General features: G+C 36.7%; 5 protein-coding genes and 1 long non-coding RNA gene across 6 annotated transcripts; 4 read left to right on the top strand and 2 right to left on the bottom strand.

Moving 5' to 3' along the window:
• The first annotated feature begins 10,138 nt into the window (after positions 1 to 10,138).
• LOC120351310 lies at positions 10,139 to 19,283 on the top strand. Its single transcript, XR_005571307.1, has 3 exons — positions 10,139 to 10,334; positions 14,244 to 14,361; positions 16,634 to 19,283. It is a non-coding gene; the product is annotated as an uncharacterized LOC120351310 (long non-coding RNA).
• Positions 19,284 to 20,970: 1,687 nt separating this feature from the next.
• Positions 20,971 to 23,042, bottom strand: LOC120351591. The gene is made up of 2 exons (XM_039429439.1): positions 22,412 to 23,042; positions 20,971 to 21,185 (listed from the first exon to the last, which is right to left on the bottom strand). Exons 1-2 carry the CDS (start codon positions 23,040 to 23,042, stop codon positions 20,971 to 20,973), a joined length of 846 nt encoding a protein of 281 aa, XP_039285373.1.
• A 1,461-nt stretch (positions 23,043 to 24,503) lies between these two features.
• Positions 24,504 to 25,801, top strand: LOC120351590. Its single transcript, XM_039429438.1, has 2 exons — positions 24,504 to 24,698; positions 24,773 to 25,801. The coding sequence occupies exons 1-2, from the start codon at positions 24,504 to 24,506 to the stop codon at positions 25,784 to 25,786; spliced, it is 1,209 nt and encodes a 402-aa protein (XP_039285372.1). The 3' UTR covers positions 25,787 to 25,801.
• A 1,372-nt stretch (positions 25,802 to 27,173) lies between these two features.
• On the top strand, positions 27,174 to 27,599 carry LOC111053531 (keratin, type I cytoskeletal 9-like). Its single transcript, XM_022340436.2, has one exon. The coding sequence runs from the start codon at positions 27,174 to 27,176 to the stop codon at positions 27,597 to 27,599; it is 426 nt and encodes a 141-aa protein (XP_022196128.2).
• A 2,918-nt stretch (positions 27,600 to 30,517) lies between these two features.
• Positions 30,518 to 31,393, top strand: LOC111053530 (uncharacterized protein K02A2.6-like). Its single transcript, XM_022340435.2, has one exon. It carries the CDS (start codon positions 30,518 to 30,520, stop codon positions 31,391 to 31,393), a length of 876 nt encoding a protein of 291 aa, XP_022196127.2.
• Positions 31,394 to 38,697: 7,304 nt separating this feature from the next.
• Positions 38,698 to 39,817, bottom strand: LOC111050985 (uncharacterized transmembrane protein DDB_G0289901-like). The gene is made up of 2 exons (XM_039429437.1): positions 39,481 to 39,817; positions 38,698 to 39,134 (listed from the first exon to the last, which is right to left on the bottom strand). The coding sequence occupies exons 1-2, from the start codon at positions 39,815 to 39,817 to the stop codon at positions 38,698 to 38,700; spliced, it is 774 nt and encodes a 257-aa protein (XP_039285371.1).
• Positions 39,818 to 69,346: the final 29,529 nt, after the last annotated feature.

The raw sequence follows: 69,346 nt of genomic DNA, 5'->3' as shown, positions 1-69,346 counted from the left end.
GTCACTGTCCCTGATGAGTGATGACTCCCAAGTAGGTACTCATTTATAGCGTCTGCGTATCGTTATTGTTATTCTGTACAATGGACCGCTCACTGGACTACTTTTTCCCTGATCGCTCATCGACGACACCGACGAAATTATTATCAACCTTTGATTATTTGCTGCCAGGGCAGTCTTGGGGGTGTCGTCCGATGAGCGATCAGGGAAAAATAGTCCACTGAGTGATCCAATGTTCAGAATAACAATACGGATAGGCAGACGCTATGAATAGGAGGACTTTGGTATCATCAATAATCAGGACAGTGACGGAGGAAGGTCACAAGCCTCATGTGAATACTCGCAATACAATATTGATGATGATGATTGCGTCAGGGCACGCTGTGTTGCAGGGCTGTTTCTAGATATTAAAAAGGCATTTGACAAAGTGAATCATTCAATATTCTTGAATGAATTGTATAATGCTGGCATCAGGTGTGTGACTCATAAGTGGTTTTCATCCTATTTGAAAATAAACAATATAATCATGTAGCCATGGGGAGTGTGAAGAGTGAGGTTCAGGGAGTGGACTATGATGGATTACCACAGGGACAGTCCTTGGACCAATCTTGCTTCTCATTTTTTTAAATGACCAGCAGGTAACCCGTACTCCGCAAGGGTCAGTTTAATGCAAAATAGATTGAATTTAGTTGTATAGCTCCAGGCTGATATTAAAAGTAAACAACTGTAATAATTTGCAATAGAAAAACCATTTGATTAGGCTTTTATCCTAGATCTGATAAATTTTGTATCACAAATTGAATAACATTTTCAGTACATATTGAAGATAGAAAGTTTCGAATAATCTCATTTTACTAGGAATTTTATAATATCAAAAAAGGCGAGTGCGTATTTTCCTGTCCAATTACAGGATTATATCAGGCGGAAATAGCTGGAAAAATTAACGGAAAATACAAGGTTTTTGGGCCACTGTGAATCTAGCACAAGGAAATTTTGCATGAAAAATTAGATATCAAATAGCTTGGAGCTCTCTATCTTCATTGATAGTCCGGGCACAAAAATGTCATTCCGTGATCATTTTGAGTAACAGCCGTGGAAGATGTCTCAATTTCTTCGTTAAGTCTAGCATAATAAGGATCGTGATGAAGACGAAATCACAGGCTCGGAAACAATAAGATGACCGCCAAAATTTTCAGGGTTTTGCTACATCACTTGTATTTCAATAATCGTTCAAGATATTCACAGTTTTTTTAGACGAAAATATTTTAAATAGATTGCCAGGTACACCTGATAACAATAATGTTCCTTGTATTTTGACAAAAACATCCCATTTCAGCTTTAACCACCATCATTAACTTCATTGTTCTCAAATTGAGATTTTGCATAGGTAATAATATAGGATTATGTTCTACTAGACTCACCCGTTAAATGAACTTATTTTCTAGTGGAGATGCATGCAAGGACACCTCCAGGATCAAAATTTAAAACTTTTAACTCAATGATCGGATCTTCTCGTACTACAGCTCATTCTTGTCGGCTACTTCGCAGGTGGTTCGAAATCACTTATGGCCTTAATTATCATAATTCAAATTTGGTCAAAGAATGTTGAATTTATACTTGATTGTTCTTAAACATATATTTTAATACAAAAAATAGCTTAATTTCTATATTCAAAGCGGCTTATTTCGGAAACGCATGACGATAATCAATTTACTTGGTCTTCAATTGTGTAGAACAGAATCGTTTCTTTCACTTGACGTGAATAATTATTCATGAAAAAATATATTTGGGAAGTTCGACTCGTTCGTTTCCAAAATCAAGAAAATATAAAGTTATTTTTATCATTCTCACGTTTTTGGTGAATAAAAATTGTTCAAGATGATTTTGAGGCAACTGTGCATATAGAGCATAGAATTCTCTACAATATAGGGCTAGGCGCACACCAGTTAGTCAAGAAAAGACAAGACATGATCAGACAGTACTTCACATAGTTGCTTATGACGCGACACACAATGATTAGTCATTGCAATTAGTCTTCATAAGCAACTATATGTGAAGTATTGTGACTGAACGTGTCTGATCATGTCTTGTCTTGTCTTGACTGACTGGTGTGTGCCTAGCCTAAGACCAATCGCAAGTTTCCATCATGTATCAGTCTCAATTTGGAGGCTGTTCATTATTATACTTCGTGTAAATCTTCTTCAGACTTGGAGGAATTAGCGGCACAGAGAAATGGAGTGAGATCAGCCAATTGCAGTGATGGATTGAGTCATAGGTGAAGTGTAGTTGTCAATTTGTCAGTCGAGTCTGTGATTGCAGAGAGGAAACTTCCTAAGTTTAACATGAGCGCTTGAATACTAGGGATGGGTATCGAAAGACAAAACATCGATGTTTTGAACATCGATGTTTTTTCATCCTAACATCGATAAGTGAAAAACATCGAACAGTAAACATCGTTTATCACCCTACGTTTTTATGGATGATACTAATAGTCCAGTCAATATAGACATAAAAAAGGGGATGTGCTTGCAATTTATATTGTAGTTCTGATTTTTTAATATATTATTTGGGTACATAAGAGAAGTCTAGAACCAATTTCTTCATGCAAGATTTCCTTGTGCTAGATACAAGATAGCCCAAAAACCTCGTATTTTCGGCTCATTTTCCAGTTTTCAGCTATTTCTGCCAAATCTCTCCCAGATTATATATAATTCTGAAAAAAATGAGATCACTCGGAACTCTCTATCTCCAATGAGTACTTTGTAATAATTTTTCAAAAATGAGTAAAATTTGAAGAAAAAATCAATTTTGATGAATTTTAGTTTTTAATCAACAATATCTTCCGATTGTTACAACTTAGATGTATATTTCAAAATCCCTCTAGGCGTATTTTTGTGCTATACAATCTGAGATCAGGTAGAGCGCTCTATGTCATATAGATTTCCAGGTACACCTGACAACAATGCTCCTTGTATTGTGGAAAACACCTAATTTTCAGCTTCAACCATCATCACCATCTACTTTGTCCTCACATTGATATTTCGCACAATGACATAAGTTCATGGGTAAGGATCACCCGTTAGATGCACTCAATTTCAGTATTTCCTAGTAGAGGCACGCCTCAAGGATCAAAATTCCAAACACTTATAATTTACTTTTGACACAATGCTCAAATTTCATCGTACTACACTTCATTCTTCTCGGCTCGCCAAGGCGGTTCAAAATCATGCATCAACGTCAAATTCGGTCAAAAAATAGAAAATTTATTGTTGAGGTAGGTAGTATTCAATACATAAGAAATAGCCAATTTCTATATTCAAAGCTATGTATCTCGGTAACCCCTTATTATAAAAATTATTACATAATCTTGAAATGTACAATAGAATTTTCTATTTCATCTGCTGTAAAAAACAATTCATGAAAAAATATGTTTGTAAAGTGAGATTTGATTGTTGAAAAAAATCCGGAAATTGTAGATATTTTTCTCATATTAACGGTTTTGGCAGTTCTATGATAGCTAAAAGTGATTCAAGATGGATTTTAGGCAACTGAGCTCGTACAAGATGAATTTATCTACAATTTGTAATCAATCATAAGTTTCTATGATGTATCAGACTCGTTTTAGAAACTCTTGATCAACAGTAAAATTACGAAAAAAATGTAAAAACTGAAATCGCCATTTTTAAAATCTTAACTTCCAAATTGTTTTGGAATCGAAATTATTATTTATTGGAGTGGGTAGAGGGGGACAATTTTCACATTCTCACTAGATTTGGAAATTTTATCAGAAGTATTTCACAAGACATGCAACTTTGAATATAGAAATTGGTCATTTTCTGTGTATTGGAATATGGGCTTAAGTACACTCAACAATAAATTTCCCATTTTTCGACCGAATTTGACTTATTTATGCATGATTTTGAACCGCCGTGACGAACCGAGAAGGATGAAGTGTAGTACACGATGAAATCTGAGCATTGTGTCAAACGTTATGTGTTTGAAATTTTGATCCTTGAGGTGTCCTTAAGCGCGCCTCTCCACTAGGAAATACTGAAATGGAGTGTATCTTATGGGTGATTCTCATAGAACATAATCTCAAGAACTTATGTCGTTGTGCGAAATATCAATGTGAGGACAATGTAGTTGGTGATGATGCTTGAAGCTGAAAATTAGGTGTTTTTCACAATACAAGGAGCATTGTTGTCAGGTGTACCTGGAATATGAGATAGATCGCTATACCTGATCTCAGATTGTAGAGCACAAAAATACGCCCAGAGGGATTTGAATTATACATCTAGATGGTAACAATCGGAAGATATTGTTGATCAAAAACTAAAATTCATCAAAATCTATTTTTTCTTCAAATTTCACTCATTTTTGAAAAATCATAACTCAGTACTCATTGGAGATAGAGAAATCCGAATGATCTCATTTTATTCAGAATTTTATAATATAAAGAGAAGGCGAGAGCAAATTTCTCTGTCCGATTACGAGATTTGGCAGAAATAGCTGAAAACTGGAGAATGAGCCGAAAATACGAGGGTTTTGGGCCACTGAGCTCGTACAAGATGAATTTATCTACAATTTGTAATCAATCATAAGTTTCTATGATGTATCAGACTCGTTTTAGAAACTCTTGATCAACAGTAAAATTACGAAAAAAATGTAAAAACTGAAATCGCCATTTTTAAAATCTTAACTTCCAAATTGTTTTGGAATCGAAATTATTATTTATTGGAGTGGGTAGAGGGGGACAATTTTCACATTCTCACTAGATTTGGAAATTTTATCAGAAGTATTTCACAAGACATGCAACTTTGAATATAGAAATTGGTCATTTTCTGTGTATTGGAATATGGGCTTAAGTACACTCAACAATAAATTTCCCATTTTTCGACCGAATTTGACTTATTTATGCATGATTTTGAACCGCCGTGACGAACCGAGAAGGATGAAGTGTAGTACACGATGAAATCTGAGCATTGTGTCAAACGTTATGTGTTTGAAATTTTGATCCTTGAGGTGTCCTTAAGCGCGCCTCTCCACTAGGAAATACTGAAATGGAGTGTATCTTATGGGTGATTCTCATAGAACATAATCTCAAGAACTTATGTCGTTGTGCAAAATATCAATGTGAGGACAATGTAGTTGGTGATGATGCTTGAAGCTGAAAATTAGGTGTTTTTCACAATACAAGGAGCATTGTTGTCAGGTGTACCTGGAATATGAGATAGATCGCTATACCTGATCTCAGATTGTAGAGCACAAAAATACGCCCAGAGAGATTTGAATTATACATCTAGATGGTAACAATCAGAAGATATTGTTGATCAAAAACTAAAATTCATCAAAATCTATTTTTTCTTCAAATTTCACTCATTTTTGAAAAATCATAACTCAGTACTCATTGGAGATAGAGAAATCCGAATGATCTCATTTTATTCAGAATTTTATAATATAAAGAGAAGGCGAGAGCAAATTTCTCTGTCCGATTACGAGATTTGGCAGAAATAGCTGAAAACTGGAGAATGAGCCGAAAATACGAGGGTTTTGGGCCACTCTGGACTCTGTATCTAGCACAAGGAAATTTTGCATGAAGAAATTGGTTCTGGACTTCTCTTATGTACCCAAATAATATATTAAAAATCAGAACTACATTATAAATTGCATGCACCAATGTATATAGTGACTGGACTATTATATAATGTCAGTGGAAAGCTAGGACATAGGCATTGCCGATTCTCTCCTTGCCACTGCCTTCTATGATTAAAATACCTGTATATCTGATTAAATACGTTTATTATTGTTCAAAATGATCAATTATATTATATTCTTCAAGAAAATATATCTTTCAGTGATTTAAAATAAACTGAGATTAAATATTTTGTTAATTGAATTTCTACATTGTTAAAAAACGATCTGGCAACGTTGCAGAGATAGAAAAGGATAGCGTTTTCTGCTTTGTCGAATAATAGACAGTTTGTTGGAGCAACACCAATGTTAACCAAATACTTACTGTACCTAACATTACTTTTTCAAATCAGTGACACCATGCAAACTTAAAAGTTGATAATAAATTAAAAGCAATGGCTCCGGAGCAGGTGGATGTTGATCCTTTATTATTTGCTAATCAAACATCTTTGATTATTTGCTGTCACGGATCTTGAATACCGCCGGGTTTCGAACCCAGTTTCTTAAACTTTCATCAATACGGTAATAAATTTTGCGATAGTGCAGTTGGATCAAATTTTAAATTTTATTCAATCCATTCTACAATATTTACAAAGCAAAAAAGTACAATACTCTGCTTCTAAAGTGACTACAATTTTATCTGAAGCTATTGTTCCAATATTTCAACAGTTACTAACTGGAATTACAGCAATTTTGGACTTGTGGTATTCAAGTAACAGTCTTTCGAATAATTGAAGTCAGGTTGTGACTAGATAGATACATCAACTCTAGTTCACAAGATTTGTGATCTTCATGGTTTAGTCTGAAACCTCTCGGGATATCCTTGAGGATTCGGTCTTGAAATTTCACCCTAAGCTAATTTTAGCAATCATTGATACTCATATCGTATTCATTCAATACCTGATAGATTTTTTAGGAAATGAAAATGGATTATGTTTTTTTATATGGATCTCTGCACTCCTTACAATACGAGGACCTCTTTTCCAGAGCTAGATTAATTAGTGTTAAACACATGTTGATGAAATAATTGTAGTAAGAAAAAACTCTTTCTTCCTAAGAAACGAAGAATCCAACCTCTTATTCAATTCTAAATAACTAACTAACTAACCTTGACACGGGCCACAGAAGTAATGTAAATCTTCAAGAGTATCCAACAGTCTCACATAAAAATACAGAGAGCCTGATTGAAAAATAAAAATAGCAATCTGCAGGAAATCAAAACTTATGCGAGATCTTTCACAAGAGTGATCTATATTCACAAAAAACACTAAACAGAATACTACACTAAATATGATAGAGATAATGATTGTAATTTTGTTACTATAGCTTATTGCTCTCAAGATAATCTTCTTCAAACAAAAAAAAAAAAAAAAACTTGTATCAAATTAAAAAATTAGAATTGTTTTTACTTTTTAGTTGGGAAAAACATCGGATGACCGATGTCTAGGTAAAACCATCGATAAGTGAAAAACATCGAACAGTAAACATCGATGTTTGATGTTGAAACATCGATGTTTTTAAACATCGATGTATCGATACCCATCCCTATTGAATACTCACTGGAATGGAAATTAGAGAACGCTGGCCGGTACCTACACAATGGCAACATAGCAGCCGGTGTATTCCTGCCGCTGTATTCCTTCTCTGCTGCGCATATTCATCCCAAGTCGGAAGTTAATTTGAACGAAGTATAGTAGAATAGTGAAAAAAATGCAAAAATGAAATTCACAACTTTTTTATTAAATTTTTTATTTGTAATCGTATGAATGGAATCATATAAGTTTATTGGAATGGGAAGAGGAGTGAATTCTCTACAATCATGACTAGATTTCCAATTCTTCATATTTAGTATTCCACGAGGAAGAATGATTTAACAATAACTAGGCTATGCATAATCGAAGAATCGTAATTGTTTAAAATATTTCCCCAATATTACAGTCAATGAAGACGAAAAACAGGTTTTTGTGTAACTAATTAAAGTATAAAGCTGAATTCCTGCAGAATGCTAGTAGATACAATAGTACATAGCCTGGAATCACAAAATACTCATCTTCCCCCCGCTTGCTTCCCCCCTGGACCCCCCGAATTAAGTTCGAAACTGCAATGGTTTCTTAACAGAATAGCTTTACTTTGATTTCATCGTTTCAAGGACGAATAATAGATCTACAATATTGATTTTATATAATATTATATTGTATATCTATATTGTTCAGGAAGTTATTTCTATACTAAGCCCAAAAATTTTCACCTCATAATTTTAGATTTTATTGCCTAATAAACGTCTACGCTTACGTTTTTCGAAAAAAATGTTTCTCATAAAAGGTTTAGCTCGTTTAAATACCTTCAGAATGATGATCAGAAGTCATGTTCCGAGTCAGTTCCTATAATCTTAAGTCCAGTTAATTTGCACAATGTTAATTCCGCGCTTAATGCCCATCTAAGTATACAGTAATAATCCTACCAACAGGTGGTTACATCGAAACCAACTACTGGTCAATGCAAGGCAATTTTTTATCGGATGTACCTGGAAATCTATTGACATAGAACGGTCTACCATCCAACGGTCCAACACTCCAGAATCATTGCACGAAAAGTTTAGCGTGTTCGGAATTAATTCCCCAAACGACCCTTTTTTCACTACTTTGTGACTGGACTATAGATATTTATTCCTGCTTGCAGATGCAGAGTATTGTACTTTTTTGCTTTGTAAATATTGTAGAATGGATTGAATAAAATTTAAAATTTGATCCAACTGCACTATCGCAAAATTTATTACCGTATTGATGAAAGTTTAAGAAACTGGGTTCGAAACCCGGCGGTATTCAAGATCCGTGACAGCAAATAATCAAAGATGTTTGATTAGCAAATAATAAAGGATCAACATCCACCTGCTCCGGAGCCATTGCTTTTAATTTATTATCAACTTTTAAGTTTGCATGGTGTCACTGATTTGAAAAAGTAATGTTAGGTACAGTAAGTATTTGGTTAACATTGGTGTTGCTCCAACAACTGTCTATTATTCGACAAAGCAGAAAACGCTATCCTTTTCTATCTCTGCAACGTTGCCAGATCGTTTTTTAACAATGTAGAAATTCAATTAACAAAATATTTAATCTCAGTTTATTTTAAATCACTGAAAGATATATTTTCTTGAAGAATATAATATAATTGATCATTTTGAACAATAATAAACGTATTTAATCAGATATACAGGTATTTTAATCATAGAAGGCAGTGGCAAGGAGAGAATCGGCAATGCCTATGTCCTAGCTTTCCACTGACATTATATAATAGTCCAGTCACTATATACATTGGTGCATGCAATTTATAATGTAGTTCTGATTTTTAATATATTATTTGGGTACATAAGAGAAGTCCAGAACCAATTTCTTCATGCAAAATTTCCTTGTGCTAGATACAGAGTCCAGAGTGGCCCAAAACCCTCGTATTTTCGGCTCATTCTCCAGTTTTCAGCTATTTCTGCCAAATCTCGTAATCGGACAGAGAAATTTGCTCTCGCCTTCTCTTTATATTATAAAATTCTGAATAAAATGAGATCATTCGGATTTCTCTATCTCCAATGAGTACTGAGTTATGATTTTTCAAAAATGAGTGAAATTTGAAGAAAAAATAGATTTTGATGAATTTTAGTTTTTGATCAACAATATCTTCCGATTGTTACCATCTAGATGTATAATTCAAATCCCTCTGGGCGTATTTTTGTGCTCTACAATCTGAGATCAGGTAGAGCGCTCTATCTCATATAGATTCCCAGGTACATCTGACAACAATGCTCCTTGTATTATGAAAAACACCTAATTTTCAGCTTCAACCATCATCACCAACTACATTGTCCTCACATTGATATTTCGCACAATGACATAAGTTCATGAGATTATATTGTTATATTATGAGAATTACCCGTTAGATGCACTTCATTTCAGTATTTCCTAGTGGAGAGGCGCGCTTATAAGGACACCTCAAGGATCAAAATTTCAAACTCTTATAAATTTTGACATAAGGCTCAGATTTCATCGTACTACACTTCATTCTTCTCGGCTCGTCAAGGCGGTCCAAATTCATGCATCATAAGTCAAATTCGGTCGAAGATTTGAAAAATTATTGTTGAGTGTACTTAAACCCATATTCCAATACACAAGAAATGGCCAATTTCTATATTCAATAACATTTTATAATAGAGTCGGTTCAAGTGGTGATGAGTTGCTTGTATCAAACCATGCATTCAGTATTTATTCAACCACAGAGGCAACCGCTTCCCCAATTCGACATTCAAAAGTGACAAGCAAGTTTTTTCCAATTTCAGATTCAAGTAAGGGAATTGAAATAATGTACTAGAATATTGATGTGAAGTGAAACGTGATATTGGCAAGATGATGAAACTAATCATTATTTTCATGTAGCCTGATAAGATGTACGTTCGTTATTCCTTTCTAATTGATTTTCCACTCATGTTGCGCAAGAGTTGAAAGAAGAAAATTAAATTATTCTTCCTAATCAATATTTCTTCAAACTTTATTGAGATTTTCTTAGTGAAGAAATTGAAATAGTAATGAATACTACAGTATTGGTGTTTTTACCTTTGATGAATGCTGCACCTTCTTGAATACAAATACTCATGAATAATGGTAACTTTATATTATTTTATAGAAACAAATGACAGTAAATATTATTATTAACAAACATATTAAGGTATGAGAATGATATTAATGTATTTCGTTAATATAACACAATGAAAATGCTTTTGAAATTGGAGTTTAGTTGTATACATTTCGTAATAATTGATTAATAATACGTAATAAATAATAATAATAATAATAATACGTGAAATCTATATATAAATTAATTATCGAGCCTCAAATTTTGACATTCAATAACTTTTTCATGTGTGCACCGAATTTGATGATTTTTAAGTTGTGTTTGTTATGTTCAGGACCAGGTTTATGGCCTATCAAATTTATAATCCGACTCCAGGACACTTTCCTACGCTCCTTCAAAGTTTACATGCAATCCTTATGGGAGAAGATTATTTTGTGCGCTGGCCACACACAGAAATAAAAATCAGCTGTTATAATCATTGCGTCATACAACAGCCATCTGTAGATAGTAGACAAGAGTTTGTGCTGCTCCATAACCGCCCATGTATTTTATTCTGAACGCCCAAACTAAAAACAAAATGACTGTTATGTGTGTAACCATCCAGCAGTGCGGCCTCAGGTTAAGACTTACATGCTCTAAAGACATTGCTTTGTTTCGAATAATTGTGCTGTCTTTGGTGTTCAGAATTAATTGATTTTTAGTGAATTATGTATTTTGCAGTTGGAAAATTATCTATATAAATAAAATGCCGCATAGCGAGCGCTTCTTCAGGTGTGCATCCAGCTAAAGTTTGTCATGAGATGCATTACCCTAAACTACAGTAACTATTAATATTACCGTACCCACAGTATGGCCATTGACTGTCACGCTTCTGATTGGTTAGCCGGTCACATGGTACAAATCCGCCATTAAGATTCCAAACAAACTTTTAAGTCCTATCTTATAGCATTAGAAATTTGGAACTTATCACTTCTTTTACCGATTGTAAACATATTTTGAATTCACGATGAGTTTCATATATCATTTTCGAAGGGAAATTGATTAGACTTGAATATAGGCAATAGAGAAAATTTTAAAACACTAATAAAGCTTGAAACATTAATTTTCCTTCCTTCGGACTCATCGCAGACCACTTCTAGAGCTTTCGTGGACAACTTATTGGGAACCAGTGATCTAGATAAATATGCAGAAAGATAAATTTTAATTTTATTGTATTTCCTCATCCAATTTATTGGATCGAACTTCAAATAATTCAATTTCAAAATACTTTTTGCGGCTCAATTAAATATAACATTTTATGAAATTTTTAACCGTGATTAAGTGCTGATTAAGTAAATCTTGACTTCTATTATTGATTCTCTTCAGTACTGAGTACCCTACTCATAACATGTTCAATAATTGGTCAATAGTTATTGATATAATATGGATTTAGAGTTGCATTACCACGAGCTTAAAATTTGAAATATCACTAAATGTTAATAATATGGTTATGTTAATAATAATGGTATAATAATAGGCTATGTGCTTTCTTTTTCAATTGCTTACATGTTAATTAAAATCATTAAGTAGAACTATTGGCTTTTCCACAGTTTATATTCAATGTTGGGTTTACAATATTTTCGTCAGACTTATTGGCTGTCAACTAATAAAACAAAATATTTGAATGTTATGAAATCTATTGTGATGAAAATTCCATTATATTTCTACAAATAGATATGAGAACTTCATTATTTTTTGTCAATGGAACAAAATTCATTAAAATATCATGACATATTTCAAAAGTTTTTTTGGAGATTCAGCTTTCAGGTTACGTTACCTACCTTTCATTTTTACTCGCTATTATCTAAGAATCACTACCGTATTTCAAGTTCCAAAACTATATTGGGAATATAGAAAAAACATTAAAGAAATTATATCGAAGTTAATAATCACAAAAATATGCTTTAATAAGTAAAGGCAAGCGATTTTACTTATAATCGCCTATAAGCTCCATTGTAAAATTCAAATATTTGGAATCTTCATGGCCGCGGCGGGAAAAAAAATTCCAATGGCCATAATGTGGGTAATATAGCTACTGTACCCTAAAGGCCATTCCACACAGCATAGCGGCCACGCTAGCCACATGCCAATTCACACCGCCACGACTGTTGCGATGCTATACCGGCCACGTTTCCCGTCAGTATGCAGGAAGATGTCAACTCCGACGGTCCCGTGGTGTGAATTTGGATTTTCTTGTGGCTTACCTTGGTTTGATGACTCCAGCAGCAGCAGCAGTAGTAGTGATAATGAGCTGGTTTTATTGTATTCGGTGACAGCACGGGACCAGTGGGTACATCCAATCAATAAAAAAAGGAAGACCTATGGCGAATTCCATCATTTAATGCGCGACCTTGAGGCTGACAATGATAGTATACGTTCTATACGATAGTATACGTCTAGTATACATTCTGCGCATGCTCGGACCAAAATGTGGCCCGACACGTTTGAAAAGATCGCTCAGAGAGCGAACGGTAGCCACAGCCACGCGTGGCTAGTATAGCATTTGATTAGCTGGGAAGCGATGTTTTGAAAAGTAGCTAGCGTGCGTCCAGCCACGCACACCACGTGCTGTGTGGAATGGCCTTAAAGGCCTTAATCAAATGAAGCAATTCACATAGCAGCCACGGCCACGCGGCAACGCTTGCTATACTAGCCACGCGTGGCTCTCTGAGTGATCTTATCAAACGTGTCCGGCCACGTTTTTGTCCGAGCATGCTCAGAACATATACTAGACCACGTGGAAACAGACAGTTCACTTAGAACGGCGGTCCAACACACATGCTTCTCTGTTGTATCTACTGGTTTTGTTGTGTTTGTAGTGGTTTTTATTTAAAAGTGGCTCTTCTTTTCTGAGTTTGATATGGAGCAGCTTATTGAAGAGGTCCGTACTCGTCCAGTGATTTGGGACTCCACATCAGAGTTGTACAGAGACAATACATTAAAGTATAAAAGCATGGGATGAAATCGCTGTGTATTTAAAAGAAAAGTTTTATCAAAAGACAAGCACTCTGATTCATCCCATCCTGAAACTGGATATTTATTCAATCCCATTGACCAAACTGTGTGGCAAAATATTTGAAATTTAAACAAAAATTCATTTTGCTGTTCTTTCACTTTTCATTTCTTATCAAGTTGGATAATTTTTTACCTCAAACAAATTGCTAGTCGCTCTCTGCTACTAATTGCCTCCCTGTAGGTGGTATTGGTCTTCCTTATGTCACCATCAACCATCAACAACACTTCATTAAACTGGTCACAACTTAATCTAAAATATGTACAAAATTTATCATTGTCAGCCTCAAGGTCACGCATTGAATGATGAAATTCGCCATAGGTCTTCCTTTTTTTATTGATTGGATGTACGGACCCACTGGTCCCGTGCTGTCACAGAAAACAATAAAACCAGCTCATTATCACTACTAATGCTGCTGCTGGAGTCATCCAACCAAGGTACGGTAAGCCACAAGAAAATCCAGATTCACACCACGGGACCGTCGGAGTTGACATCTTTCTGCATACTGACGGGAAACGTGGCCGGTATAGCATTGCAACAGTCGTGGCGGTGTGAATTGGCATGTGGCTAGCGTGGCGTGCGTCCAGCCGCGCATGCCACGTGCTGTGTGGAAAGGCCTTTAACTACAGTATTTGGCGGTACGAAGTTCGCCGTGCCAGCTAGTTAATTATAATTAATTAGTAGGCCTACTGTAAATCAATTTGCGGTATTAGCGGAAACATTCTATATTTAAATGACATCACAGTCGATTATAAATAATATTGTGACACAGGTTGAAAATAGTCAAGAGTTCAAGAGTTTGAAAATATGCTGTTGTTAGTGATACTGTATTGAATTCTCGAGAAAAATATTCTGAACTGAATTTAAAAATGATTCATTCTTACAGATAAATTTAATTGTAATCACTCCTCGAAAATTAATCATATTTATATGGATAATGGTACATCAATTTTTAATTCATTCTCTGCCTGTATCTGAAGAAATAGATGATTTACATGGCATAGGTGAGTATAAACCTCCTAATTTTACTTTTTCACTCAAGTTTCAAATTTCAAGTCATTCCGTTAATTGGGAGATGAGATATTGTGTACACATACACACACACACACACACACACACCACACACACACCACACCACACACACACACACACACACACACACACACACACACACACACACACACACACACACACACACACACACACACACACACACACACACACACACACACACACACCACACACACACACACACACAACACACACACACACACACACACACACACACACACACACACACACACACACAACACACACACACACACACACACCACACACACACACCACACACACACACACACACACACACACACACACACACACACACACCACACACACACACACACACACACACACACACACACACACACACACACACACACACACACACACACACACACATACAATCGGTTGATTAGGAATGGAGTTATCGTGTTCACAGACATACACACACACACAGACCAACACCCAAAAAACACTTTTTTAGACTCAGGGGACCTTGAAACGTATAGAAATTTGGAGATTGGGGTACCTTATTTTTTTCGGAAAGCAATACTTTCCTTACCTATGGTAATAGGGCAAGGAAAGTAAAAAGTTGTCCATAGTCTGTTGAAAACGTAAAAGTGTGTGAGCAAATGAAAAAGATTATAATAGCTGTAGATGAGTTACCAAATTTGGTGACCTTATTTTAAAACATTGCAGTATTCATGGAACATCTAGAAGAATAAGGCCAGAAAGTAATCAGATGATAGCAAAATAAATTTAAAATCGACCTTTCCAAACATATGGTAGTTGAATTAATGTTCATTTTGATGTGATAGAAATGCGACTAATTTCTCCAGCTTCTGTTGTATTGGTTCTTCTGTAGATCCATGTTTGTAAGCAGCCATGGCCTTGAGAGAGCCAGTTGCACTGTCTGTTAATTCATAATCCGGACTAAATACCACGAGAACCAATCAAAGAAGCCTTCTATTAGAAAAAAACCCTGCTCTGATTGATTCTCATGGAATTTAATCCTGATTGAAATTGAACAGGCTTTTGTGCTAATGGGCCTGATATTTTCGTGTTTCAAAATCAGCTAAAAACTAAATAAAAAAAACATGATATTCCATCAGCTGCTCCTATTTCCTTTCATGATGTCATTACATTACACAGACAAATCTATTTATAATAGATCATGTTATATATATTTGAACTACTGCCTACACAGAGTAGCCAACATAAAATATCGCACAGAAATGAAGAAAACACTGATTCAATTCATCACCAACAACATTTATTATTCATGAATATGATATGATTATTACAACATTATATACACACAATTACAAACATTTACATTATAATCTGTAACAGAATTATTCTTGTTTCAAAAATTATCTTGTTCTTCGGTTAGTTCTTTGAAAAACATCCTTATCTAGGAGGTTTGTCGAATACTGTCAAATGAGAGTTTCTTTCTCCCATTCGATTTTCTCACTTACTCCCATTCTGTTAACATGGAGCTCGCTCAGTTTCTGTCCTTGTCGCTGCAATTTCTTTCTTGTTCTTCTTCCTGATTAACGGTCGAATAACAATTTTTGGTAGAAAACAGTTAGTTCAAGTCGAGCTCCCGGTGAGAAAGGATGTAACTCCCGCTTTTTATTTTTTTTTTATGTTTAACTGTAAATTCTGTACTTATTTTGTTCACTAAGTAATGTGAAGTTTTCTATTAATACAAAACCGGTAGTAACTCCATAGTTCACAGTAGTCCTCAAATTTATAATTTATAATGCCGGTATTCAAATATTACATCAGATTGTTTTAATGCGTGCAAAAACCCGCTATTAAAGGTAATTACTATATATAATAATTCATTGTATTTCTTTTCTATTAATTTTGTGGAAACAAATAAGTTATCATATAAATCTTTAATTTATAAAATTATATATATTGGTTCTTACCCATATCTGAAGAAAGTATTTCCTTAATTTGTTATATTTCTCTGCTCTGGTAGTAATTCTGTTTCGAAGTAAATTTGTCTAAATTTCAAATAATAAGAAAGTAATAGACTTCTTGTTTCTAAAATTCTTGAGTAAATTTTTATTGGAAAAATTTAAATAATTCTTTCTATTGTATTAAATTTTGTTAAAACTTAATTTTCTACTGTTTATTAAATATTGTATAAGTTATAGTATGTATAGGATTTACAAAATGGTTTTTCCTTTATATCCCAAACAGCGGTTGATGTCTACAATCGAAGTCTATGCTCGATGTCTATGCTGGATGTCCATGCCCAAAGTCCATGATTGAAGCCAGGTCCCATATTCCACGTTCCATGGTGAGGCTGCAAGTCTACATTCGGTGAACCAGACCGATGATTACGAATCCAGGACGTCCAGTCTAATTATTCTGGTACGAGGACTGGTCCAGACGAATCTGGGAAGATTCCACCGGAGTTCGTAATTGTACAAACCCGCCACACCACAAGATTCGCCATCTTCAAATAATATCGACGTATAAGGATATCAGCCAAACTTCGTAACATTGCCCATATGGATAAAGTGTAAACAGTGCTCACGAAAAGTAAAATATTGCAAAAGTGTTCATCGATTAAAAGGGTTTTGGGGCGCCCCTCCTCAACATATAAGGTATTTATCTGAATCACTATGTATTGAGATCAAAATGTAATCTGTTTATTTTATATTCATAATTTGTTGCACTGTTTAATCTGTTTTCAATATTTAATTAGATGCTTCTTTTAACTATCGATAACTGTACAATTGATTTGATTCTATATTTAAATTTGTCCAATTCTGTTTATCTTCAAAATTAAATTTAACACACATGCTTACTACCGAATATATCGTTTTTATTACAATACTACCCATTTGCAATGTTTAAGGTCTGTAGACTGCTGTCAAATTAATTAAGTATACGTTAATTGAATTATTCCGGTCTTTCTTACTTTGTGTTGATGGAATTGATTCCTAAATCTGTTGGTTTGAATCCAGTTTCATTGGCATACAGTGGAAGGATTGAATAAAACAAAATAAAAACGATACAAATCTAAATTATTATCTATTGTACATTTCTACACTACAACATTCAAAAAGATCAGACAGGCATTGGAAGCACAAACACAGACACATTCATGAAGGCACTGTTCACCTGTCTAGCATTTTTCTATTCTGTATCGTATTCAATTTAACAATATACAGTGTTCAATAAAGATCATTGAAATAATTCTATGAGAGTTCTTATTCTTTCAAAAATACACAACAATTTTGGCGACGAGGATGGGATATGTAGTAAGTCCAGCTTCAATTCACGTGAGTACATTCTAGCCTTCAACTAACCTGCAAAGACAAGATGGAATCATTGACGGCTGCTATTACTCAGCTTGTAGAACGAATGGAGCCTAACAAACAAAAGGAAAGGCCCATTTCATTTGAAAATTTTGATGAGAATAAGGAAACCTTTTGCTCATACAAAGAGAGGTTGGAAAATTTTTTCGTATTGAAAGGCCTGTCTGATCCTGCAGAGCTTGGATTGCGTGCTTGCATTCTCATTAATAGCATTGGTAGCAAATACTACCTACAAGTTACTCAGTAGTTCAACTGCACCGAAATCGCCTACTGATGAATCATATGAAACATTATGTGAGCTTTTAACTTACTTCAACATTTGTGCCCTGCACCTAATGTTTGTGCTGAGCAGCACAGGTTCCTGACTAGACTTCAAGGACAATCTGAATCAATTTGTGAGTACATAGCAGCATTAAAAACATTCACACTGTCTTGTGAATTTAATTGCTAAAATCCAGACTGTAAAAAATCTGTGGCTGATTTATTTCTGCAAGCCCAGTTTGTTCGTGGGTTGTTAGATGCTAATATTTGTGAGAAGCTTATGCAAGAAACCTCATTAACATCCAATAAGGCTTGCAATTTGGCATTGTCCTTGGATGCTTCCAAGAGAGGAAACCTGGAAATGTCATCCAAACCTGTCAATTTGCTTGTTACTCACAAAGGACCACAAAAATTTTTCCAAAGGTCTCAACTTTCCAAGTCTGCCACCAGGGTTGATCTATCTGCATTGGGCCTGCAAGGACTCGATGTGGGTTTGCAAACCATAAAACACGAGATTGTCGGTGGAATGCATTCACTCTCCAGTGCTCATCCTGTGGCTCCCCTGGCCATTTGTCCAAAGTTTGTATAAAAACTCACACCAAAAAGTCATCAGTTGAACAAATCGATGAAACTTCACAATCCTTTGATGAAGATGATGGTAATTTTCCTGATAACACTTCAAATATTATCAATGTGAGATTCTTGTCTGGTCCTGATACTGAAAAATTCATGGTTCCAATCACAATTGGGAATCATGTCTGTAACTTTGAAGCAGATTCCGGTAGCCCTGTCACTATTATCAATGAGAAGGAAATGCATAAGCTCCAGCATTTGTCTCCTACAAATGTGAAATTTCGCATCAACACCAAGTAAATTTTCTCGCCATTAGGGGAGTTGACAATTCCTGTGACTTACAAAAGAAAATGTTTCAAAGAAACCCTTTATGTTGTTGACACAGACTCTCCTGCAATCTTAGGTCAAGCATGGATGCGATGCCTTCAGATTTCCATCAACACAATCAGCCATGTTTCATCAACTACAGACTCATTTCAAAATGAAATCCTCCAGATGTATCCAGATGTCTTCAAAGACAAAATAGGAACTATTCCAAACTACAAATGTTCTCTTATCATGAATGATCAGGTCAAACCAATATTTTTAAAGCCCTGTCCAGTGCCATATGCTCTACAAGACAGAGTTGAAGCTAAGTAGTATAAAAAGGGCGACTCTGGCACACAAGTGTGCCAGAGTCGCCCTTCACCTCAAGGTCACCCAAGTCGACCAAACCTAACCTCAAGGTCACCCAAGTCGACTAGACCTAACCTCAAGGTCACCCAAGTCAATCAAACCTAACCTAAAAAAAATAATAAAATTAAAAAAGAAAAAAAAATAAAAGAAAAAAAATTAAAAAAAAAAATAAAAAAAATAAAAAAAAAATTAAAAAAAAATTAAAAACACATAAAATCAGGAATAAATTGAAAATAAATATAAAAAAAATTAAAAGAAAATAAAATAAAATTAAAAACACATAAAATCAGGAATAAATTGAAAATAAATATAAAAAAAATTAAAAACACATAAAATCAGGAATAAATGAAAATCTGGACTCAGGCTCTGAACTCTGGACTTCTGGACTCTGGACTCGGGGCTCTGAACTCTGGACTTCTGGACTCTGGACTCGGGGCTCTGAACTCTGGACTTCTGGACTCTGGACCCTAAACTCTGAACTCAAATGTCCTGCATCTTTGAAAATGTCTGTCAATGAGATAATACCATAATTAGTTCCTCCTCCTCAAGCTCAATCACTGCATCCTGCAGACATAGCTCACTGTTTGACAACATGTCACAGTAGACAGAATACCTCTCAGTGCTGACAAGCCGTCTTATACCAAACAGAGAAAAGTGGTGGTAGTGGTGGGGATAACCTTCCTTGTCAACAGGTCTATGACAATACCACCCCATCATGACTCACTTCTCAATTCTTCATTATCATTAGTATGAAGAAGTATCATATTCTATATAATTTAAGTCTTTAAACATAAATCCTCTATGGTGTAGTGGTTAGCAAGTCAGCTTCCCAAGTTGGAGGTTTTAGGTTCGAATCCAGGGCGGTAAAGGTAAGTATTAAAGGTCAGTATCAACAGAACCAGAGGATATATTTTTTTGTATGTAGTGGGTAGAGAAAAGAAAACCATATTTTTATTCTTCCCATATACATTTATTTTCCATTTTAAAACAGAATATATATATATATATATATATATATATATAAGTCATTGAAAATCCTCTTCTATATTCTGTGGTCTCCTGATAGACCGCTGCTGACCTTTCCTCTCGTTCTGAAATGCTGCATACTCCATCAGTTTGTACAGTATCCCGAAAAGCAGCACTGTAGATAGATATTAGTAGAGCAGGATCTCCTGAACAGCCCTCTGGTCACCCCACCACTGCCAGTCACCCCGCCGCAAGTCGTCCGGACGCCTCTGGTCGCCCCACCACTGCCAGTCACCCCGCCGCTGGTCATCTGGCCGCCACCGGTCGCCCCACCACTGCCAGTCACCCCGCCACCGGTCGTCCAGCAGGCGCTGGTCGCCCCACCACTGCCAGTCACCCCGCCGCCAGTCCATCTGGCTGCCACCGGTCGCCCCATCACTGCCAGTCACCCAGCTGCCGGTCGTCCAGCCGCCACCGGTCGCCCCACCACTGCCAGTCACCTCGCCACTGGTCGTCCGGCCGCTGCCGGTCTCACCACTGCCGCCAGTCATCCGGCCACCACTGCCGGTCGCCCCACCACCACTGGTCGCCCCTCCGACTGCTGCCATCCCACCACCAACAGTCGACCCGCTGAGGCTGGCAATCGTCCCACCGGCTGAGGCCAGGATGGCTTCAATTTGACAGTGGCCCTTCATATATAGGGGACTCTGGCTCGGGATGGTCATGCAGGACCTGTCACTCTGCATGGTCATGGAGACCTCTATCACACCAGATTAATGTGTCCATGGTGGACATGCTGGATCGGGATGTCCATGGGAGGCTCTGGATCAGCATGGCCGTGCTGCTCTGGATCAGGGTGGCATTGAAGATGGATATTTTCAGCGACTCCCACTTCGCCTCCTCCATGTTAGGACATTTAGCATGGGCATTCTCAATGACCCTAGCTCCTCCTGTCACATGGAACATGCTCACCAGTGTTCAGCGTGTCTGTGGTGGGACGGCAGGGTCATCCACTCAGTGGTCAGTCAGTCAGTTCAATTACTGATCAGTCAGTCAGTTCAATTACTGATCAGTCACTGTTCAGTCACTGTTCAGTCACTGTTCAGTCACTGTTCAATTACTGTTCAGTCACTGTTCAGTCACTGTTCAATTACTGATCAGTCACTGTTCAGTCACTGTTTAACTGTTCAGTCACTGTTCAGTCACTGTTTAACTGTTCAGTCACTGTTCAGTCAGTGGCACTCAGAATGTACTTATAGCTAAACTATATCTAAGGAGATGGTAGGTAATAAGTAAACAGTTTGGAATACAATTAGCTCTTTATTGATCAATTCAAAATCCATTTTATTGAAAAGTTCACTACAAACAGGTATATCTCTGTTCCAAAATCCAAGTTGTTTATCATATTGAGTGTGCAGAAAAGTGATGTATCCATGATGTTTCTCCTTGGTCCATGTCAAGCAGGTGATGTCCCAGGTAGTAGACTCCTTTTCCAGCACTAGTCCTTGGCAAGTCCTCTATGTTGATGTCTGATAGTCTTCAGATGATATTCAGTGATACCTCTGGAACACTGTTTCAGATAGAAACAATACCTTGTCATTGTTGTTGAATCACCTCACAACCTCTTCCCTTCAGGTAATTGATGCTCCTTCGAGTCAAAAGTATAGGTGTAGTAGTATTTCTCACCAGTACATCATCATCTTCCTCTTCTTTCTCTTCCTCCTCCTCTTCCTCTTTCTCCTCCTCATCCTCTTCCTCTTCCACCCCTACCTCATTGTTCTCCTCGATATCAGTTTCCTCTTCCTCATCTTCTACATGATCCTCATCCTTCATCAGATCAAATGGGGAGATTGATGGTGAATTTGTCTCACCATAGTCACCCCACTTCAAGAATAGGAGTACCATCTTCTCTATTGTTCCAGATACACAGTTGATCCACAAAATGTCTGTTCTCCACAGATGATTCTGGCACAATGAATCTAATCTGCTATATATCCAATATATAGCCATATTTGTACAGCATTTTGATTTTGACTGTACCTCAATATATTACCTAGTGTCTAAGGTGTTGCTGTTCTCTGCTTTCTCAAGTAAAGACCTTTACTGACCTTTGATCTCTGCTGTCTCAAGTAAAGACCTGTACCAACCTTTGGTTTCTGATGTCTCAAGTAAAGACCTCGACCTCCTTTCACTGATTTTTTCTGTGATGGCTGAATCTTTTGTTTCTTCCCGTTCTCAGCCACCCTGCTGACTTCCTTCAGTGATCTTTTCATACCTCCCCCAAATTTTGCCTTAGCCTTCATGATGTTGGTGACTGCTAGTGCTGCAGCTTTTTCCAACACCCCTGCATCTTCAGATCTCACTCTGTCCCAGGCTCTCTCTGCCAAGATGCTGTCTGCTACTGCTCTGCTTGCTGTATCACCACTCTTGGAATAGGCAATATCATGCTCCTTGCAAGCCTGATCAAGTTTGTTGATCCCTGGATCACCTTGTGCTAATCGCTTCTGAAGTTTTGTTCCTGGTCCACAGTATTGATAGCCAGGGATATGAAGTTCAACTGGTAGAATGTCGATTGCCTTATTAACTATTGTACCAGCAGCTCCCTTGATAGCTGACAGAACACCTCTTCCTCTATAGATCTTCTGACTTTTCTCCTTACTAAAATCATGCCTTGGAGCAATAGATCCTCTCCCAGTCACTTGTCTCTCAGAATGTCTTTGACCACCATCTCTGCTATCATCCAAAAGGCGTTTGATTGTATTCTTATACTTGGCTTTGTTGCCCAAAAGTGTAATCAAAATTGTCATTGTCCTTGCTCAATGATCCTCTAATGTAATCAGCTACCTGTTTTCCAGCTAGATCAGTTTGATCAAGGATATTCTGAACTGTTGTACCGTGACTTTCATTCAATAATTGTTCAACATTTTTATCATCATCCTGTCCATCTCCAGACAGCTACTCATCACTGCTATCATCATATCCTCTACTCATATTATACTATCCTCACCCTCATCCCCTTCAAATGCCTGCTTTCCTGCTTCCCATAGTTGCCGTCCAACTCCTGAGGTGCCTGACATTGGACTTGAAACTTCTCCAGTTCCATATGATTCAAATGTTGGTGACTCTTCATCAATGCTGGAGAGTTGAAGCTTATGTTTTGCTTTACTTGCACCAGTAAGTCCATGCCTTGTATATGTGGCATGTTTAACAAATGGTGTTGTTGGTGGAGTAGGATATGTGTGGTGTGTTGATGCTGCTGAGAAAGGACGATGTTCTGATGATAACAACTCTGGCTTGGATTGTCTCTGCCTACCCTTCACATGCCTGGAGCGCATTTTTATTCTAGGCTTCAGATACCTGGGACGCTTCTTGGATGCTCTTGATGGGGGTAGTTGTGGTTGTTGAACTGGCATCTGTTAGAGAGTTTCGACTGGGTTGACTAGTGGCTCAGCTAGAGGTTTGAAGTGTTCCACATGTTTCTCTTCTGCAATCCGTCTACCCAGCATGATTTCCTTATGCCTCCTTTTGATTTCACGCTTCAACCTAGCAATCTCCAATATGGTAGGAGCAACCTCTTCCAATGTTGGCTTATGGTTCCTTTGTTTGATATACATACTGGTCAGTGTTTATCAGTATACTGAGGTCTGAGAGTTTGAGCTCAGCTATTTATACATTTTGGACCCATATCAAGTGCCGAGTGCCACTGACTAAACAGTGACTGAACAGTGACAGAACAGTGACTGAACAGTGACTGAACAGTTAAACAGTGACTGAACAGTGACTGAACAGTGACTGAACAGTGACTGAACAGTGACTGATTAGTAATTGAACAGTGACTGAACAGTAAATGAACAGTGACTGAACAGTGACTGAACAGTGACTGAACAGTGACTGATCAGTAATTGAACTGACTGACTGATCAGTAATTGAACTGACTGACTGACCACTGAGTGGATGACCCTGCCGTCCCACCACAGACATGCTGAACACTGGTGAGCATGGTCCATGTGACAGGAGGAGCTAGGGTCATTGAGAATGCCCACGCTAAATGTCCTAACATGGAGGAGGCGAAGTGAGAGTCGCTGAAAATATCCATCTTCAATGCCACCCTGATCCAGAGCAGCACGGCCATGCTGATCCAGAGCCTCCCATGGACATCCCGATCCAGCATGTCCACCATGGACACATTAATCTGGTGTGATAGAGGTCTCCATGACCATGCAGAGTGACATTCCTGCATGACCATCCCGAGCCAGAGTCCCCTATATATGAAGGGCCACTGTCAAATTGAAGTCATCCTGGCCTCAGCTGGCGGGACGATTGCCAGCCTCAGTGGGTCGACTGTTGATGGCGGGATGGCAGCAGTCGGAGGGGCGACCAGTGGTGGTGGGGCGACCAGCAGTGGTGGCCGGATGACTGGTGGCAGTGGGGAGACCGGCAGCAGCCGGACGACCAGTGGCAAGGTGACTGGCAGTGGTGGGGCGACCGGTAGAGGCCGGACGACTGGCGGCAGGGTGACTGGCAGTGGTGAGGCGAGGACAATGACAATTTTGATGACACTTTTGGGCCAAGAGTGAGAGACATCGCTTACTACCTGGGCAATAAGTATTTAACTTTTGGAGAGAATGGTGATGAAATTGTGCTGACTGACCCTGTAGATCAGGAAGAAAAGACCTTCACAGCTACATTGGGACTTTGTGAGTTGATTTTCAAGAAGAATCCAAATTGTGCATTAGTTGAATCCGCTGACAGACAGGCCTATGGAGAAATATTGAACTGGACCAGTGTGCACAGACAGAACAATGATCCAAGAGGTGAGATTGTTAACTACAACAAAGCCAAGTATAAGAATACAATCAAACGCCTTTTGGATGATAGCAGAGATGGTGGTCAAAGACATTCTGAGAGACAAGTGACTGGGAGAGGATCTATTGCTTCAAGGCATGATTTTAGTAAGGAGAAAAGTCAGAAGATCTATAGAGGAAGAGGTGTTCTGTCAGCTATCAAGGGAGCTGCTGGTACAATAGTTAATAAGGCAATCGACATTCTACCAGTTGAACTTCATATCCCTGGCTATCAATACTGTGGACCAGGAACAAAACTTCAGAAGCGATTAGCACAAGGTGATCCAGGGATCAACAAACTTGATCAGGCTTGCAAGGAGCATGATATTGCCTATTCCAAGAGTGGTGATACAGCAAGCAGAGCAGTAGCAGACAGCATCTTGGCAGAGAGAGCCTGGGACAGAGTGAGATCTGAAGATGCAGGGGTGTTGGAAAAAGCTGCAGCACTAGCAGTCACCAACATCATGAAGGCTAAGGCAAAATTTGGGGGAGGTATGAAAAGATCACTGAAGGAAGTCAGCAGGGTGGCTGAGAATGGGAAGAAACAAAAGATTCAGCCATCGAAGAAAAAATCAGTGAAAGGAGGTCGAGGTCTTTACTTGAGACATCAGAAACCAAAGGTTGGTACAGGTCTTTACTTGAGACAGCAGAGATCAAAGGTCAGTAAAGGTCTTTACTTGAGAAAGCAGAGAACAGCAACACCTTAGACACTAGGTAATATATTGAGGTACAGTCAAAATCAAAATGCTGTACAAATATGGCTATATATTGGATATATAGCAGATTAGATTCATTGTGCCGGAATCATCTGTGGAGAACAGACATTTTGTGGATCAACTGTGTATCTGGAACAATAGAGAAAATGGTACTCCTATTCTTGAAGTGGGGTGACTATGGTGAGACAAATTCACCATCAATCTCCCCATTTGATCTGATGAAGGATGAGGATCATGTAGAAGATGAGGAAGAGGAAACTGATATGGAGGAGAACAATGAGGTAGAGGTGGAAGAGGAAGAGGATGAGGAGGAGAAAGAGGAAGAGGAGGAGGAAGAGAAAGAAGAGGAAGATGATGATGTAGTGGTGAGAAATACTACTACACCTATACTTTTGACTCGAAGGAGCATCAATTACCTGAAGGGAAGAGGTTGTGAGGTGATTCAACAGCAATGACAGGGTATTGTCTCTATCTGAAACAGTGTTCCAGAGGTATCACTGAATATCATCTGAAGACTATCAGACATCAACATAGAGGACTTGCCAAGGACTAGTGCTGGAAAAGGAGTCTACTACCTGGGACATCACCTGCTTGACATGGACCAAGGAGAAACATCATGGATACATCACTTTTCTGCACACTCAATATGATAAACAACTTGGATTTTGGAACAGAGATATACCTGTTTGTAGTGAACTTTTCAATGAAATGGATGTTGAATTGATCAATAAAGAGCTAATTGTATTCCAAACTGTTTACTTATTACCTACCATCTCCTTAGATATAGTTTAGCTATAAGTACATTCTGAGTGCCACTGACTGAACAGTGACTGAACAGTGACTGAACAGTTAAACAGTGACTGAACAGTGACTGAACAGTTAAACAGTGACTGAACAGTGACTGAACAGTTAAACAGTGACTGAACAGTGACTGAACAGTGACTGAACAGTGACTGAACATTGACTGATCAGTAATTGAACAGTGACTGAACAGTGACTGAACAGTAATTGAACAGTGACTGAACAGTGACTGATCAGTAATTGAACTGACTGACTGATCAGTAATTGAACTGACTGACTGACCACTGAGTGGATGACCCTGCCGTCCCGCCACAGACACGCTGAACACTGGTGAGCATGGTCCATGTGACAGGAGGAGCTAGGGTCATTGAGAATGCCCATGCTAAATGTCCCAACATGGAGGAGGCGAAGTGGGAGTCACTGAAAATATCCATCTTCAATGCCACCCTGATCCAGAGCAGCACAGCCATGCTGATCCAGAGCCTCCCATGGAAATCCCAATCCAGCATGTCCACCATGGACACATTAATCTGGTGTGATAGAGGTCTCCATGACCATGCAGAGTGACAGGTCCTGCATGACCATCCCGAGCCAGAGTCCCCTATATATAAAGGGCCATTGTCAAATTGATGCCATCCTGGCCTCAGCCGGTGGGACGATTGCCATCTGCAGTGGGTCGACTGTTGGTGGCGGGATGGCAGCTGTCAATGGGGCGACCGGTGGTGGTGGGGCAACTGGCAGTGGTGGCCGGATGACTGGCGGCGGTGGGGCGACCGGTAGCGGCCGGCAGTCCGGCGGCGGCATGACTGGCAGTGGTGGGGTGACCGGTGGCGGCTGGATGACCGGCGGCGGGGTGACTGGCAGTGGTGGGGCGACCGGTGGCGGCCGGATGACTGGCGGCGGGGTGACTGGCAGTGGTGGGGTGACCAGAGGGATGTTCAGGAGATCCTGCTCTACTAATATCTATCTACAGTGCTGCTTTTCTGGATACTGTACAAACTGATGGAGTATGCAGCATTTCAGAATGAGAGGAAAGGTCAGCAGAGGTCTATCAGGAGACCACAAAATATAGAAGAGGATTTTCATTGACTAATATATATATATATATTCTGTTTTATAATGGAAAATAAATGTATATGGGAAGAATAAAAATATGGTTTTCTTTTCTCTACCCACTACATACAAAAAAATATATCCTCTGGTTCTGTTGATACTGACCTTTAATACTTACCTTTACTGCCTCGGATTCAAACCTAGAACCTCCAACTTGGGAAGCTGACTTGCTAACCACTACACCATAGAGGATTTATGTTTAAAGACTTAAATTATATAGAATATGATACTTCTTCATACTAATGATAACGAAGAATTGAGAAGTGAGTCATGATGGGGTGGTATTGTCATAGACCTGTTGACAAGGAAGGATATCCCCATCACCACCACCACTTTTCTCTGTTTGGTATAAGACGGCTTGTCAGCACTGTGAGGTGTCCACTGCGACATGTTGTCAAACAATGAGCTATGTCTGTGGGATGCAGTGATTGAGCTTGAGGAGAAGGAACTAATCATGGTATTATCTCGCTGACAGACATTTTCAACGATGCAGGACATTTGAGTTCAGAGTTTAGGGTCCAGAGTCCAGAAGTCCAGAGTTCAGAGCCCCGAGTCCAGAGTCCAGAAGTCCAGAGTTCAGAGCCCCGAGTTCAGAGTCCAGAAGTCCAGAGTTCAGAGCCTGAGTCCAGAGTCCAGAGTTCAGAGCCCCGAGTTCAGAGCCCAACGTTCAGAGTTCAGAGCCCCGAGTTCAGAGCCCCAAGTTCAGAGTTCAGAGCCAAGAGTTCTTTTTTTTTTCATTTATTCCCGATTTTATGTGTTTTTAATTTTTTTTTATTTATTCCCGATCTTATGTGTTTTTAATTTATTTTCATTTCTTTTATTTATTTTCAATTTATTCCCAATTTTATGTGTTTTTAATTTTTTTTTCAATTTTTACTTTTTTTTTTAATTAAATAAAAATTTTTTTTTAATTTTTTTTAAAATTTCTTCTTTTAATTTTTTTTAATTTTTTTTTCAATTTTTTTTCATTTTATTTTTTTATTTTATTTTTTTTCATTTTTTCTATTTTTTTTTTCAATTTTTTTTTGAGGTTAGGTTTGATTGACTTGGGTGACCTTGAGGTTAGGTTTGGTCGACTTGGGTGACCTTGAGGTTAGGTTTGGTCGACTTGGGTGTCCTTGAGGTTAGGTTTGGTTGACTTGGGTGACCTTGAGGTTAGGTTTGGTCGACTTGGGTGTCCTTGAGGTTAGGTTTGGTTGACTTGGGTGACCTTGAGGTGAAGGTCACTCCCAACGAATTTCAAAAGGTTATGGACACTGCTCTACTTGATTTGGATGGTACTGCTGTTTATTTTGACAATATCATTATTCAAGGCAAAACCAGAGATGAATACAAGCTCAGAGTCATCAAGTGTCTACAGAGGCTTCAACAATTAGGCCTTCATGTCAACCTTTCCAAGTGCCAATTTTTCAAGTCTCATGTGCAGTACCTTGAACACACTATCTGTGAAGCTGGTCTACAGAAATCTGAAGACAAAGTTCAATCAATTTTAAAAGCAAAACGTCCTATCAACACTGAGGAAGTAAAAAGTTTTTGCAGCCTTGTCATGTACTATGCTAAATTCATCCCTCATGTGTCAACAATCATGCAGCCTATAAAGATACATTTCTAGTGTTGAAATCTACTTATCTCATAGCAAAAAGTATAACAGAAGTTGAAATGTACATTTCAATGAGAGCAGAGAAACTCTTTTTGGCGATCAAGTATTTTCTTGATGTTTGGAGTGTACGTTGTAGCCGCCATTCTGATGCAGTTGTCCAAAAAATGTTACTGTATGGATTTTTTATGAATTTTATACTTGAAAAAGATGATTCACACAAGTAGGTAGAGCTGAGCATAGCTTTCAACCTCAATGCAACTTGAATAATAATTGGATATTTTTCTTTGGGGATTTGAGGCCAAATATTTCCAGTTGTAGAAAGTGATCTGAGAGACAAGATCATTTTAAAAATCCACAAATTCCATTTCAACTGAAGCCTGATCTCCACCAAAAGTTTTTACAACACAAGCTGCAATACTTCTGCATCGATCTCTACAAAAGGAGAGTTGACGAATTGTACCATATTTGATATGCTTTTAAAATCTTGAAATTGTTGATCAAACTGTTGTCTCAAGTCTGAACTGTAACATATTATTGGTTATTGCTGAGGTGTTGTGAAGGATTTTTCTCGTCATTGATTTTCTTCAGACTGGAAAAGTGTTTATATTCAAACTGGACGACATTCTTTTCCCACATCTCAAGCTCCTTGGAAAACGATTTTACAGTTCAAATCATTCCACTGATGTCCTTATCTTTCCCTTGAAGCTGCAAATTTAAATCATTCAACTTCATATCTTTGAGAAATACAAAATTTTGTAGTCATGTTTCTCAATGCAAGGTTGACAACCCAAGCATTTCTGTGAGCTATCAAAAACTATCTCACGAGCTACCGGTAGCTCACAATCGACTGTTTGGCGACCACTGGTATAGAGCATAGACGATCTGAACTTCATTGTAATGCTGATTATCTGTGACGATCACCAATCACTTTGGAGGTTCCATGTGATGATGAAGATGATCTACTTCTGGCACAAACTGTTCAGTCCATTTCATCTAATACTATTACATCTGACATCATCAAGCAAGAAACTGATGCTGATCCTGAACTCTCTGTTCTTAAGGCAAATCTACTTACCGGCACAATACAGAACCCAGAATTTTGCCTTCAGCATGGAATTATTTTCCGGGGGGTGAGAGTGGTTATTCCAAAGAAGCTCCATCCTCAGGTACTACAGGATCTTCATGACACTCACACAGGAGTTGTAAAGATGAAGGCATTGGCCCGCAGACACTGCTATTGGAAAAATATTGACAAAGACATTGAGGCAGCAGTGAGAAGCTTCAGGAGCTGTTGCGAATTCAAAGCAGATCCAAAGGAGGCACCTCTACATGTGTGGGATATACCAGAGTCCAACTGGAAACGTGTCCACAAGGACTATGCAGGCCCATACAAAGGTAACTATTACCTCATCCTAGTTGATGCCAAGTCAAAGTGGCCTGAAATTGCAGTGACAGCTACCCCACCAACTACAAATCCAACCATTAGGATGTTGAGGGAAATATTCTCTCACAATGGACTTCCAGAGATCCTGGTCAGTGACAATGCCACACTTTTCACTTCCAATGACTTTCAAGCATTTTGCAAACGAAATGGAATAAAACAAAGATTTATTGCCCCAGGCCACCCAGCAACAAATGGATTGGCTAAACGCTACGTCCAGACTTTCAAGAAGAAACTTAAGACAATGACATCTGATGAAGGCACTCATCATGAGAATTTCCATGCAGCTCTGTTCAGACTGTGTGTTACACCATTGGAGTCAGGAGAAGCACCAGCAGAACTCTTCATGGGTCGTCCACTACAAACACATCTAGACATCTACAAACCCACTATCCCTGACATCAACCTAGCAGTTCAACCACCACCTGAACTAGTCCATCATTTGCCCTTAGGAGCAAGGGTGCAGGCTTGTAACTACACCACATCAGGCAAGTGGCGCTACAGAACCATTGTAGAATGTCTTGGTAGGCTCCACTACCTTGTTGAACTGGATGAAGGATACACAATCAAGAGACACATCGATCAATTTCAACTATGTGAAATTCCTCTCACCAAGAATGCACTTGACCAATTGTTACCTTGAAGATACCTGACTTCAGACCAAGACAACAATTGTACAGCAACCAACAAGATGTTCCAGTTTCTGGTCAAGAATATCACCAACCAACTGACATGAACACGGATTTGACACAACATGCCCTGCAACCACCTCAAAATGCAGACATGCAACAGAGAACACCCATGTCAACAACTGGAGTTGTTGAGCAACAGGTTGATCCCAGTTCCAGAGCCCAGGACCAGCCTAGGCGTTCCAACCGAGAGCGAAGACCAGTCAATAAATTGAACTTGTAATTATTATTATCGTGGGGGAGAATTGTTATATATATTTGAACTACCGCCTACACAGAGTAGCCAACATAAAATATCACACAGAAATGGAGAAAACAATGATTCAATTTATTACCAACAACATTTATTATACATGAATATGATATGATTATTACAACATTATATACACACAAATTTCAAACATTTGCATTATAATCTAAATTATTATCTATTGTACATTTCTACACTACAACATTCAAAAAGATCAGACAGGCATTGGAAACACAAACACAGACACATTCATGAAGGCGCTGTTCACCTGTCTAGCATTTTTCTATTCTGTATCGTATTCGATTTAACAATATACAGTGTTCAATAAAGATCATTGAAATAATTCTATGAGAGTTCTTATTCTTTCAAAAATACACAACAGATCACAAGTAAAAAAATAAAGTTGTCAATTTAGATAGAGATTAAATTGAGTTACATGTTAGTTTACATCCAATTTTTCTTTCCTAATCTTCTGGTTCAAGCTAGGATCAAAGAAAGAAATCATATAATGGTAGTTAATAAACAAAGTGATTGAATAAAACTCTATTCAGATTTATGCAAATTCACATTAAATTGATCCCACACTAATATTTATGATAGTAAAGTTTAGGACATGAGAAATCCGCCACAATAAATGTTATACCAACTATTATGAATGGACTTCCATGTAAGAAAGAATCAGTGGATTGGCTGCTTTCACACTTTTGGATAAGTGAAACGAAAAGTAAGCGACAGGCTATGCCAAAAATTCCAGAATAAGCAAGAGATCCATGTATACCAGAGACATCAAATTCCGAATCAACCTAATTTAGAATTTATTCTCCAATTGCATCAAGCAAAAACAAAAATAACATGATCACTGCTTTCATAACTGTCAACGGGAGATATTAATTACCAATGAATAAAGTCGAGGTCGACTCTTAAGCCCCGCCCAATAATCTACAAAATTCGCTGCAATTAGACTACTCTTCTACAGAGCACTTCCAACACATTAATTAATTATTCGAATGATTTGACTCTATCATTTTCATGCCAAGTTGTGGCGTAATCTCAGAAACGATTATAACAATTTTGGTAGGATTTAGATTATAAATGTTTCACAAAAATAATTATATCTTCTAATTCCCGTAGCGAAGCATGGGTGCCCTGTCAGTACATTATATCATATTTAGTATATTACATATCATCAATGTCTAGTGAATCAAATAATAAAATAGGTTCACTCACATTAATTTTATTCACTGATAGACAGAGCAGAGAATTGCACTATTCATCAATAGATTAATTATTAAACATTTCTTTCACAACTTTTCACTAGTTTATTTGAAAATATTACATTTAAATCAAATTAGAGATTCCACCTTATTCCCCACACTGATAAGCTGTATCATATTTGCAACAGTACAACATACAGTCACCTGTTCGTTTTCACTATACTAGTAGTTCTGTGAACAGTAGACCTCGCGCAGTTATAATGACATCCCAAACCATAAGCACATCCACACTGATACACTAACTATTTATTTGATCAGATCATGCTTACACAAGATTTAATTATCATATAACGCTTTCCGGAATTTAGCACGAGAAAACCAGAAGACATCTATAGTGAGGTCTACGTTATAATGACAGTATTTGATCAACTTTGGTTTTGATATCCTTGTTTATAATTCGACAAAGCTGGTTGTACTATCCTTTTCTAGGTCCACAACGATGTCAATTATGTTTTTGACAGTGTAGAAATTTAATTAATTAATGCAGAGAATCGTTATCGCTATTCTTCTATCTTTATCCACTGCCATAATAACGTGGACCACACTATAGGCGCCCAGACGAGCAGTTATAAGTTCTTTGCATCCTATTCATATATCAATAGTGCATAAAAATTGCATTCAATGAGGCATGCAATTTATAGTCTACACAGCTGTTAATTTTTTACATTGAGATATTGAATTACATGTGTCATAGCATGCAATTTATAGCTAGGGCGATTCCCCCATGTAGGAAGTGAGGAAGTTCCTACACTTTGATACAGAATAATAAAAATGTCTTCATAGTGTATCTATAGGCAGAGAAAACTCCTATAATGAGAATAACAACGTAGTGCATTTATAATATCACGCATAAGTTAGCTCTGCATTGTCCCACCAGATCGCATAAGCATGTCAACAGTCGCTTGTAACAGCTTGTAATGAGTGGAAGGAGAAAAGTGGGCTGGCATGGGAATAAGTGAAGGAAAGTGAGTGGAGATGTTAAACACATTTTTGATCCGGTTTTTTATAGCTGCATCTGGCAGCCTGCCAGGCTTTCATCTCATTTCTGAGGAAGCCTCAACAATAATATTGCAGCACAACCAAAGGCCAATTAGTGGCCTATTATAAAAGACAAACAATTTCATTCCTTTGTGACATGTAGCTTTCTGCTCTGACAACTCTAGAACTGAATTATGAATATATATAATTTCTATTTTTCTATAATCTGTTGATATGATAAGTTCTTTAATATGATAAGGAGAAGAAAAGGAGGATGATAAGAATAATGAGAAAAATAAGAAGAAAATATTATTTGATGATCATGAGTAGAGAAGAGTAGGATGAGATGATGATAATGATGATAATAATGATAATAATAATAATAAGGGAAGGAGGAGTGATGATGGGATATGACAGATAAGGAGAAGAAAGAGAAGAACTTCTGATCATTTTCTTCCCCTCTCATAATTATTATCCTTCTTCTCACTTCTTCTTCCACTATTATTCTCAGCTCTTCATCTTCTTCACGTTCTCTTCCTCTTCCTCCTCTATTCTCATCTTCATTTTCTTCTTCTTCTCCTTATTCTTCTTCTGCTATTTATTTGTTTCTTCTTTTTCTCCTCCTCTTCTTCCTCCTCCTAGAAGAAAAAGAAGAATAAGAAGACACGAAGAAATAGCAGAAGAGGAATAAGATGGAGATAAATAAAATGAAGATAAAAATGGAAGAGGAGGAGCTGAAGGAAGAGGAGGAGAAGGAGAAGAAGAAGTAGTAGAAGGAGAAGAAGAAGAATAAGAAGAAGAGGAAGGAGAAGAAGAGGAAGAAGAGGAAGAAAAAGAAGAAGAAGAAGAAGGGGAAGAAGGAGGAGGAGAAGAAGAAGAAGAAGAAGAAGGGGAAGAAGGAGGTGATGGAGTAGGAGGAAGTGTGAGTGTTAACTATTGTTAACTATTATTAGGAGGAGAATCTCTTTTTTCAGAAAAATTATGGCTTCCATATACTTGATCAGGAAATAGTTTTCTGGTTGAATCTCTCTAATTAGAAACTACAACAAAATATAAGGGTGAATATATATTAAATCATGCATACCGCGTGGGGAATTTTCAGTAATTATTGAGAATTGTATTGAATACTTGCTCTCGTATTGTGAAACACATATTTCTCTATAATTTGTGAGAGGAATTCTCAAATGATACTTGTTCTCTTATTGTTAAACTCTCATTCTTTATTTTTTATTTGTGAAAAGGAAAACCAACTCTTCATGATATAACTCTTCAAATAATAATGTATTTAATAAAAATGAATCATTAATTGAAAAGTATACGTATGATTATGAATTCATACTATAAGTACCCTACAATATACATTCCTTCTGGAAAAATGATAATTCTCTAAGACAAGTGGATTGGTTGAATGCCTGTTTGAAAGACTACAAAAGGATGACAACCTCTTCAACCAACTCGGAGGGCATTTCTATTTGAAAAATTAAACTCTCATACACTTAAAACAGGATAATTTGTGGTAAATTCCAATTTCTTCCAAACTCCACATTATTTTCCTATAATCGGAGAGAATAGTTGGGCATATTTTAAGATATTTTTTAAAATTGCAATTTATTCAGTTTATAATGCTTTTATGATGTGAGTGTTATACTATCACCCCATACTCTCTTTTGTTCCATATTGGGGCTTTCTATCACATATGATGTGAGTGATGTATATGTGATAAAAATTATTTTTCTAGATTGTGCCTTGGTCACTGAGTAGAAATATCTCTAGTAGAAAATGTTTTCTCTGCTGAATATATTCAGGAGGACTGGGTCTAGTCAAGTAAGAATATGTTATATGAATGCATCCAAAGAATATAAATTATTATGCAGAAAGAAGAAGATTGAACACATGAAGTACATAGAATTGAAACTAAAATCGGTTAGAGGCTCAAAAACATTTTGGGAACTAATTAATAATTTTAGAGGTAAGCACTCAGCGAATAATGATTCTGGTATCGAAGCAGAGATTTGGGTTAGGTATTTTCAACAATTGTATTCACCCATTAGGAGTTCCGAGCAAACAAACTATGCGGCGCCTTCAGTTGAAGATTACCAATTAGATAAGATGATTGAAATGAATGAACTCGACTGCGCTTTAAAAAAACTCCGCGGAAATAAGGCACCCAGATACAACAGAATACCGGCAGAATTTTATAAAAATTCGCCTACTGAGTACAGGGAACTACCACTAACCTTTTTCAATAATATCTTAGACAGAGAATCAGTGCCTACAGCTTTTGTTAGATCAATTATATTTCCACTCCACAAAAAAGGCGACAACATGGACGTTGCTAACTACAGATTGATTTCATTTGTCAACTCAGCAGCTGAGATTTTCTCAGGAATATTTTTGAGAAGAATGGAAAAATGGGTAGAAGGTGGGAATGTATTGGAGGAGAATCAGGCGGGTTTCAGGAGGGGCTATTCGACTGTAGATAATGTGTTTGTTCTGCATAGTATAATTCATTATAAGCTGAGCGTTGAAAAGAAAAAAACTTAATGCTTCTTCATCAATTACAAATCCGCATTCAATCTTGTGGATAGAGATGCTCTATTCTATAAACTACATGGTTTGGGTCTTTCAAATAAATGCGTTCGTTTGATAAGAAACTTCTATAATGATACAAATGCCGTGATTTGGTGTAATAGAGGTATAACACGTGGTTTTAATATCGAGAGTGGCTTAAAACAGGGCTGCCTGTTATCTCCTTTATTATTCCTGCTGTTTATTCATGACATATGTGAGTCTATAGGGGGATGGATAAACAATAGACAATAGATGGATTCAGAATCAATAGCCTACTATATGCCGATGACTTGGTAATATTCTCAGACAGAGCTACAATGCTACAAATAATGATAAATGAGCTGCGGAACTACTGCATACGCTGGAATCTTACGCTGAATATGGCAAAATCTAAGGTAATGGTGTTTCGAAAAGGTGGAAGATTGGGTAGAAATGAGAAGTGGTATTATGGAGAAGACAAATTAGAAGTAGTAAACGAATATAAGTACCTTGGAATAACATTTACCTCTGCCCTGTCTATGAGTTCGCATTTCAAAAATAAGGTGACTGCAGCCAAATATGGTATTAACAGTGTTTGGCGAAAGCTTATTTTGAATGACAAGGTACCAATTTCATCAAAGTGGCATGTCTTTAATGCGGCAAGTAGAGCTGTTGTCACATATGCCGCGGAAATGTGGGGGTATATTGAATCGGAGGAACTTGAACGTTTTGGTCGGTTTTTCATAAAAAGATTGCTCTCCCTGCCAATGAATACTCCTGACTATGTGTTATACTTGGAATCAGGGGTGGATAAAATGTGGTTGACTACCTTATGCCAGCATTTTAATTATATATTGAAAACTTTGTCCATGCCCGCCGAATGATTCCCACGAATTATTTCGGAAATTTTTATTAGAAAGAAATGTGGCTGGTATAAGCATTGGCTAGAGTTGTGTCGGGAGTATGAGGTAGATTGGCCGGATTCATTGGAACAATGAACATTGAAACGAAAATTCAATTGAAATTCAATTGTTGATCAATCCAATTGATTAACAAACAAAATCATCAAATATATTATTATTACCATCTTCACGCTTACCATCTTCATCCATTGATTATCCACATTCTCTTTCCAAATCACTAATGGAATGCCCTGCACTAGCAACCTTTATTCTCTGCATCCGCTCTTGAATCCACTATTATCTTGATTATTAATTAAGAATTAAATTATTAATTATTTATTATTAATCTTAGCTTTCCCTTTTTATGTCTTCTGCATTGAGATTGGTATTAGAATCAATATTGAAAGGATAGATATTGGTTGAGCTTGCAGAAGAATATCACAATGAACAAAGGAAACAGCTCGAATGTGTAAAACTTAATAAATAACGAGAAAGCTCAAGATAACTATTAAAGTATTCAAGCCAAGTCTAATTATTATGATGATAAAGCAGTGATTGGAAAAATATAGGCCTATATTATATCATTCAAAACATTACTGGGAGAAATACATTCAGTACCTTTTTTCAACTTTATATAATAATTGTTGGGATATTAAAACTTTGAATAAAAAACCTCCAGTAGAAAACCTTTGAAGCCATTCATCTTTTCAAATGTTGCCAAATTAAATCAGAGAAATCTTCTATAATAATTTGCTATATCAATTCTGTGATTGAATCTATTAATTCCTTATAGAGTATCTCTTCTCGTAGTATCAAATGATAGTTCTCTATCTCCAAACCGGTATGCCCTCACATTATCGAGCATTCTGGAAGATCTAAGAGTTCAAAAGTGAGTGGATATATTTTGCCAATCCTAGAGCAAATGTCCCAGAACCGCCTTTAACCTCAAGGTCACCCAAGACGACCAAACCTAACCTCAAGGTCACCCAAGTCGACCAAACCTAACCTCAAGGTCACCCAAGTCAACCAAACCTAACCTCAAGGTCATCCAAGTAAAAAAAATTAGAAAAAAATGAAGAAATTTAAAAAAAATTAAAAAAAAATTAAAAAAAAATTAAAAAAAAATTAAAAAAAATTAAAAAAAAACAGTAAATCAAATTGAATGTTTATTTATTGACATGAAAAGGTTATGACAAAAATATCTATCTTCCAGCATTGTCTTCATAATCCAATCATGGGTTGAGTTGACAATATTGTAGAGCTCCATCAATCCAGTGGGGACTGCAATTGGTCTGGGAGATGACTCATTTGCCGGGCCGGCTCCTTGTCTCGCTGCGGCCGCCGGTCGCCCCACCACCACCGGTTGTCCAGCCGCCGCCAGTCATCCAACTGCTGCCACCAGTCATCCGGCAACCGCCAGTCGCCCCACCACTGACAGTCACCCCGCCGCCAGTCATCCGGCCACCACCGGTCGCCCCACCACTGCCAGTCATCTGGCCACCACTGCCAGTTGCCCCACCACTACCGGTCGCCCCACTGTAGGTGACCATCCCGCTGCCAACAGTCGTCCTGCTGAGGCTGGCAATCATCCCGCCGGCTGAGGTCAGGACGGCTTCAATTTGGCAGTGACTCTTCATATAGGTGAGAGATTGCCTTGCTGTGCTTTCAACGAGGGCTGTTTCGGTGACCACTACAACTCCCACTAGTACTACTCCAACTAGTACTGCTGCTACTACAACTCCTTATTAGTTCCCATTCCCACTGTACCTAGCCTAACCAAACCAAACCTAATCCAACCTAACCTTTTCTAACCGAACCTAACCAAACCCAACCTAACCTATCCTAACCATTCCTCAACCTATCATACCATTTCAGAACCTAACCAATCATTGCTTTGTTGAAGATGACTGAGAGCAATATATAATGGAGTCATCACAGTGATGATGGGTCCTGCTTCAGCCATTATGAGCCGCCTCACACAAATAATCTAGGGGTCGGCTCATTTGTCAGCCAGCTACTCATCCCGCTGCAGCCACCAGTCACCCCACCGCCGCCAGTCATCCAACCGCTGCCACCAGTCACCCCACCACCGCCACCAGTCACCCCACCACTGCCGCCAGTCATCCAACTGCTGCCACCAGTCATCCGGCAACCGCCAGTCGCCCCACCACTGACAGTCACCCCGCCGCCAGTCATCCAACCTCCGCCACCAGTCACCACACCACCACCACCACCAGTCATCCAACTGCCGCCAATCATCCAACCACCGCCACCAGTCATCCAACTGCTGCCACCAGACACCCCACCGCCACTGGTTGCCCCACCGACAGCTGCCATCCCGCCACCAACAGTCGACCTGCTGCGGCTGGCAATCGTCCCGCCGGCTGAGGCCAGGATGGCTTCAATTTGGCAGTAGCCCCTCATATAGGTAAAAAATCACCTTACTTTACTTTTGGCGATGCAATTTCAGCAACCCCCACTTCACCTCCTTCTGTCACATGACCAATGGCCATGCCCACCAGCATTAAGGGACTCTAGCTCAAGATTGTCATGCAGGACCTGTCACTCTACATGGTCATGGAGACCTATCACTCCAGATCAATATGTCCATGGTAGACCTACTGGATCAAGATGTCCATGAGAGACTCTAGATCAACATGGCCATGCTGCTCTAGAGATCAAAATGGTATTGAAGATAGATATTTTCAACGATTTCCACTCCACCTTCGCCATGTTTAGACATGACATATTTAACATGGACATTTTCAATGACCCTCACTCCTCCTGTCACATGTCTGTATGGGCATGGTTGGGGGGTCGTCCACTCAGTGGTCAGTCAGTCAGTTCAATTACTGATCAGTCCTAACCTAACCTAACCTAACCTAACCTAACCTAACCTAACCTAACCTAACCTAAGTTTTTAGCCTCTAACCCAAATACCCCCTCCCCTGCCCAAGGTCATTGTCCCCCGTCGAAGGTCATATCAATTTCAAGGTCACCCATGACGTTCAAACCTAACCTAACCTAACCTAACCTAACCTAACGTAACCTAACGTAACCTAACGTAACCTAACCTAACCCAACCACAAAAAAGTTGACAGTTGATTGACAGTTGACAATTGACAGTTGACAATTGACAGTTGACAGTTGATTGACAGTTGACAATTGACAGTTGACAGTTGATTGACAGTTGACAGTTGATTGACAGTTGATTGACAGTTGACAATTGATGGCTGACAATTGACAGTTGACAGTTGATTGACAGTTGACAATTGACAGTTGACAGTTGATTGACAGTTGACAATTGACAGTTGACAATTGACGGTTGACAATTGACAGTTGACAGTTGATTGACAGTTGACAGTTGATTGACAGTTGACAATTGACAGTTGACAGTTGATTGACAGTTGACAATAGACGGTTGACAATTGACAGTTGACAGTTGATTGACAGTTGACAATTGACAGTTGACAGTTGATTGACAGTTGATTGACAGTGACAATTGACAGTTGACAATTGATGGCTGACAATTGACAGTTGACAATTGACAGTTGACAATTGACGGTTGACAATTGACAGTTGACAATTCACGGTTGACAATTGACAGTTGACAATTGACAGTTGACAGTTGATTGACAGTTGACAATTGACAGTTGATTGACAGTTGACAATTGACAGTTGATTGACAGGTTAGGTTATGTTAGCTTAGGTTAGGTTAGGTCAGGTTAGGTTAGAGGTTAAAAACTTGGGATTCGTGACCTTTTTGGGGACGATGACCTTGGGCGGGGGAGGGGGGATTTGGGATAGAGGCTGAAAACTTAGGTTAGGTTAGGTTAGGTTAGGACTGATCAGTAATTGAACTGACTGACTGACCCCCCAGCCATGCCCATACAGACATGTGACAACAGGAGTGAGGGTCATTGAAAATGTCCATGTTAAATATGTCATGTCTAAACACGGCGAAGGTGCAGTGGGAATCATTGAAAATATCTATCTTCAATACCATTTTGATCTCTAGAGCAGCATGGCCATGTTGATCTAGAGTCTCTCATGGACATCTTGATCCAGTAGGTCTACCATGGACATATTGATCTGGAGTGATAGGTCTCCATGACCATGTAGAGTGACAGTTCCTGCATGACCATCTTGAGCTAGAGTCCCTTAATGCTGGTGGGCGTGGCCATTGGTCATGTGACAGAGGGAGGTGGAGTGGGGGTCGCTGGAATTGCATCGCCGAAAGTAAAGTAAGGTGATTTTTCACCTATATGAGGGGCTACTGCCAAATTGAAGCCATCCTGGCCTCAGCCGGCGGGACGATTGCCAGCCACAGCGGGTCAACTATTGGCAGCGGGATGGTCACCAACAGTGGGGCGACTGATGGTGGTGGGGCGACCGGCAGTGGTGGCTGGATGACTGGCGGCGGTGGGGCGACCGGCGGCGGACTACCAGCGGCGGGGTGACTGGCAGTGGTGGGGCGACCGGTGGCGGCCAGACAACTGGCGGCGGGGTGACTGGCAGTGGTGGGGTGACTGGCGGCAGCAGTTGGATGACCGGCGGCAGCTGGACAACTGGTGGCTGTGGGGCGACTGGCGGCCACAGCGAGATGAGGAGCCGGCCCGGCAAATGAGTCATCTCCCAGACCAATTGCAGTCCCCACTGGATTGATGGAGCTCCACAATATTGTCAACTCAACCCATGATTGGATTATGAAGACAATGCTGGAAGATAGATATTTTTGTTGTAAGCTTTTCATGTCAATAAATAAACATTTGATTTGATTTACTGTTCTATCATTCACTTTTTTTTTCAGGTTTGGTCAACTTTGGCGACCTTGAGGTTAGGTTTGGTTGACTTGGGTGACCTTGAGGTTAGGTTTGGACCAATTGCAGTCCCCACTGGATTGATGGAGCTCCACAATATTGTCAACTCAACCCATGATTGGATTATGAAGATTAGGTTTTTTTAAAAGGTGACATTTTTGTCGTAACCTTTTCATGCCAATAAATAAATATTCAATTTGATTTACTGTTTTATCATTCACTTTTTTTTATTTATTTATTTTTTTTAATATTTTTTTCAATTCTTTTTTTTTATTTTTTTTAATTTTTTTTTCTTAATTTTTTTTAATTTTTTTTAATTTTTTTTAAATTTTTTTTATTAATTTTTTTAATTTTTTTTACTTGGATGACCTTGAGGTTGGGTTTGGTTGTCTTGGGTGACCTTGAGGTTAGGTTCGGTCGACTAGGGTGACCTTAAGGTTAGGTTTGGTCATCTTGGGTGACCTTCAGGTTAAAGGCGGTTCTGGGACATTTGCTCCAGGATTGGCAAAATATATCTACTAAAGTGAATTTCTAAAAAAAAATTAAGATTAATATTGTAGTTGTTGGTGGTACTTGGAATGCATGTTAAACAGCTCATTAGTTAATAGTAGTCCAGTTGTGAAAAAGGGCAGTTTTGATAATTAATTCTGAAAACGCAACATTTTTCGGGTAATGATTCTGGAGTATTGGATATCTTTACAAAAGTTGACCTTATCGATTCTTTCAAAGCTTTTCTCATGTGAGAGAAAAATTAGTATTATTATGATTCCAGGCTATTAACTATTTATACTAACATCCTGCAAGAATTCAGCTTCACCAATATTATGGATAGGGTGACTTATGTAGTTTAAATGAATGTAATAATAGTAATACATCAGCTTCTTCTTCTTTTCTCATGATATCTTATTCTATTCATCTCCTACCTATTTTTCTTCATCTCCAAACTTATTTTTCTCCATCATCAAGTTGTAGCTCTTCTTTTTCTCCTTCTTCTGTTTCTTACTATTATCTTTTTGTCATATTTTTTATCATTTTGTCATTATCTTTCATGTTCTATTATTTATTCTTCTTCTTCTACTCAAAATCGTCATTTTATTCTTATCATCTACTCATCTTCTTCTTTTTCTTCTCCTCTTCTTCATCATTCTATTCTTCCTCTTCTTCTCCTTCTTCTTTTTATTTTTTCTTCTTCTCATTGAAGAAAGAGAAGAATGGGAAGGAGTAGCAAGATAGAAATAAGAAGTGGTAGAACATGAAGAAGATTAGATAGTGGAAGAAGAAGGAAGAAATCTTCTTCTTTTTTTTCTTCTTCTTCTAGGAGGAGGATGAGAAAAAGAAGAAGAAGAAGGAGTAGCATATGAGAGAAATAAGAATCAGTGGATCATGAAGGAGGAGAAGAGGATAAGAGGATAAGAAAGATGAAGATATACTATACAATAGTGATAAAAAATAATAAATATTTAGAAGATGATGAAATGAAAACTTCATATTTTCTTTTTCTTCTATTTTTCTTATTCCTTTACTTCTTCTTTACATAGCATTCTCATTCTTACAGAACACAGAGTAATATAAATGATACAGTCATGATTCAGCTGTGAGTTTCCCAATCATCAGGAGAATGTTGGGATGTAATGCAAAGAAAACAGAAGGCGGTTGAATAATATTATTATCACAATAGTCCTATAATTGCTTCACAAGTTGACAGGTGTCTGGTGCCGAGTTGACTGTGTGTGTGCATCTGTGTGGTGTGTGTGTGTGTGTGTGTGTGTGTGTGTGTGATAGTGTCGAAGGAGTGAGGGGCGACTACCTGTCAGTGGAGTGGGTGATAGAGTTGTTGTGAGGACGGAGTGCGGAAGGGGGGTGAGCGAGACCGGAGTAGGGTTCTGCGTGCTATCTACAATCTGGCAAAGGAACTACTCGATTACGCGTGAACAGATAGTCCTATTCCGCTAGCCTTCTGTGCTATTATTAATTCTGTGCTATAGGTTATAGGAGCATGCGAATACCTATCAAAATATTATGGAAAATACGGAATTGAAAGATACGGAGCAGTAAGGTTTTGCAACATAAGAAGGCTTGTAGCGTTGTAGGAAGTCTAATCTATTCCTACAATTTGACACTAGCGCTGCGCTGCATGCTAAGTGGACGCGGAAGGAACTACTTGTATATGAATGATTGAATAAGGTCCTTCGTAAGTAGCTCCTCAACCACATGGATTATCGAAATGAAATAATCGATATTTGATCCAATCGATTGACTTGCCAACAATGTTTCTGCTTTCTGCAAGACCAAATCTCCATACGGACACGGACAATATTTCAATGTAAATAGTTTGGAGGCTGAGTTGTCGTGATTTACTCCTCTTCTTCCTTCATTAACTGCATTTCTAAATTGAATGACTATTTAGTGGACAATTATTTAACAGGGACATTCATTGAAAAAGCAGGAGTGATCCGTGGTCTAGTGGATAGAGTGCTTGCGTAGCAGCACAGAGATCCCAGGTTCAATCCCTCTCATAACCAAAAGTTTTTTAACCAGATCACTCCTGTGTTATCGGATGGGCACGTTAAATTGTCGGTCCCGGCTGAAGTATGACAGTCATAAGGCCCATTGACGGCTTAAATTATATATTCAGGCGGTGGGACCTTCCCGTAAGGGACTCCCCACCAACAAAAGCCATACGAATTTACTTTTTTTTATTGAAAAAGCAGACTAATTCATCTAGTGCTCACTATCCCAGCTACAAAGTGCTTCTGCTGAACGCACCTTTTCGGCTCTTAAACGCATGAAAAAAACACTAGGAATTCAACCATCGAAATTGACTCAATGGACTAGCTTCCCTGTTTATTGAAAAACAGTATTTCAAGAAACTGATGACAGAAGCAAAATTCTACGACTCTGTCACCAAAATGTTTGCTTCAAAGAAGGATCGACGAATCAAATTAAATTATGTAGACCATGATGTGAGTAACTTATCATTTTGAGTTGTGAACTTGGATGTTGGGTTTATGTAGGTCTAAAGGTGCGTACAGATATACGCGCCGTGAACATGAGCAATAAGCAATTCACTTTTAATCAGCTGATGCCAAGCTTTTTATAACTACATCTTACAGTTTCTGTAAAAATACAGATATAATCAGCTGATTAAAAGTGAATTGCTCATGTTCGCGGCGTGTATATCTGTACGCACCTCTACATTCTAATCTTCCAAAGGACATTATTCACCTTTGGTCTTGTGAGGACTTCTTTCATAATATTGTAAAAATATATACCATCGTTTCTTAACTCTTTTAACTGGCAACTAAATTGACAATTTTGTCAGGTTGGCATTAAGTTGGGTTGACTTTGTTAGGTTGGCACCAAGTTGAAGATTTAAATGCATTTATCGCGGAATAATTGATTGGGCACTGCTACTTCAATCCTGGCAATATTATATTACTAGCAGTCAGGCTCGCTTCGCTCGCCATATCCGTTTAGCCAGACGTTTAGTCTGGATCCCCGACTGGATCGTCCTAACATATGATAAAAATGCTCAAATGAAAAATGCAGGCAAGCGAAGCGAGCCTGCTGATCCCATTCTTGGACGATCCGATATGGCGAGTGAAGCAAGCCTGACGGCTAGTGATGAATAATTCTATAATCTGATTTTTACTCTAATATTGACATATGAAGGAGGCTCCTTTTTCCTTTTATATTATCCTTGGAATGCAAAATTTCCAAAAACCTTGTATATATGTTGACGTGCAATTAAAAAAGGAACATACCAGTCAAATTTCATAAAAATCTATTACCGCGTTTCGCCGTAAACGCGCAACATATAAACATTTAAACATTCAAACATTCAATCATTCAAACATTTAAACATTCAAACATTTAAACATTTAAACATTTAAACATTTAAACATTTAAACATTTAAACATTTAAACATTTAAACATTTAAACATTTAAACATTAAGAGAAATGCCAAACCGTCAACTTGAATCTTAGACCTCACTTCGCTCGGTCAATTATAATAAAATTATATTATAATTTTATTATAATAATGATGATGGAAAGCTATTTAAACCAGTCGTAGCTCCCTTGTTTTTGAGTAGTTTCAAAAATGGGACCCACGCTCTAAAGAATTTGGGGGAGCTGAATCCAAATTCAAATCTTTCTATCTTTATTTTCATGAGAGTTAGTCATTCTGAAATTGCGATGAGTCATTGGCTGATGCTTGCTACTCAGAAAAAAGAAAGCTCCAGAGCTGCAACATTAGCAGCATGAGTGGCGGACTCTTGGACGAAACCTGGTCTCTAGCTTTGACGCATACCTACCATGGCCAGTCGAGCGTGTTTTGCATCCAAAGTAATGAGGTGCTACATAAAAATTTGTTGCCTGCTTGTAATTGGATATGTTGCCAGTTGTAGCGAGTAGCTTCCATGATGGCCGGGGTCTAATTTCCTCGGATGGAGGGCCAAGTCTCAACTTATTTTACACAAACTATAATTATCTATTTTAGCAGGTGTCAAATAAGAATATGGTGTTAAAGCAAGAATAAAAGTTTATGCTACAGTTGTAATATTTAAGGCTCGGTTCTTAGGACACTTATTAAATCCAATGGACTATTATTAAACTGTAGGTAAAGAGCAGGATACGATGTTAGATTAGTTGGATAATAAAATAAGTAAGTGTTGTTTTACTTGTGTATGGTTAGATGTAGCTATATCATAGTACTTCAAATACCAAAATACAACTAACTGTTACATTATTAGTTACATACACCAAACATCGTTCTACCTACAGCCACTTGAATACAACAATCAGAGTCAAACATGATCTATTGTAGATTGCTATAGGTTAGAACAACGATCTACCAGTAAGATTCTAGTCTTCTGGTTGGGCAGGGAGGTATGGATGATTTGAAATAACAGCTACACACTCATTTTTAAATGAAACTCAAAATTTATTTTTTAGTGTGAACCTTGGATGTTGCCATTATGAAAATTGAAGGGGAAAAAATTAAAACATTGACTATGTACGGTACGGGAAAAAGCATCTGTTAATAAATGCTGTCCATTTTTGTCCATACACTTCTGTAGACGATGTGAGAAGTTGTCCATACTCCTCTGGCATACCAGCATTGCACGTGGTACCGTTCGAACTACTTGTGTTATTGTTCCACTCAGGGCTTCAAGGGTTCGTGGTTTGTTTATGTAGGCTATACACGTGCTTCAGGTAGACCCATAAAAGATAGTCAAGGTGACAGGTGACAGGACAAGGACCGGACAGGACCGGACAAGGTGACAGGTCCGGTGACCGAGGAGCCACTCCACATCTCCACGCAACGAAATGAGGCATCCAGGGAAGGTCTGCCTTAGAAATTCCATAGCTGCTCTCGATAAATGGCATGTCGCCCCATCTTGTTGGAACCATACGTATTGATGTTGATACGTCCGGTGTCTTCTGAATTGTGGCAGAACAAATTCATGCAGCATCGGTAGGTAACAATCCGTATTGTTAGTGACGGTTCGACTGTTTTCTCGAAACGAGTAAGGGCCAATAATTAGTTTTATGGGTCTACCTAAAAGCACATGTATACATAAACAAACCACGAACCCTTGAAGCACTGAGTGAAGCAATAACACAGGAAATTCGAGCGGTACCACATGCAATGCTTCAGAGGAGTAGGCCTATGCACGGTATTTAGATGAAAAATATATTATTTAAATAAAAATTCTGAATACTCACGGTATTTAGATTTCTTCTTCTATATACCGTGGGCCTATGCACAATTTCTCACAACGTCTACAAGAGTGTATGAACAAAAACGGAGAGCATTTAACAGGTATTATTTTCCATACACAATCAATGTTTTAATTTTTTCCTCTTTAATTTGTATAATGGCAACATCCAAGGCACAGACCAAAAAATTGAATTTTGAGTTTCATTTGAAAATGAGTGTGTAACTGTTATTTCAAATAATCCATACCTCCCTGCCCAACTCTGTAGTATGATTGTAGACTATTAACCTGATGTGTATATTCCATTTTATGAGCATGCTCATTTAAGGTTAGCGCCAATAGCATACGGTGGAGCCAATAGGCACAATAAATATCTTGTACTAATGTCTGAAAATATATTTTGTACAGTCGTGGTCTCACACAAGTTGATCCATGAACCAATTTATGTAATACCTTTTCCATGAAGGCTATTAAAATTATTCATTGAACAAACAGCTGTTTCATTGAATTGTATTCCACTCTGGTGAAATCAAACTCGCGATTCGCGCTCTAGCACTGGCATCACCCCATGCACCCCCGTTAAGGGTCCCAATTCTTTGGTTAATTACAACTATAATTTTTTGGCAATTTTCTACATAAAAGTAATAATACAAACATTTGCTTATTTTATAGCATGTGTTGTAAGTGATGAATGTCATTGGACAGAATGGTGCTATCAAAATAAATGCGACCTACCCTGTCATCTACTGCAATGTGAACAGGTCAAACCAAATGGATTCTGTATTGTGAGACACCACTTACCATTCTGCACAACGGCAGTTGAGCTTCAACGTGACGCCCAAGTGCGAGCTAGAGGAGGTACGCTAAATAACAGTTCAACTCATTGGAATCAAGCTAAATGGTAGCATTTATTATAATTTGTTAGATTTTAAGCTTAAACCACCAATAGCTGATCCAATTCGCTACAGTTTATACAATTTCCCTACAGATAAAATTTGCCCTACAGTCTTTCTTCTCTCTTCTCCCAATTATTATTATGTGCTCATCATACGAGTATGGGACGTCCTCTCGTCCTCCTACCTCCCACAACCATATTCGCATATTGTTTGACTTTCCTTCCATCATCCATCCTCTGTATATGAGCCCACCATCCTTATTGTTTTTATTTCTATTTTTTTTTGTGATTTGACTGCAATCTAACACTTTCGTTAATTAACAGTTCAATTCTTGCTTAAATTAATACGTTTAAGTTTGATACTAAAGGTGTATTCACTCCTTCTCAGTCTAAGTGAGCAATGCCCATGCACTGTTTCTTCCAGAATAACTCTTGCTACATTTAAACGAGATCTGAAGTCTTCTCCCTTTTCAGTCTTCTCACTGTATTAGAGTTGTCAATGAGGTGTAAAGCTTGGATGTTCTGATGATTATGTATAGAGTCTTTTCATGGTTTCTGGCAGCCTTTGTGATCATTACATCGACCTCTTCCATCTGCAGATCCCTGTGGAGATCCGAGTTTCTGACAAAAAATGGAGCATTGACAGCATTCCTCAAAACGTTGTTCTGGAATTTCTGGATGGTGTTAATGTTACGTTTCCTTGCACAGCCCCACAGCTGGATGCCATACAACCACACAGACCGAAGAATTTGTCTATACAATAATAATTTATTGTAGGTTGAAAGGCTTGAATTTCTCCCCAATAACCAGTACATTTTTGAGTATTTGAAATCCATTTTTCTCTTTTTCTTGACATGTGACTTCCATCTTAGTTTTGCATCTTGAGTCATTCCAAGATACTTAGCTTCATTTGCAAACGGTACTTCTTTGTAGTTCTTGGGATGTACACATAATGCCTATTTGTGAAGACAGCATGTGTAGACTTGCTTTCATTCAACTTAATTCGCCAGGTTCTAGTCCATTATTTAATTTTCTTTATGGCTCCTTGTGCTTTACTTGTAGCTTCCTCATTAGTTTCTCCAACTGCTAAGACAGCTGTGTCATCTGCAAAGGTTGCAATGGTGTCATTTTCTAGCACAGGAAAATCGCTGATGTAGAGCAGGTACAGAGTAGGGCCCAATACACTTCATTGAGGTACTCCAGCTTCATTTGGTGTTAGTCCTGAGTAGCTATCACCTTGTTTCACTCTGAAGAACCTGTCTGACAGGTAAGATTTTAGCAACGAGTCATATTGCTGAGGTAAAACTTATTGTAGTTTCTCAATTAGATCTACATGCCACACTTTATCAAAAGCCTGAGCGATGTCTAAAAAGATAGCAGCACAATATTTTTCTCTTCTAGAGTCTTCTCAACATGACTCTACATGAGTAATTCTATGGACTTGCTGAACTGTTGAATGTTTTCCTCTAAATCCAAACTGATGATCAGGAATGAGTTGTCCACTCTCTATCACATGTTTCAATCTGGAGAGCAAAACTTTTTTTAATATCTTGGCCATTATGGGTAATAGAGATATGGGTCATGTGGTGGTTTACCTGCCTTGGGAGCCATGATGACTTCAGCTACATTCCATGACAGTGGCACATACTTCATCCTCAAAGCTGCATTTATAAGAACTGTGAGTTTTTTCAAAGCTCTATCTGGTAGGTTTTTCAGAACTTCACCAGTAATGAGATCATATCCTGGAGCTTTAATACAACTGGTTGACTTGATGATAAGCTACTTATCAGTTCATTTGTTGTTGAGGCTGGAATCTCTCTCATATCCTGTGATTTTTCCATCTCATCATCGTCTACACCACCTTCAAATTGATGAGGTTGTAAGACACTTTCCAGGTATGCTGTAAAACGTTCAGCTTTCTGTTCGTTATTCCTTGCCCACTCACCATTAATAATTGTTTTGATTGGTGTTTCTTGAGCTGAAGGTATTTTCAAGAACTTTGTAGCTTTCCAGAGTGAATAATTGGAGTTCTTATCTGTAGCAAGGTTTCTGACATATTGCTTATGTCAATGATCTTATCATTCTTATAGCTACTGATACATTCCTTCAGTTTCTTAGCTACAAAATTCAAATGAGTTTTATCCACTGGTGCTCTTGTTCGCTGCCATATTCTCCTTGCTTCCCTCTTCTCATGGATAAGTTCCAATATGTGATGTGGATAATGTAAACCAGAAGACCTTGTTGAATGTGGATTGCTGTCCCAGGCTGCTTCTTGGATGTCCCTTGTGAACTTTCCAACCTCAGAATCCAACTGATCACAACTAGTGATTTCTAGCTCAGAATCTATTTTTACATGCAATAATTCTTGGAATGCTGACTAGTCTGTCTGCCTATTAACTAGCTTCAAATTACATTCTTTCATCACCATGGTTCCACCTACATTGAGGATCAATGCAGTATGATCAGAGCTCAGGTCTTCACAATCTTCTATTTCCATGTAGTTTAATGATAAATTTCCAATTACAAAGAAATCTATCAAATCTGGTAATTTATTTCTATCAGTTGGGCAATATATGGGTCTATTTGATGACATTACTGAGCATTGCCTATCATTTATAGCTTGAAATAGCTGTCTTCCTTTTTGAGAGTTCAATATTCAGCCCCAACTTATATGTTTTGCATTGAAATCCCCACCTATGATAAATTTGTTTTCTAGGTGGTCGAATAAATTCTTGTAAACTTCATTGATTATATTGTGTCTTGGAGGACTGTAAATGGCTGCTACAATAAATTGAAATCTTCTAGTTTCCACTGTTACTGTTGTCACTTGCATTTCTTTTTCTTCTGTTTGAATAGGTGAGTTTTAATAATGCTTTGGACCCTCTCTGATTATTTATTGCACTTCCACCTTGTAAAGTGGTAAATTGCCAACCATTCCTAGCAGTATATTTGATATATACAGGAGCAGTTGCTAAAATCCCTATTTTGCAAATAAATTTGCAAAAAGTTAAGGCCGTCTGGCTCGCAAATATGCTGGGTTCAAACCGCAGCTCTAGCTCAGTAGTAGATGCATGTATATTCAAAATATATTTAATCACCACATGGTTCAATGACGGGTGATCAATAATCCTTACCGCTGCTTCCGTGAAGTTATTGAAGAACACCAATAAGGAAGTCAAAAAGATAGCTGGTGACTGATTATCAGTAACCATATATTCAATTGAGAATAATGAGAATCAACTATGGTTTTTTTAATTGATTCTTAAAACGCTTGTCATGAATACAGGTATGCACCAATTTACCCTTTTGAAATTCCTTGAAACTTACAATGCCAGTTCTTGAAGCTCTCTGGATCCTCATATGATATACTGTAGACTTATTAATATAATTATCAGTAAGATTTTTTTGGCTGAATAGTGTGACTATCATCAAAGGATGACAAGTAATAAATGCTCTGAATAAGATCAATATTAATTGATTCACTGATTTGATATGCTGCAGAAGAATATTGCTTGGTACCAAGACAGCTCAAACTGTATATCACGAGATGAATTAGGAAATAATAAAAACTTCTAAGATCTTGTATGCTGACATAAAACATAAAATATATTCCCATAAAATAATATATATAAAATATTCTCATATCTATAATTTTCTTTAAATAAATAAATTTTCTAATATTTGAATAATTATCACAAGGTTTATTAGCATTCACAGTGTTGTGAGCTGTAAAAATATATATTTGTATATTTAATACTGATACGTGGACTTCAAGTCAGTTTAGAATTCTACAACTCAGAACCTGTTTGGTCTGTAGATTTAACAGGACATACTTTGATCAATGAACAAAATAATAATTAATAAAAATAACAATTTACTATCTCAGGGTTTATGAGTTTGTGCCATGCATGGAAATAAGCTTCCTACATAAATCAAATAAATTCATAAAAAAGTTCTTATAGACTATATATGATAGTATTCAACACTTTGCGAATTTCTTAAACTTGAATAAATTTATATAGCGCTTTGATCGATTCCCCAATTCACTGATAAAGGCCTGCTAATGAGCTTATTAGAACTAATACACTCAAAGTAATGATGTTCTTGTAGTTCTTGTAGAATAATTAATTATCTCCAATAATTAATTAGGCAGGTCCTTTTGGTCTCCGCTGGGCTCGTGTATGGTCCAGATTTTTTATAAATTTCTATCAGTATTAAAAATATATTTACGGGAATAAATTACAATTATGAACTCTTCAGCAACACTGAGTTCACATATAATCAACAGTAATTACATATACTTGACATCAAAAAAGGGATTGGCTTGATGATTTAAAAAATCAATAGTAAGAAAGAACCCTAATCTCCATGTGCTCCTCACAGGTCGAGATCACAAGCCAGAGAGAATGATTTTCAGAAAAATTTCTTCTCTTCCTTTTAAACGATTTTTTAATGATATAAATCAGCTTTCCTCTGATTGGCTTTCTAATCTTAGTAAGACGTGATGTAATTGGTTACTAAAGATTCAGGGTTTTCCTAACTTTGTTATACAAAGATAAATGAAAGTTTCTAAATAAATAAATTAAGTAATAGTCTGAGAGTATTCCAATAAATAAATCTCGATATATAATGCTATAATACGATATACATTTAATTTTTCATGTGAGCTTTGTGTACTCTTGGTTTTCATACTTTTTTAGATTTCAATAAATACTCGTGTAACAATAATAGTTGCCCTTATCTATTTACATAAACCTTCCCTAGTATATAATATATATTTTATGAGTAAAAAATTATAATTCAATTCATAATAGTTGATTGAGCAATCAGCTGATTTGTTAGGTATCAATTCAAAAAACTGTCGATTGATCCTAGATCGATTGATGTATTAAATCAAAACAAGTGATTCTTACCTCAAAATGTACATGCAATCTTTTTTTTATAATCTACCAATAAAAAACAAGTCGGTTTATAATTTTATTTACTGCCAAAGAATTCTCATTATTGTTTAATTACAATTTTGCATGGTTCTCTTATCGCTTAATAGATAACATGATTACTCTTTATCATAAATAACATTCGATTTTACTTGAGCGGTACCTTGACTAGGCTATCTATTCTTTCCATTTTACAACTCTATTAAAGCTCAGTTATTTTATTTCAAAAGTATTTTATGGTGCTACAACACCACGTCACAATCTCCAGCTGTATTTTAGGGATGAGAAGTATCATACAACTTGTAGCCTCTGAATCTCAGGTATGACTGGGTTGTAAAGTGAGTCCCAGAGATTAAACATATCTATTTTCTTAATTATTTGAAGTGCTGCTATTAATTCTGCTTGTCTCTGTTGAAGGCCATTGGCATTTCATGTCATTATCCTCAATTGCTGGTTCATTTCTTCTTAGAGATTGAATGACTTTGGTTTATTTCTATTTCAATTTCACTTAGTCTTTGCTCAAATATAGTCAACATCGACTCCTGTTTTATAAGCTTCTCCAAGATGATGTTTAGGATATCACTCATACTTTCTTGTTGTGTTTCCTTCTTCTTTGAAGACACGACGGCTTCAGAATAGCTCTTGTTTGGATTTGTGATAGAGGAGGTGCTGCTCTTGAATTCAAGAGCTTCCTCTTCTTTGATGATCGCTTATTGCGAGCTCTAACCCACTCAATTTCTTCTGCTAGAGTGTCTTCATCGGTTTCGTATATAACCTAGTTTGATGGAGATGATTCTTCTCTATTATCCGTAGCTTTGTGTGACGCACTACCTCCTGAACACAAAGCTTCAAGATTTTCAATTCTCTTGATTAACTTTTGCTTTTCTTCCTCAGATTTCTTCCACTTCAGCTCAGTCTCCTTCCAAGAATTATATATAGGATCTGCTCTGTTGTTGATTTGAGTTTGTTAATTCTAATGTACTTATCTAGTGAACAATCGACAGCAATTGATGAAAAATCAACAGCATTAGATCTAGATGACTCCTCCATTTTCGTAGGCACAGTTTCTACTTCATCTTTTTCTTCAAACTCTGGCACCAAGAATTTGGGTAGACGGATTAGTTGTTTATCCGACATCATTCGCGTTTATCGATTATCGAAACACTCGAATAGCACTCGAGCGAACACGGTTGCACAAAAACGGCCTCGTTGAAAACACAATAGACCAATTTCTGCTTCACTTGCATAGATATCCGAAAAAAATATCCTTCGCGCATTTGTTCTAATTAAAGAGTATTCAACCGAACAAACTGCTGACTTTACTTTTCTACACTAAACTAGACTAAAGGGCTACACAACCTATCGCTACGAGCTCTCGCACAATACTGATTGTTTCTTATTAATAACTTCTTTTATATCTTTCATTCCAATTTCCTCCCTCTTTCGGTAGCTTCCTCTTATTCTATCTCTCAATGTTCTTCCAGCTGTCCTTCTATGGCACTTAATTGCAAATGCCCTAACTCTACTAATATATTGTATTGTGTTTTCAAGGGCAGATCAACATATGATTCGACCTGCTCCATCTGATGCCCTTCCACTTCAATCACCACTCTCTCTCTCTCTCTCTCTCTCTCTTTCATTTCCATTCACCACCATCACTTTGCTCTCATTGACATTCAGTTCCATGACTTTCCTCTTTATCTCCTCATTCCACTCAATTACAGCTTCTTTTAGTTTTAGTTCCGAGTCTGCAATCAGCACTATGTCATCCGCGAACTACAGAGTCTGAACAAAGATTGGCCTTAAGTTCCAACGTCCCACCAACATTCTTTCTGTTCTCCGCTTGCAGATTTCATGGATTTCGTCCATTATCACAATAAAAAGTACCGGACTCAAACTGTCACCTTGCTTTATTCCCTTTCTCATTTGCAAAGGTCTTGTGATACCTGTCCACAAACTCTAATAACCACTGCAAATACCTTATAATAAACACTTTCTATTGCAATTCAGGAGGAACATTTTTTGCAGCCAGTGCTTCCCATATCACTTCTTTTAGTACAGTATCTAGTGCTGCTCTAAGATCTGAAAATGCAAGGTAGACTGGTTTCCCTTTCTCTTTGAATTTCGAACAAGGACATTTTTAAGAGTACCGTAGTAAAAATGCTAACTGGGAGTAGGCATTTGTTTTTGAAAACAAAATAGGCGAGGAATAAGATGTTTACAGAGAGAGAATGATGGAACAGAGAAAGAGAATAAAGCAGACTATGTACGTAAGACCAGAGACAAATGATTGCTACTAGCGAAACTAGAGAAATGAAAACCATATATAATATTCCCTTAATCTCTGCTACTAGTTTAACGGTGTCTTTACTCCATGGTATGACTAAGACAGTACCTATAGCGTACTATAATTGGAATAGTCGATATTAATAAAAGTTTCTGGAGAAATACCCTATTTTTTAAATGTAGATATCCAAATCAATTTGCAGGATGCATCTCTAGCTTAGATTGCCAGGAAACAGAATGGTGCATGAATGAAATTTGCGAGGACGCTTGCCAACAATTGGACTGTTCATCCCAAGGTGAACGTGTGTGTCAAGTCACCAATCATCATCCCATTTGCAAACCAAAAGTGGTTGATGAGATACCCGATCATTTGGGTAATGTACCAGTATGAAGCTGTTTCTCCAATTACAAAAAAACTAATATTTAAATATTTTTTACAAATTTATTTATAGGCCTACCGGTAGGTAGTGACAATACTTGAAAAGTCTTGAATGACAAGAATTTAAAAATTCCATTTAATATTTCAGAACTAATTTATTTATTTATTCGTGGACAGAATCACAAATCATATAAATATGATTAGGAAGGAATAACAGGCTTTGCCCAAATCTATTCCATTCCCAAATTTTGATAAATTAATAAAATGTCGAAAAATATAATATAATAAATATTATATAATTCTTTCAAATCCAGAATAGACTCAAATTTTCATATTTTAAAAATGTCTATTAATATATTGGTGTTGCATATGGCTTGGTGGCATTTGTAGCCGAATGGTTTGAAAGAGATATCTCTCCTGATAATGTGTTAAATTGATTCACATGATTGGATAGATGGACGCATATTCCAATTCAAATCAAATTGTTCACGTCAGCATGAAATCTCACAACAATAATAATACCGTATTTAATTATAGAGACACACACTATTTTCAATATCTCAGCTGAAATAATTAATTTTTAATACAGTCTAATTTTAATATCATGGTAATAATCCACTTTCAACTTATTGAAATTTTGGAATGATGAAAATGAACTTCAACATGAAAGATTACCAATGCGTGAATCTGTGAATGGAAATTGACATTATTGAATAGATTGAAAATAGTCCTTCCATATTATGAAAAGTAGATAGAAAAAATACAATAATAGAAGACTGATTATGATATTATGATTAAACTCCTATATAGTTGTAGTACTCGATCACTATGATGATTTAGTCTTGAAAATGAAAAACAAATGTTATTCAACAAAATTAAGACTTGATGATCCTCTTCATTATTTGGTTATTCATCTGCTATATTCGAGATAGAATGTTTGAATGTTTGATTATAGAGAATTATTGGCCCCCTTGTAATATTTCATATGAGACACGACTAGTTTCGTGTCATTCTGAAGTGACAAAATGATTGAGAACGGGATGGTTCTTGAAACTAGTTGTGACTTTTAAAAATTAGTAGGATATATTAAAGAAAGAGAAATCATTGTAAATGTTTTATTGTTTGCAAGTGATTTAATAGAGCAGGCTCTTCTGCTGTACGGAGCAATTCTCTCTTGTATTAAAAACAATAATGGACTAGTCTCTGCTCCGAAATCTCCAATAGATATATTTAGTTCAGTGCTTCTATCGATATTTTGTTGCAGGAGAAAAACATTGCACCAACAGTTACCAGTGTGAAGGATCGTTCATTTGCTTGGACTATCAATGCAAGGATCCTTGTCAACAAGATTGGATAAAAAAAATTAAGGGCCCTTGCTATGAATGAAAATTTTCAAATATTAATGTTTCAAGCTTTGAATGGTTTGAATTCCCTCCAAAAACTCTAGAAGAGCAATCTACATTTATATTTAATCTAATAAAAAACACTAGCTGCTTGTAGTAGAGCCTATATTTTTACTCTACATTCCCGTCTACATTATTCATATATAGCGGCTCCAAATAGATAATTTAGATTCATATATTACAAAACTGTAGGTTGGTTCCAAGAGTTTGTTTAATTCTTAGCATTGTGCACACCACTGCTATTCGCATGACGGGGTCAGTGAAGATATCAACCACCATTTTTAATGTCACATGCCGCTTTTGTCTCCGCCATGCGAATTGCAGTGGTTGGCTCAAGGCTTCATAGAGATGGTTCCAATTTGGAAAGAATTCAATCACTATAATAATTCAATTTGCCCTTTTTCCAGTTACCTACACAACACGCCACTACAGGACAGAAAGCTTTGAATGATAGATACACCAACCCAACCAGCCAATTTGGGAGCTTCCTGTCCTGTAGTGGCATGATGTGTCGGCAAGTGAGACGGTAAGTGTAAAAACGTTCATTTCTGGTTCATAAAGTTGGAATAGTTGATGTTTATAGAATATTATATCAAACTATAGATCCATGTTCTAAACTCAGCATCTGTTTAAAATTGGGTTGTTATCCTGCCTGTAATTAATAAGTCATATAAATATTTCGACCATGGTAGATGGTCGAAAATGAAATGACAACTATCTTCTTCTATGAAATCCACTGACTTTAAAACGTAATTTTGGTGAAATATTATGTATTTAGATGATAGTCAATGAGAATCACATCCACCATTATGCTATAGTGAGGTCCACGTTAAAATGGCAATAAAAATTGGTGTTCTTATCATTGGCTAACATTTGACAAAGCAGATAGCGCTATCCTTTTCTAGTTCAGCAACGTTACCAGACCGTTTTTTAATGTAGAAAATATAATTAAAAAATATTTATGGTACCACAAAATATTTAATCTTAGTTGAAAAAAATTATTCAATGATTGAAAAATATTTTGTCTTGAATAAAAGGGTAGCCGTCACCCCGACTACTTGACACCTGGTTACTTTGGCCATAGGCGACTACTTGTACCCTCGTAAAAATATACCACTGCTGTCAAGTTGTCCCCCCGACAACTTGACACCTACTGGACCAAAGGTGCCAACTAGTTATGACCGTAAACGACAACTTGACATTTCGCACCCTCGCGTCAGGGTGTCACCCTGACTACTTGTCATCTACAGAGCACCAGTTGGCACAACTTACACCTCCGCGGCGTAGGGAGGAGGGATCAAGCAATTTTTATTACTGGTTATGATGTAGAATTAATTTCTAAGCACTTTTGATTCAGTAACATTTTCCCGTCAAATGCACGGATTGGGAGATATTCTCCGTCTTTGCTATGTTTTGGAAAAAAATTGAGTTGTTTGAAAGCAAAAATAATTTAATGATAAGCCCTTTTGATGACTGAACCAGATGTAGAAAACAATTATTATAAGCACATTTTGTTCAGTTATATTTTCCCATCAGACGCACCGTTTACGATTGAATATCTATCACTGCAAATATTGATTGAAAGAAAATAATTATTTCTGGAATTCCTGGACATATTATAGTAAATAAGTGGCAATGAGAGTAAATATGAGATAGAAATTGAAGCAATAAAAATGAGACAAGAAATTTCTTTTTTAAATAATATTCAAGATAATTTATTGAAGAATCTTTCAACATCCAGTCTGTTTCTATACTTATTCTTAATTCCACCATGGTTGAAAAGGCTCACTCCCAAAGACATGATGTTGAAAATACAAAATTAGGAATCTTAATGCCTTTTCATATAAAACTTGATAGTTTGGCTTCATTTTCCAACTTTTAAATGAAAAGCCAGCCGGAATGGTGATTTCTTGTGGAGTGGAATCGAGGTGATAGGTTGTTGTGACCGTAGACGACTACCTGTTCCCTCGTAAAAATATACCACTGCTGTCAAGTTGTCCCCCCGACAACTTGACACCTACTGGACCAAAGGTGCCAACTAGTTATGACCGTAAACGACAACTTGACATTTCGCACCCTCGCGTCAGGGTGTCACCCTGACTACTTGTCATCTACAGAGCACCAGTTGGCACAACTTACACCTCCGCGGCGTAGGGAGGAGGGATCAAGCAATTTTTATTACTGGTTATGATGTAGAATTAATTTCTAAGCACTTTTGATTCAGTAACATTTTCCCGTCAAATGCACGGATTGGGAGATATTCTCCGTCTTTGCTATGTTTTGGAAAAAAATTGAGTTGTTTGAAAGCAAAAATAATTTAATGATAAGCCCTTTTGATGACTGAACCAGATGTAGAAAACAATTATTATAAGCACATTTTGTTCAGTTATATTTTCCCATCAGACGCACCGTTTACGATTGAATATCTATCACTGCAAATATTGATTGAAAGAAAATAATTATTTCTGGAATTCCTGGACATATTATAGTAAATAAGTGGCAATGAGAGTAAATATGAGATAGAAATTGAAGCAATAAAAATGAGACAAGAAATTTCTTTTTTAAATAATATTCAAGATAATTTATTGAAGAATCTTTCAACATCCAGTCTGTTTCTATACTTATTCTTAATTCCACCATGGTTGAAAAGGCTCACTCCCAAAGACATGATGTTGAAAATACAAAATTAGGAATCTTAATGCCTTTTCATATAAAACTTGATAGTTTGGCTTCATTTTCCAACTTTTAAATGAAAAGCCAGCCGGAATGGTGATTTCTTGTGGAGTGGAATCGAGGTGATAGGTTGTTGTGACCGTAGACGACTACCTGTTCCCTCGTAAAAATATATCATTGCCGTGAAGTTGTCACCCCGACCACTTGTCACCTACTGGACCGGAGGTGTCAACTAGTCATGACCGTAAAAACAACTTGACACCTCCCATCCTTGCGTCAGGGTGTCCCCCCGACTAGATGTCATCTCCTTAAAAAGGAGGCAAGTAGACGGGGATGGCTCATGTCACCTTGTCCCCTAAAAACCGGTTTTAATATGGGACAAGTAGTCGGGGTGGCACCTCGTCACGTTCCCGAATAAAATATAACTGATTATTATAAACAAGTATGAACAGTTATTATTACATCAGATAAACCATGCCGTGCTACCAATTTCTCCTAAATCGGTTGGATAGCATTTTTCACCTATTAACCTAAGGAAAGTTATCGGCTCCAACATAATAGATTCTTGATAAACTATGAATGGATCTATCGCCTATGAATGAGAAATCCAGTTTTCAGAGCAAACCAACTTATAATCTTCAGAAGAATTTTGGCAATATACAACACAAATCCACAAAGAACAAAACCTTACACACTTAAGCATCTAAAATCATTACGAGCTAAATACTTATCCACTTATGTAGTTTAAAAAACAATGGCTATAGGCTTGTAAACACAAGAAATAATTATAGACAAAAATTAGAACACTATAAACTGTTCAAAACTCAATTTAAAACATTAAAATTTCAATTAAATAGAAAAATATTCAGAGAGCACAAAACACTTTTCAGTAGCCAGCCACCATTTTTTAGAGAAGAAGGAAGCCTCCCAGTAAAGAGCAAATACACCTCAAACCAGTGACGACTTCACGGACACGTCACCAAAAAATTATAAATTACAAGTTTAGAATTCACATTTTACATTTGTTCTCAATAAAACTTTATTTCGAAACTGTTATTTTAAATTTATATATCCTCTATATGATCTGTTAATTCTGTTAACTCTGTTTACAGAGTTTTTTTTTCGGTGATACCATGGAACAAGCAACACAATTATTTATGATAAATTCTCAGTCAAAAAGTTGTCCGTATATCGATTACTCTGATATTTACTATAAAGTTTTATAGATCTCGAATTGAAGATTCGATTCCAATCAAGAAAAAATGTAATATCACAAATACCCCCCTCTTGACATAAGAAATTTTACTGTTGTCACGTGGTACTTTAATACCACCAAACATTTTAAAATGAACCAATGAATTTTAATAGAACTATAAAATGGAAAGAAGGTTAGACCTAGTCAAAGGATAAATCAACTTAAATCAAGTATTATTGGCGATTAGGAGTAATAGCATTATCAAAAATGATAAGAAAAGATGCATAATTGTGATTCTATAACTATGAGAACCCATTGGTAAGATCAAAAAATTATAAAGCGGCTTACTTATTATTGGCGGATTATAAGAAATAAAAGTGCATGAACATTGAGGTTAGAATTATTTGTTTACATTTTGAAAAGAATTAGTCGATCTTGAATAAATCGATAATTATTAGAATCAATGCTGAACGAATCAGCTGATTATTTGATCAACCAGTATAACAGGTTGAATTATATAAAATTTACTCACAAAGGATATATTATGTATAGTAAAGGAAGTCGATGTGTAGAAATACGAACAACCATTATTTCTGTATAAATATTTATTATAATCTAAAAAAGCAGGATAAATCAAGAGTATACAAAACTCATATGAAAAACTAAATATATTAAAATCGTATGTTATGATTTATTTATGAAATCAATTCAAGATAAACACTCCATATATTTGTATAAAAACTTTTTTTTTATTCAATTTTTTCTATTATAAAGTCGAGGAAGCCCTGTTTCCAAGCCGACCAATTGTATTGAGTTTAGTAAATTGAAGACCAATCAGAGAGTAGCTTACAGAATTATTCTTGGAAAAGACAAATTTTTCTGAAAACCTCCTTCTTCTGGCTTAAGATCTTGACCTGAGAGGATGCACATAGATTTTAGGGTTCTTTCTTCCTCTTTTTTAAATTTTAAAACCATTAAGCCAAACCCTTTTAAATGTGAAATATTTGTATTAAATGTTAAATTATCTGTGAACTCAGTGCTGTCAAAGAGTTCGTAATTTGTAACTATTCCCCATAAATATATCTTTAATTCGGAAAGAAACTTATAAGAATCTGGATCACGCGCTAGCCCAGCAGAGACGAAAGGAGCCTACCTAATTAATTATTGGAAATAATTAATTCAATCCACGAGACTGTCAAGAACTTCATTTAAGTGAGTGATAAGTCAAACGAGCTCGTTTTAGATTTTCTGCGTATAGTGAGGGAATTAATTAAAAGCGCTATTCAAATTGACTTAAATTAAATAAAAAGTCACCACGAGTTGGATAATATCACATAGTTCATAAGAACATTTTATAAATTTATTTGATATATGTAGGAAGCTTACTTCCACGCATGGCCCGAATTCATATAAATCCCTGAGATCTCTTGTTTGAATAATAATTTATCAATTATTAATTTTGTTAATTGAACAAAGTATAGTATATCAAACCTATAGACCAAACAGGTTTTTATTTGTAGAATTTTGTATTGACTGGAAGTCTAAGTATCAGTATTAAATATAATAAATTTATGAATTTGAAACTCACTATTGTGAATATTGGCAAAACCTGTGATAATTATTCAGATTTTAGAAAACATTTATTTAAGAAAAATTATAGATATATCGAATAGTTTATACATACATTTTTATGGGAATATATTTTGTGTTTTATGTCAGCATACAAATCGTAGAAATTTATTTTATCCTAGTTCATCTCGTGATATACAGTTTGAGCTGTTTTGGTACCAATAGATATTCAGCAGCACTTGAAATTGTTGAATCAAGTAATATTAAACTTATTCAGAGCACTCAATATTTATCATCCTTTGATGATATTCATTTTATCTGCCAGAACAAGTATATTAAAAAATTATATTAATAAGGTTCCAGTTATATCATATAAGGATCCAGAGAGCTTCAAGAACTGGCGTTGTAAGTTCTAAGGAATTTTGGAAGGATATATTGGTGAATACCTGTACTCACGACGAGCGTTTTAAGAATCAACTAGAAACAACTATAGTTGGTCCTTATCATTTTCTAGTGGTACATGGTTACTGATAATCAGTCATCAAATATTCTTTTAATTTCCTTACTGGTATTCTTCAAGAACTTCGTAGAAGCAGCGGTAAGAACTATTAATCACAGGTCACTGAACCTTATGGTGATTACTTGCATTTGTAAAATCCATGTATCTACCACTGAGCTAGAGCTGAGGTTTGAACCCAGTGATTTTGCAAGCCGGACGGCCTTAATTTTTTGTGAATTTTTTCGCAAAAGAGGGAATTTAGCGACTGCTCTTATAAATACCAATATCATCGCTCTGTCATGAGAGGTAATCCTCCAAGGGCAAAGGTTTACAATTTGACACTGTTTGAAAATTTAAAGAAAAAAAATTACATTAAAACAAATGGAAATTGTTGAAATTAAATTCGAGAACAGTAACAATTTTTTCTATAAAAACATTACATGTCATCCTATAATATTGAAAATTATTATAAAAATTCATCAATAGCATTTGTTATATGTTTCCAAACAATATTTCAAAGTATAGAATATCAAAATTACTTTTGATTTAGCTTTATAATTTAAAGGAAAATATCTCAACAGAAAGTTTAATATATAAAGAATAGTTTTTGAAATTGCACATAAATTTAATAGATAGAAAAATTCAATTTTTATTGCATAAAAAAAATTTAGTATGTTGAATAGAAAAATTATTATTATTATTTTTTTTTTTAAATGAATTGATGAATTGCTACATTTAATTTTCACATAAAATTTCAATAAATCAAAAAATGTTCATTTCTTTCACTATTGACGCGGTTGATTTATCGATGCAAATTTTGGAAAACAGTCTGTTAAGGCACTCAGTATGATTTTCAGTTAAGTGTGACTCCAGTGTGATGACATCACTGTTGGGCTGATCCGAATACTCGTAGTGTTGGGCTGATCTGGATGCACGTAGTGTTGGGCTGATACTTGTAGTCCACTGATGCATATCAAACTCGATACAGGTGACATCTCAGTTAGCATTGCCTCATGCTTGTAGTAGACGGCTGCATACCAAACTCAATACAGAGTCACGTAAATTTTGTATCATATAATTATACAATGTACATTTCAGGCTTGAAATGACAATGTAATTTGTTTTTTTGGAAAGAGATAGACGCTGCATACAGGATTAACTTAGGTGAGGATTAATTTAGGTAAGGTTTGGTTTTTTGATATTTTCAGCTTTCAAGGTTTAGAGTTCTGCATACAGGAATAATTTAGGAGAGGATTTTTGAATCAATTCTTTCATGATACTGTGACTGTTATTTTGAATTCAAAGTTGCGAACGTGAACATGGATGGCAATTACCTCCAGGTAATGTGGTAATGTTGAAGTTTGAGTTACATGGTCAGCAATAAGCATTGGCATTGTCATTGGCGTATGCTTTGGTGTCGGCATTGGCGTTGGCATTGTCGTAGGCATTAGCATCAACATTGGTGCAGGCATTGGCATTGGCGCAGGCATCGGCATAGACATCAACGTAGATATTGGCATTGGCATCAGCACAGGCATCGGCGCAGGCATTGGCGTAGACATTGTTGTAGTTATTGGTGTAGATATTGGTGTAGATATTGGCATTGACATTGACATCAGAGCAGATATTGGCGTTGATATTGGCATAGGCATCAGTGTAGATAGTGGCGTAGTTATTGGTGTAGATATTGGTGTAGATATTGGCGTAGTTATTGGTGTAGATATTGGCGTTGACATTGACATCAGAGCAGATATTGGCGTTGATATTGGCATAGGCATCAGTGTAGATAGTGGCGTAGTTATTGGCATAGGCATCAGTGTAGATATTGGTGTAGATATTCAATTGATGAGTCACACTAGTTCGAAAATCACCCAAATGTTCTTAACACTCTTCATGGCGTTCACTTGTTGCCGATTTCGAGATTCACGTGATAATTATTTCAATGTTGATGTCCATGCTGTACCTGTTATCTTAAAATGCTTATAAACTAAAAAGAAAATTTTGATTAGGCTACCAATACAATCTAATACACATGAAAATTATTTCTAAGTATATAATCAATATGAAAATGAAATTTGTTAACATCTTATTATACAGTCAGCAATACATATATTGTGAAATTTGGAGACATCAATTACAAAATTTTAATAGAAAAAATAATTTCATTTCCATTTATTCACTGTTCAAATATTTTATAAAAAGCAAATTATTCAATATTATTAATCATCGTTTGTTGGATACTATAGTTTATTTCGACTTTTCAATGTTCTAAACACAAACTACATTTCATGACAAAACTTACTATCAATCTTTAAACAAGAAATCATTCAAAACATCAATAATATTTTGCTTCAAAGTCAATCAATATTCATAAGTAATCATCTGCATCTATGGCAATCAACATTATTAATCATTATTTTGCATCTATGGCAATCAACATAAGTAATCAACACAAAAAATATTATCTCATTACTGCCTCTCTAAGTCATAACCTCTGTTATTCCTTCTTTAGGCAATAATGGGTTTTCATCTCAAAAAAAAATCACATACCAGCAAAATTCTAATCAACAAACCCCACTAAAAATTCTACATCCACTCCAGCATTCATTGCAAACGATAATCAATCATATCAAAATTTATAGAACAAACAGTTCTTTTTTTTAAATTAGAAAAAGACATCAATTACAAAAACTTTAGTGAAATTTTAACCTTTAACTCATTTCAATTAATAATATGACAAGACGTTTTTATTTAATGAAAACATTATTATTCAAGTTAACTTTCATTAATACATCTCATATATATGGTGACACAATTCATTAATACTTTCAAATTTTGAAGTTTTATTATTATAACAAAAGAATTTATACATAAGATTAAATTTCAGCATGTTCTGAATTGAACCATTTATTTTTTAAATAATTTCAGAATTTGAAAACTGTATAATAAGTACAAACATTTCAAGATTACAATACAAAGACGATCAAGATGGATAATGGGTAAATAAGTTCCCTAAAAAATACAAACAAGAGAAAAAGAAAATTGGGTAAATAAATTTCCTAAATAATACAAGGAAGAGAAAGATTAATTAGAGCCTATCCTACATGTCAGTTCTAAACTTTCATAAGGAAGTATATTTAATAAAATATACTACTATGGAATTTTGTAGATTCCAAGTATGACTCTAATTTGTTATTACTGTGAGCTATCACTCCCACAAAAACAACTGGTGAAGGAAAAAATATGTTGACTATTGTGACTGGGTGGAGAGTTCCTAGATGTCTGTAAGGCAATGTGATAGCAGACTCTAGTATCGGACCACAAAAACAAAAGTATGCAAAAGGTTTTTTACAAACATTTGATGTTGCAGTCTTAAAGTTTTTATATCGCAAACAAGTAGGTCAGATAATCGAGTCCAGCCATATGTGGTTCACGCCCACACCTCTAAAAGAATCACACCTACTTGTCTACCAAAAATCCAAAGTATTGGACAGCAAAAAAAAAATAAAATGTAAAATGGGTAAAGCCCAGAAGAAAACTATAACCTAATTACATATGGCTTATGGCACGATATGCAATGAAAGATGAGAACATGGGACATAATTTTGCTCTGAAAAACCTAATTACCTAATATGATACCTGACAAAAAATAGACATAATTAAAATATATAATACTTGATGAAAAAATATACCGCAAGCAAACAATTATACTACAATAGATAGATTTTAGAAAAGTTAAGTTTTATCAACAATTTAAAGATTAGGAAAATAAGCTACTATTTTAACTTCCAAAATTATTTCAGAAAAAATACAAATTTAAATGACTATGGACAAGATTGGTTAAGATATGCATCATAGAAGAAATTTACTGAACATTACACAAAGACAGGAAAGACTCGAAATTTGAAAAGATTAAGGGCCAAGAAAAATAGGCTACAGGAAAGAAAAAAGACACAATTATGGACTCTTACCATACACTGCATAGCGATTATGCTATTCTGAATCCCGGCATAACACAGGATTCCTAATCATTGTGTGCTTTCTGATGGTATTTCTTCATCATATATTGATTTACTCTCATAATTTTACCTGTACTTATCTCTTCAAGTTTGAAACACCCTTTATTGAGATCATCTCTTACTATGTAAGGTCCACGATATTTAGGACACAGCTTGGCAGAAAACTTCTTCAGCTTGCTCGACAAAATGTAATTTCGAATTACAACTAGATCATCAACCTTGAATTTATACTTGGGTTTATTATGTATATTCTGTTTGAATCTACTGATGACACCTCTATTCTTTATTCTGTACAGTATTCGTTTGTTTCTGATACCTTCTTCTTCAAGTTCAAACTTATTTTCTACAGGATATTTGATATACTTAAAAACAAGATGTGCCAATTTATGATTCATCATAAGCTCCATGGGTATGTGACCAGTTGATTCATGAAAATTGTTGTTGATGACAAATTCAACCTTATCAATATACTTGTACCAAATATTATGCTTATTTACAGGAACGTAAGTTCTCAATTTGCAATTGACCTCTTTCAATGGTCTTTCACTAAGATTTGCCTGGGGATGATAAACTGAAATGTAGTAATATTTTATACCTAATCTTTCCATAGATTCTTTCCACAATCTGCTTTGAAAACAAGTACCATTATCACTGATTATATATTCAAATTTACCAAATTCATTTACATATTTTTCAACAATTTTTACTAAATTATGAGCGTTAGCCTTAACTATAGGATACAACTTTGTAAACTTAGTTAAGCCATCATGAATAATGCACATCCATTCGTATTTGCCACCTGGTAATTCTCCATAAACATCAATGAACACTTTGTGATGTTTTTTCTCAGAAATTATGGTATGCATTTCTAATAATTTCTTTTCATTTGATGTCTTTACAAGTTGACAATACTTACAGTATCTTATAGTTTTGGTAACAAGTCTGTAACAATCTTTTATGTAAAAAGTTTATTCAATAAATTTGCATGTTTTTGATATACCTACATGACCTAATCTTTCATGAAATTCAACTATCAATTCTTCATACAGTGCTGAAGGCACACAAACCTTCCAAAAGCTATTTGGTGGATTCACGGAGGATCGGCAGCCTTGATTGTGGGCTGATTAGTTTGCGCTTTCCTCCCCTTCCCCCTCTCCCAAAGAGGCTAGATAACCTCTCTCCCTCACCCCTCCTTCATCCTTCCCGTTTATCTTTCCACCCATCACTTCAAGAATAGTGCTCGAGAAGTCAGCATCGTTTTTCGTTTTCGTTCCGTGGCGTTCGAGCTTGAACGCAATTAATTATCTCGTTTCGTTTCATGATATATGTACAATATCATATAGGACTACGCATAAAGACAGGATATCGTCAGCAGTAACTTCTACACACGAGATACAGTCCACTTCCTCGCCAGTTCCAAGGTTAGTGCAAATTAAAGACTTACTTCTGGGGTTGTCGACGTTTTCGTGAATTAAATCTTAACTGTACCCCAATCCACAGGTTTGGGGACAGGACGGGATTACCACATGGTCCGACCAGGCCTAGGATATGTTC

This window comes from Nilaparvata lugens, chromosome 5 (genome assembly GCF_014356525.2).
Source record: "Nilaparvata lugens isolate BPH chromosome 5, ASM1435652v1, whole genome shotgun sequence".
Lineage (NCBI taxonomy): Eukaryota > Metazoa > Arthropoda > Insecta > Hemiptera > Delphacidae > Nilaparvata > Nilaparvata lugens.
Note: the sequence above shows the minus strand (reverse complement) of the source record. Positions and strands in the feature narration are given on the sequence as shown.

What these genes read in the sequence shown, in the direction of transcription:
- LOC111050985 (XM_039429437.1), bottom strand. Translation starts at nt 39,817, where the DNA reads ATGAGGGGCTACTGCCAAATTGAAGCCATCCTGGCCTCAGCCGGCGGG. An exon ending in TGGGGTGACTGGTGGCGGTG is followed by an intron (nt 39,135 to 39,480) that starts GTGGGGTGACTG and finishes GGAACTAATAAG; the next exon opens with GAGTTGTAGTAGCAGCAGTA.
- LOC111053531 (XM_022340436.2), top strand. Translation starts at nt 27,174, where the DNA reads ATGACCATCCCGAGCCAGAGTCCCCTATATATAAAGGGCCATTGTCAA.
- LOC120351590 (XM_039429438.1), top strand. Translation starts at nt 24,504, where the DNA reads ATGAAGGGCCACTGTCAAATTGAAGTCATCCTGGCCTCAGCTGGCGGG. An exon ending in GCCGGACGACCAGTGGCAAG is followed by an intron (nt 24,699 to 24,772) that starts GTGACTGGCAGT and finishes TGGTGAGGCGAG; the next exon opens with GACAATGACAATTTTGATGA.
- LOC111053530 (XM_022340435.2), top strand. Translation starts at nt 30,518, where the DNA reads ATGAAGGCATTGGCCCGCAGACACTGCTATTGGAAAAATATTGACAAA.
- LOC120351591 (XM_039429439.1), bottom strand. Translation starts at nt 23,042, where the DNA reads ATGACAATTTTGATTACACTTTTGGGCAACAAAGCCAAGTATAAGAAT. An exon ending in ATCAGTGAAAGGAGGTCGAG is followed by an intron (nt 21,186 to 22,411) that starts GTCTTTACTTGA and finishes TCCATGTGACAG; the next exon opens with GAGGAGCTAGGGTCATTGAG.